Source organism: Cydia splendana, chromosome 21 (assembly GCF_910591565.1).
Source record: "Cydia splendana chromosome 21, ilCydSple1.2, whole genome shotgun sequence".
Classification (NCBI taxonomy): domain Eukaryota; kingdom Metazoa; phylum Arthropoda; class Insecta; order Lepidoptera; family Tortricidae; genus Cydia; species Cydia splendana.
The window spans coordinates 4015016-4087104 of NC_085980.1; the positions used below are offsets into that span (position 1 = coordinate 4015016).

General features: G+C 39.6%; 2 protein-coding genes across 2 annotated transcripts; one reads left to right on the forward strand and one right to left on the reverse strand.

Annotated features, from left to right (window-relative positions):
* Positions 1–9760: 9760 nt before the first annotated feature.
* LOC134801140 (vacuolar protein sorting-associated protein 16B) lies at positions 9761–27068 on the reverse strand. The gene is made up of 11 exons (XM_063773679.1): positions 26931–27068; positions 23171–23318; positions 18450–18634; positions 16914–17050; positions 16136–16163; positions 15231–15378; positions 14176–14312; positions 13687–13776; positions 12721–12876; positions 11296–11421; positions 9761–10245 (listed from the first exon to the last, which is right to left on the reverse strand). The coding sequence occupies exons 1-11, from the start codon at positions 27000–27002 to the stop codon at positions 10225–10227; spliced, it is 1248 nt and encodes a 415-aa protein (XP_063629749.1). The 5' UTR covers positions 27003–27068; the 3' UTR covers positions 9761–10224.
* Positions 27069–43897: 16829 nt separating this feature from the next.
* On the forward strand, positions 43898–44973 carry LOC134801326 (uncharacterized). Its single transcript, XM_063773867.1, has one exon. It carries the CDS (start codon positions 43913–43915, stop codon positions 44765–44767), a length of 855 nt encoding a protein of 284 aa, XP_063629937.1. The 5' UTR covers positions 43898–43912; the 3' UTR covers positions 44768–44973.
* Positions 44974–72089: the final 27116 nt, after the last annotated feature.

Genomic DNA, 72089 nt, shown 5'->3' on the forward strand with positions numbered 1-72089 from the left:
AGCGGTATCGACTCGGCGATTGACAAAATTTGAAGAGCCGCCGTAATATATAGCGTCGTTGCGCTTACCAAATCTTATTATATGAGCGATATCTTAATCAAATGAATTAATACCTTATGTATTTTGTTGCTTAGGTAACTAATTTGTCAATCAAAAATCGAACACATATCAGCTTTGAAAAGCGCAACGACGAATTAGGTGCCTTCGTGAAATTCCTGTGAAATCGACCGTTGTAAGTTTGAATAGTTGATTTCTACAGTCAATATAACATGTACTTATATCCTTTTTAGGGTTCCGTACCCAAAGGGTAAAAACGGGACCCTATTACTAAGACTCCGCTGTCCGTCTGTCGGTCACCAGGCTGTATCTCATGAACCGTGATAGCTAGGCAGTTGAAATTTCCACAGATGATGTAAGTTTGTTCAGCGGCGTAGCTAGAGGATATGGCGCCCGGGGCAGACACCAAATTTGCCCCCCCACCCCCCACTCCGCGCCAAACGAAATGAACTAACGAAACAAAAGGGTCCCACCCGACCCACCTGATGGTAAGCGGTCACCGCATCCTATGGACGTCTACACTCCAGGGGTGTTATTAAAAATATATTAAACTTCTTTTTTGGAGATCTCCTTAGATTTAAAGGTTCAATATCGCTTGTGAGTTTGGGATCATAGACTATTCATATTAGGTACAGCTAGGGTTTGCACGACGGATCCGAAATGTATGGGAAGATCCGCGGATCCGGATCCAGATCCGGATAATTTCATACATTTCGGATCCGGATTGCAAACCCTAGGTACAGCGTGCCTTTGGAATCATTTGAAGGGTCCAAGTTGGCATCCAGGTGCTCCTGTCCAAAGGTGACAGCAGTACTCAATATATGGGATCAGTCTACCCCAGAGTAAAGTATCGCCTCCCTTTATTGAGCACACCGAGTTTTTTTGGATACGAGCGCAGCCTACCCAGCAAGGTGGCTACGAAATTATTGGACGTCACTGATGGAGATGTCAACACCGATCGAGGTTCCCAATACTCCCTGACATGGGAAGGGTTGTGCCTTGAAAAATGGGGTTTTCTTATCGGTAAACGCGCAAAATTGAGTCTTGGTGGGATTGAATTGGACTAAATTGTCCCGATCCCACACCGAAACTCTGGATAGAATGCTCTCGATACCTGACACAGATTTTTCACGACATTCTAGTATCACAGACCGAGTGATGTTGGCACGTTACGGCATGTGTTATACAGTGTGGCCCAAACCTTGACGTTCAAAAATTTTTTTTACATTGCTCACGCTGTGGGCTATTAGAATAGGTATGTATGTTAGCCGACTTTTCGTAGTTTTAGAGTTATGATTTTTATTACTTTTAACTTTTGTTAAGAAATTCCGGGGTGAAGCAATTAATTTATTAAAAAAAAACTATTGAACTTTTTTAAATGTTTCTTTTTGTAACATAATCCTTGACAAACGGCGCAGTTGCTAAAAAAAATCAGCATCCTGAGTTGGGAAAAAAAGACAAAGTTTTACGTTCAAGCATGTCAAGCTTAGATGTTGCCCTTACCTAAATAAATAAAAAATACAAGCGATTTCAAGGACTTGTCGTTATTTTAGAAACTGCTAGACCCTAAATTTTTTAAAAGGTCAAAATAGTGATACTTAATATACAGGGTGATCAATCCAAATGGGTCAGTATGGAGAAGTCAGAAACTATAAGAGATAGCGAAATTTGTTCTTAGGAATCATGGCGTCGATTTTAGATTTAATAATAATGGCATTCAATTTTTTTTTAATCTATCATAGGTATATAATAGGTAAGAAAATTGACCAGGTTCGAATCCCGGTTATTCGAACCTGGTCAATTTTCTTTATGTAATCGCGTGTAGTATTTGTTTGCATGGCAACTTTTAAACGATGCGTGATAGGTGGGGGGTGCTCGACCAAATATCATAGTGGGCCCCGAGACAAAACAAACTACATTAAAAAAATACAAAATGGCCGACTTTCTTTTTAAATTTTTTTAAGTTTGTCCAAGCGCGCTGAGATTTGGCATGCGGCGAGCCTGGGGGCCCAAGATTACCATGTCAAAAAAAAATTTGGAAAAATCCAAAATGGCGGCGGACACGGGCAAAGTCAAATTTCCAAGTAGTTTAAGCGAGCCTGAAGGGCGAGCTTCAGGCCGGGAGGCCGAAGGCCGACCCCAGGTGAAGGGCCGAAGGCCCGGAGCCTCCACCCCGACTCCCAAAACGCGACTCCCAATAGGAAAAGTGTTGGGTCGTGTTTAAGCTCCAACTTCCCCCTCTCGTGTGACGCTTCGGGCCTTCGGCCCTACGCGGAGCTCCGCCTTCGGTCTTCGCAAGCCTCGACGCTTCGCCGTCGGGCATTCGGCCCGCCGGCTTCACTAATAAAGACAGTTGACTTGAAGAACGCTTGGAAGCACCGCCTTCGGCCATTCACGCAGCTCGGCCTTCGGCCTCGCGTTTTGGGAGTCGGGGTGGAGGCTCCGGGCCTTCGGCCTTCCGCCGGGGTCGGCCTTCGGCCTCCCGGCCTGAAGCTCGCCCTTCGGGCTCGCTTAACCTACTTGGAAATTTGACTTTGCCCGTGTCCGCCACCATTTTGAATTTTTCCAAAAATTTTTTTTGACATGGTAATCTTGGGCCTTCAGGCTCGCCGCATGCCAAATCTCAGCGCGCTCGGACCAACTTGAAAAAATTAAAAAAAAGTCGGCCATTTTGAATTTTTTTAATGTAGTTTGTTTTGTCTCGGGGCCCTCTATGATATTTGGTCGAGCACCCCCCACCTATCACGCATCGTTTAAAAGTTGCCATACAAATAAACAACAAGAATATTGACCAGATTCGAATCCCGGTTATGTATCATAGATTTAAAAAAAAATTAATGCCATTATTATTAAATCTAAAATCGAAGCCATGGTTCCGAAGAACAGATTTCGCTATCTGTCATAGTTTCTGACTTCTCCATACTGACCCATTTGGATTGATCATCCTGTATAGTCATAATTTGTCAGAGACGCCGGTCAAAGGAACTGAGGTGGAAAGCTTCCAAATTAGTAATTCATTAAAAAAATCCTCTTTTGTTATTTCTACTATTATTTTATGGGGTCATTTCCCCATCGCTATTTCATGTTATTAGTGCAAATACCACGAACAATTATTAGAAGGCATAAAAGCAAAGCAAAGGTTCACCCCGGAATTTCTTAACAAAAGTTAAAAGTCTCGAAAACTACGAAAAATCGGCTAACATACTCGCACATGGGGTATATTCTGATAACCTACGATGAGGATTCTAAAAAAAATTTTTGGGCTTCAAGGTTTGGACCAGACTGTATACAGGGTGGCTAAAAAATAACTGCATTTCCGTTGCCAGGGAGGTTTTGAGATTATACTGAGCAACTTTTACTATGATTCCAACCCCTAAGTCGCGTAAAAAAAATTTGGCTGTTTCCTACATTTTGGCTGGTCCATTTTCTATGGGACGGTAAACTTTTTTTTCGCGATTTCGGGGTTGGTCCCGTAGTAAAAGTTGCACAGTATAATCCCAAAACCTCCCTGGCAACGGGAATGTAGTTATTTTTTAGCCATCCCTGTATAATACTGTGTCGTCTGCATATCGATGAATGTCGTCGATAGACAACATGTCACAGATATGCAAGCCTAGCCAAGGTTACAATCGCTATCGCTTCGACAACGAAAAGCATTATGTCTCTCTATCACTCTTCCTTATTAGTGTGACAGTGACAGTTGCGTTTCGATCGCTACAGAGCGTAAGCGATTGGCATCTTGGCTACGCGGCCAGGTTCCGTCTACTACGGCTCATATGCGCCTGCCGGACAAAGGGCTAGCGATCCATTTGCATACGTAGTCTCTTGGACAGTCCATAAGATGGTAACTTCGACAGGAGACCCCTAACGGAAAAGACGCGCTAACACGGGACACAACTCTGAAGCACTCGGCCCGCTCGCCTTATAAAACCAAAGCATAGCAACTCCCGCCGAATATCCCTCTGCTTGATAGAAGTTTCTGCCATAGAGTATTCGCACTGCGGGATGGTGGGCAGTAGGGCGCTACCGTCGTCTTTCAAGGTCGAATTCGAGGCAAAAAGAGTACCTAAAAGATCGGCTTTCTCTTTTGCGCTGTGGGCCAGATTACCATCCGCATTTCACACTTCACAGTGGTGGTAAATACGACTGACAAAAGTTTCCCTGCTGCCTTTTGGCAAGGCGGAGAGGTAGTCTTTTGCCCATTTTGGCGCCCCCCCTTGGACGGCGCCCGAGGCACGTGCCCCCTCCAACCCCCCCTAGTTACGCCACTGAGTTTGTTGCCGCTATATCAACAAATACTAAAAACAGAATAATGAATATTTAAGTGGAGCTCCCGTACAACAAACGTGATTTTTGACCGAAGTTAAGCAACGTAGGGCGGGGTCAGTACTTGGATGGGTGACTGTTTTTATAGATAATGGTACGGAACCCTTCGTGTGCGAGTCTGACTCGAACTTGGCCGGTATTTGCGTAATGGTAGCACCCTTAGTGCGCGAGTCCGACTCGCACTTGGTCGGTTTTATTGAATAGGTATAGGTAAACGAATTCAACCAATTTTGTTAATGACACGCTAAAAATAATAATTGGTTATTCAATACAGCATTTTGTTTGACTAATTATAAAAAAAACAAGTAGGTACCTATTACACGTACAAACAGCAACGCTCATAACTGTACATCGGTGGACCTTATTACAAAGGCGTAAGGTCCACGTGTGGGCGATGGTTCGAGCGTCTAAAATAAGCTTTAGTCACTTTATTATAGAGTTTATTTTAGTTTAAAAATTCCGGAATCGTCTTGGGTCGTCCCATTAGTTTTTCGTCAAGTTCTTAAATTAGTCCTATTCTGCTTTCGTCACTCATTCTACATTCGTCACAATCGTCGGTGGCTTTCAATGTAGAATGAGTGACGAAAGCAGAATAGGACTAATTTAAGAACTTGACGAAAAACGAATGGGACGACCCAAGACGATACTAAAATTCCCAAGTCTATCTCACCTGATTTTAATCCTAAACGATAAGGACATTTGTCATTCTAAAATAAGCTCTATTCGTATATCTATTAGGTTCAAATTCGTTGGTTTCTAAGGTTGTATTGACTTTAAGTATACTCATGCAAATAGTAGGTAAATAATGTCTTGGAAAGTAGGTAGTCGGTACGTAAATATTTGATGAAACAATACTTTTTAAAGCATATTAAAAACGGTATTTCGTCGCAGCAGAAGTTGCTAAGCGGGTGAGGTGTTCAAAATTACCTTCACACGCTCTTATTCTCTTAACAACAAAGTCGCGTAAAGATCATTTTGATCACCTGGCCCGCTTAGAAACTTCTGCTGCTGAATACGTACTCACTCAACATTCATTGTGACGGACCGGGGTTCGAATCACGACTTGGAAACAGTAGGTACAGCCATCAGATATATCGGAGCGACCAAGGTGCTCACAACTATCTGAACAAGTTCGCCTCTATTGTCAAGGCGTTAGAGCGCGTGTTCAGATATTATTGAGCACCTTGGCCGCTGCGATATATCTGTTTGCGACTGTACGTTAGAAGCCTGGGGTACCATACTCAAATTTTTCTACATGGGTAAATTCTATATCAAATTAGCGCCGATTGGAGACAAGGAGACAGATTCTGATTTGAGTTTTTTTTTCATCTCATGCGCGCCTAGAAGTGCGAGCAAGATGCCCAATGACATGACACAAGGTCGTATCAAAACAAGACGAAAATTTTAATAAATTATTAAATCACCATAAGTCTCTAGTTGTTCAAGGCATAAGTGCAAATTATATTTCTTTCATTTAAATCTGTACCTAGTGAAAAATCTGGTCTGGATCTATACCAATGTAAGTCAAATCCGGATTGAAATGTTGTAAACTTAGTTTAGGGGAACTTTATTTATTTAAATAATACATACAATATAATTATTTTACTTAATTAATCGTCCCCACAGCAGCAGTCGTCACCCACATCAACACCACACATTTTCAACAAATACACAAAACAAGTAATACACAACAGGCAACGCAGGATCTTCCCACACGAGCCGCAGTCGCACGTACAGCACACGCACATCTTCAACTCTAACTCCAACAATTAAGGTTGAAAATAGGCGAAACTCGTTTTTCCAACGGCAAAGTTAAGTTTGTAGCTCTTTTCTCGATTTTTGCGATAATTTGATCGAATTTCAAAATGGCCGTGTCTTGATTTGGTCGATATTTTTCCGATTAGGTAATTATTTGTAACTTTCAATGCATTTAGCTGTTTTATCAAGGTTTATAGCTATAAAGACATTTGCTGATTTTTCACTGTGTATTTTCCTGTTTACTTCGCTTCGCACGAGCGACAGAACAGATTGAATTAATGTCCTCAACTGACTCATACTACAGGTGCTAACTATTATCATTGAACTGTATTATCGTCTAGTATTAATTGACTGACACGTTGTAAACCTTATTGTGAAGGTATAAGATCCACTTTAGGTCAGCTAAGTTTTATTGTTAGTCACTACTGCTTATCTGTGATAAATATGATAATTCCTTATCTTTTACTATCGTTATGTAAACACAAATTGTAGATAAAAAACTGAGGTTTTGTCGTACCCTAATTTGTAATTGGGTTTATTCTTTATATAACGGTGATAAAAAATGAGAATAGTTAGAAGATAATAATAATAATAACGACAACCACTGGGTAGAAAGCGGCGCACACCTCTCGACACCCCTGAGCCGCTCACACCGGTGTTGCCCTTGAGCCATCCTAGATGTCGCTTTTTGTGGGGGCCCATCTTGCTGGCGGTACCCTAGGTTAGGTTTTTTATAATGTGTTTATATGTTTTTTTTTATCGTTTTGTAAGTGTTTTTATATTTTACTTTTATATTCATATTATAAAAACCCTAACTTAAGACGAAAAATAAATAAAGAGAATAATAATAATAACGACAACCACTGGGTAGAAAGCGGCGCACACCTCTCGACACCCCTGAGCCGCTCACACCGGTGTTGCCCTTGAGCCATCCTAGATGTCACTTTTTGTGGGGGCCCATCTTGTGAGGGCGAGTCACCGTCTGCCGGAAATAAAATTGCATACCGTTTTATTAGGCAGGCGTCCGGTTTTTTACCCCATAGCCCATAGCTCAGTACTTAGTCCATCGCTTTCACCCAATAACCTAGTTCATTTTCGATACCATCAACTCTCAATAGCCCTTACACCCTGGCGGGTGCTGCCTCTGCGTGCGTCCCATGACACGGGTAAGGGCAGCATCCGCTCGGTGTACCCCTTACATTTCATTAAAGTGTCAAAAGGGCCTCTACGTGTTGGCTTCGGCTCCGCGCACGCCTCCCAAAGGTCCGGAACACCATTGTTCCGTGATGGGAAAGACATACAATAATAATAATAAGTAGGCGTAGGGATGTGACGACCCCATCGCCCGCTGGTTTTACCAGTGCAATCAGTCAACGCAGGGCAGCTTGTGGCGAGCTGTTGGGGATTAGCGACCTCACGTACCCGAGTGCTCCTGGGGAGTTCTGTTACCCGCAAGGAGGGTGGGTGGGACAGGATTTTCTGCCTCTGGCTTGCCTTAGCCGGCCGGCCAGAGTGGAGTCGTTAGAGCTATAAGCTCCAGGGGTGGAAGTGAAATATGCATAAGACGCGAGTTGGCACAGTGGCTGTTAACAGCCACTGGGTAGAAAGCGGCGCACACCTCTCGACACCCTTGAGCCGCTCACACCGGTGTTGCCCTTGAGCCATCTTAGATGTCGCTTTTTTGGGGGCCCATCTTGTGAGGGCGAGTCACCGTCTGCCGGAAATAAAATTGCATACCGTTTTATTAGGCAGGCGTCCGGTTTTTTACCCCATAGCTCAGTACTTAGTCCATCGCTTTCACCCAATAACCTAGTTCATTTTAGATTCCATCAACTCTCAATAGCCCTTACACCCTGGCGGGTGCTGCCTCTGCGTGCGTCCCATGACACGGGCAAGGGCAGCATCCGCTCGGTGTACCCCTTACATTTCATTAAAGTGTCAAAAGGGCCTCTACGTGTTGGCTTCGGCTCCACGCACGCCTCTCAAAGGTCCGGAACACCATTGTTCCGTGATGGGAAAGACATACAAATAATAATAATAAACTTACCTGCGCCTGTTCTCGAGAATGGTCGTGCCACGCTCTATTGGGATCGATCTATCATCACTGACAGGACTATTGTAGCCAATAAGCCTGACATCGTGATAATAGATCGATCGCAACGCGTCGGGCCGTGCTCGTTGACATCACCATCCCCCATGATGAGAATCTCGTGAAAGCCGAGAAGGACAAGTCCAGTAAGTACCTATAGACTTGGCTCACGAGATAACCGCCATGTGGGATGTTGATTCGACGATCATTGTCCCGATAGTCGTTTCAGTAAACAGTCTAATAGCGAAGAGTCTCGACCAACACCTTGAGAGACTCTCGCTAGGTGGTTGGATCAAGGGTCAGATGCAGAAGGCGGTGATCTTGGACACGGCGCGGATAGTCCGCCGGTTCCTCTCTCTGCAGCCCTGACCACCGATAATAGCTTGGGCCTTGCCCCGCTGCTGGCGGCACCCTAGGTTAGGTTTTTTACAATGTGTTTATATTATTTTTTTACTGTTTTGTAAGTGTTTTTATATTTTACTTTTATATTCATATTATAAATAACCTAACTTAAGATGAGAAATAAATAAAGAGATAATAATAGAAGCCTACGAGAACCAATACCAAAGCGTAGGCAGGTAGAATCAGGGGGAGCGCTGCCCCCCCTGGAGCTCAAAGTTTACATACAATGTATGTCCCTTTTGCGGCCTCTGCCCTCCCACCCCCTAGTTCACTGGCTGGCTACGCCCTTGCAAGAATCAGAAGTCAAACTCAACTCGAGAAGACAAACTGCGGTCTAACAATAAAATTATGCATAGGTATGACACAGTGTTGAAGTACAATGTCTGTACATCCCCTTTACTCTATATAGTCTGTGGCACTTGAGATTGCATCATCATAACAAGCTGTGAAGATTGATTAGGCTTCTGTAAAATGTAAAAGATACTGTGTGTGTAAGAAGATTAAATAAAACTAAAAGAAGACAAGATGCTGTTTATATTTAAAACCAGATAATTAATACACAGTTCTAGAGATCCTCGTCTCACAAATATAAAAGGTCAAACAAGTTTGTCAGTAGCAAAAGGCGCGATCTTCAAGTTTTCTATGAGGCAATTTCCCATCGTGCCTATTTTTTTTTTATTTGCCGGTTTTTTCTACTGACGGCAGTGGCTTGTCACACTATATCTAAGGGTGGTACCTATTCCGTCTGTCCGATATCTTGGTCGAATGTCATTGCGTCTCACTCTCTCATTAAGCAAAATGTGAGACAAAATAGTTTGTTCAAAATTACGGAAGGGTTTCTTCATGCAAATATCGATGCCAAAATAAAACAAGTACTTAATAGAAATAAAATAGCCATTTATTTAAAAGTCAGTAGCGTAATTCGCCAGTAACGGCCGCCCTAAACTAAAAATTAATTCTATTCACCTATAAACAGAATTCATTTTAGTATAAGGCGGCTGGTTATTGAAGGCTGGCCAGTTATTGAAACCTTATACTAAAATGAATTCTGGTTATAGGTGAATTCATTTGGAGTTACTAAAACCGGCCAGTTACTGGCGAATGGGGTTGGCAACTGTCAAAGGTTTGCATAGATGGCGCCATCATAGCTTGCCCCTTTTTCTATGAGATTTGGCTTAAAGGGCTGGCATCCAGGGTATTAAAAAAACAAAAATTTGACACAATTCTAGGGATTGACAGGGCAAGCTATGATGGCGCCATCTGCTAAAAACTTCCACCGGCCAACCCCATTACCCTACTTAGGTATATAAATATTTTGAGTACACTTAAAATATTAAAATACAATTCAATAGCTTTTCAAAGTATAACATCTATAATATTGACTTAGGGTGTATTCGGGTACTTACGTATATCGCATTATTCCGAAACCCTGATGAAAATTATCCAAAATTTCGTCATAATAAGAAACCTTTAGAATTATCCAACGGTTTTCGACATTCGGAATTACCCGAACACACCTTACATAAGAGAGCCGTAGTGTTTGTTGAGATTTACCGTATCCTGTATCTTGTTCCGTGAGTTTTCTGCCGAGTTCAGTTTTTCCATTTGATGGACTGAAAAAGAGAAGATATCGAATTATTTTTGAAATCATACCTACTGATATTACTGTTGTAACCTTATTCATATTCATATTCATATTCAATTCTTTATTCAGATAACAGATGATCCATATTAAATTAAAATAATTAAAATTACGTACACATCAATAAATATTAATAGTATTAATCATTGACCTATTATTACTAAAGTATAGAACCGGCACACATAACCAGTATTTTGCGCCGTGTGTTGTTGTTGTTTTGACAACAAAAATAGAAGCGGAGCGTGAGTCTCGCGCCATGAATTTTACGGCGCTTACGTTTTGTTCGCTTATGACTTTATTTTATAATATTTATGAGAGTTGCCCCGAAAAGTGGTTTAGGCCGAATACCGAATATTCGGCCCTTCTCTCGGCCGAAGCGCCGAATATTCGGCATGTCATGCGAACACTTTGAGTCACAATTATTATGAAAACGGTTCCCCAACAAAGCACAACGTTTGCTAAGATATATTTTTTGTTGAACATAATTAATTAACCTTTTGAACGCCAAACGGCGCATCCATTTGCCGTGCCACTGACGCCAACCCAACCTAAAAGTGGGGTGTTTTTCAGTAACTTTTCATCAAAAAACGAAAGACGTCAAATGCCATCTTTGGCGTCGTTGTCACGATTTTGCGTCGACGTCAGTTGCCGTCTGTGGCGTTCAAAAGGTTAATGAAGTTAGATATAGAGACCAGACCCATGATAAAAATAAAATAATCATAGGAATCAGACCCATGATAAAAATAAAATATGTTCTAGTCAACAAATGCTCAAAAAAGCTCATTTTAAATATTGAATATACCTAGATTTTGGTTATTTTTATTTTGTAATTTTTCTTTTTAGGTAGGTTCAACAGATATTCGGTATTCGGCCGAATAGTAGGTACATTCGGCCGAATACCAAGTATTCGGCAAAGTGGTCGAATAGGCCGAATACCGAATAGTTGCCGAATATTCGTCGCATCTCTATTATATCTACTATTATATTTATGAATGGAGTCTGTAAAGTCATAGGTACTCACGTTGTCTCTAAGCGTATTCTCGACTAGTATAAATTCTTCTGATTGAGGATTTAATGTCATCTTATAGTTCTGGAGCGCCAGTCTGTCTTTCTGCTTCGCATACGTCTCTATTACCACGGAATGTATCTAAAAAAAAAAAACAATAATTCAGTCACACGGGTCATTCGATTGCATAATAAATAACAAAAAAAGCAAAGAGAATTATGTACTAGAAATATACCAAGATAAGTCTGCAACGTTATTGACAGCACACGCAGTGCAAGTGTTATTTTAAACGTCAAACTTCTATGAAATTATGACGTATAAATAACACTTACACTGCGTATTATCAACTCCTCCTGAGTCTATCCTTAGACTACTTACCTTAAATGCCAGTGCCAGTTGCAACCTGTCCTGTGACGCGGCAACCTTATTGACGCATGTGGCAAGAAACTGTTTACTTGCTTGCATCTCGCTAAGTCTTGATAGAAGGGTTTCTATTGGTGTCTTTGTCTTGCGTATACCCTTACCTTAAACGCCTGTGCTAATCGTAGTCTGTCTTGTGACGCGGCAACCTTATTGACGCAAGTGGCAAGTAACTGTTTACTGGCTTGCATCTCGCTCAGTCTTGATAGAAGGGTTTCTATTGGTGTCTTTGTCTTCTGTATATCCTTACCTTAAACGCCTGTGCCAGTCGCAACCTGTCCTGTGACGCGGCAACCTTATTGACGCAAGAGGCAAGCAACTGTTTACTCGCTTGCATCTCGCTTAGTCTTGATAGAAGGGTCTCTATTGGTGTCTTTGTCTTGCGTATATCCTTACCTTAAACGCCTGTGCTAATCGTAGTCTCTCTTGCGACGCGGCAACCTTATTGACGCAAGTGGCAAGCAACTGTTTACTCGCTTGCATCTCGCTCAGTCTTGATAGGAGGGTTTCTATTTGTGTCTCTGTCTTGCATAGTTTACCTTGCATATACCTATCCTTACCTTAAACGCCTGTGCTAATCTTAGCCTGTCTTGTGACGTGGGAACCTTATTGACGGAAGACGCAAGCAACTGTTTACTCGCTTGCATCTCGCTCAGTCTTGATAGAAGGGTTTCTATTGGTGTCTTTGTCGTGCGTATATCCTTACCTTAAACGCCTGTGCCAATTGTAGTATGTCTTGTGACGCGGCAACCTTATTGACGCAAGTGGCAAGCAACTGTTTACTCGCTTGCATCTCGCTCAGTCTTGATAGAAGGGTTTCTATTGGTGTCTTTGTCTTCTGTATATCCTTACCTTAAACGCCTGTGCCAGTCGCAACCTGTCCTGTGACGCGGCAACCTTATTGACGCATGTGGCAATTAAGCAACTGTTTACTCGCTTGCATCTCGCTCAGTCTTGATAGAAGGGTTTCTATTGGTGTCTCTATCTTGCGTAGTTTACCTTGTATATACCTATCCTTACCTTAAATGCCTGTGCCAGTCGCAACCTGTCCTGTGACGCGGCAACCTTATTGACGCAAGTGGCAAGCAACTGTTTACTCGCTTGCATCTCGCTCAGTCTCGATAGAAGGGTTTCTATTGGTATGTGGGAGGAAACAGTAGTTCGGCCGAGCCAGTCCTGAAAACCACAGACAGAAAATATATTATTAAATTAACCCTTTATAAGGATTCAGGTTGTCGGAAATTATGCGAAATTGAATCCTAACAGTTTGAAATAAAGTTCAAAATCGAGTGAAAACAACAATTTAAACACGGTACCCGCTTTTTCGCGGCACATCTTGTTAAAAAAATAGCGGTGGGCCAGCGCATCGCTTGTTACTGCCAATGGGGTTGGCGACTGTCAAAGGTTTGCATAGATGGCGCCATCATAGCTTGCCCCTTTTTCTAGAGATTTGGCTTAAAGGGCTGGCATCCAGGGCATAAAATTCAAAAAAAAATTGTACACAATTCTAGGAATTGACTGGGCAAGCTATGCTGGCGCCATCTGCTAAATACTTCGACCGGCCAACCCCCATTTCGTATACCGTCTAAGAAGTTTGATAATTCTTGCAATAGATATCGCTGTGAGTGTGGGTGCCTAAAAAGGAAGGCACAGTATAAAAGCCTGTGCACACTAGACGCATGTGCGTAGACGTGCACTTACACGGTGTTCGTTGTAATATTCGGATCCTTATAAGAGACGACACACCGCTTGAAGGACGTGCGCGTGCACAGCAATCGTACGTTCACAATTGAACTTACTGTTTAGTCGTTAAGGTTCATTTTGGAGTGAAGGTGTTAGAAGATATTAAAACAGGTCCATACACTTATGACTGTTTATTGCAACTAAACAGCGGCAGGTCAACTCATCATAGGTACATATAGGTATGCAGTATGCAAATGCATGTATAGGTGCGTATAGGTAGTCAAATTTCGACTTAATACTTACCTTTTTCGTAAACAAGGACTCGACGATATCCCACTTTCCGGACTTAGCGTGCACATTCAATACAACCCAGTCGTACTGGAGTGGACTTATCTGAAAATAAAAATAAAAAATACGCTCACGCCAGTCGTGCCAGTGGCTGGCATAATATGATAAAAAACTTAAAATAACAAATAACTCACAGTAATACCACAGTGTCAAAAGTAACAGTGGACCGACGCCTTTGATGTTTGCCCACACAGCACAAGAACACGGTAGGGTTGTCAAGGACTTTTATACAACTGCCCAAGACTTACACTTGACTTACTATAAGACACGCTAGCCCTGTAAGTAGTACCGAGCTACTAACAATGGCAATGTATGCAGCTCGGGTGCGCGCGACCCACCCCTCGCCCCTCGCACCCCTCACTATTGCCCTGTCTAGTCAGCTTCGTTGCATGATTGTATTGTTTTATAGACTGTGGTAATAACGAATGGTACAAAGTTACAAACCTGCTGTCTCTGGCACAGAGTGAGAGGTGACATCATATTGCCGGCTCCTTCGTGCCAGTGATTGGCACAACAGTATGCCAGACAGGATAATGCTGACTTGTTATCGAGAACTGGTCTCTGCGCGAATTTCTGCCATTCTGTAAAAAATGCACGAAACCGCCTTTTCATAAAAATATTTTGACACAGTTTGTTGTATATCAACCACAGCCATGCCCCTAAGTTAGATTTTTTTCTAGTTTTTAATTATTATAAGAGTTAGGAGCATTTAAAAGTTTGTATGAAATCTGTTTTTCGCTCCTAATTTTTACAAAAGGTAATCAAAAAATCGAAAAAAGTCAAACGTAGAGGCATAGCTATGGTTAAAATACATCAAATTATGTAAAAATATTTTCCGTAACGTCAAAATCCAGAGAGGAAAATAGGGACGACTACGTTTGTATGGACAGACGGCCGTCCCCTTTCCTCTTAAAGTCGCAAATTGTTTTGTTCTACAAAGACAAACCAATCAGAGAAGAGGTAAACTTGTATGTCAATCAAATTGGCTACCATTTTTATACCACGCCGGTGGCAAACAAGCATACGGCCCGCCTGATAGTAAGCAGTCACCGTAGTCTATGCACGCCTGCAACTCCAGGGGTATTACATGTGCGTTGCCCGACCCTTCCGCATCAAGCCATCCACTAAGCTTTTGATTTTTTTACGGAACTTGTTTTTATTAGGGTTCCGTACCCAAAGGGTTAAAACGGGACCCTATTACTAAGACTCCTCTGTCCGTCTGTCTGTTTGTCTGTCGGTCCGTCCGTCTGTCTGTACGTCTGTCTGTCACCAGGCTGTATCTCACGAACCGTGATAGCTAAGCAGTTGAAATTTCCACAGATGATTTATTTCTGTTGCCGCTATAACAACAAATACTAAAAACAGAATAAAATAAATATTGAAGAGGAATTCACCATACATGGTGATTTTTTTTCCGTTTTTTGCGTAATGGTACGGAACCCTTCGTGCGCGAGTCCAACTCGCACTTGGCCGGTTTTTATTTTTACAGTTTAATTTACCTAGTAGTTTGACGAAGTCTGCTAACATCTTCGCTTGGTGCGCGTCTGTCCCTGGTTGGTTGAAGTGGTTGGCAACCAGGTTGGTTACCCTCCGGAGTAAACCATCCACGGACCCGCCCGTTCGCATATGTTGTTGAAATTGGTGCATCTGAAAACAAAATATACTCTGTCAAGCCATTCCCGTCAGTAGAAAAGAGCTGCAAATATTTAAAAAACCGGCCAAGTGCGAGTCAAACTCGCACACAAGGGGTTGGGTTCCGTCCATTATCTATAAAAACGGTCACCCATCCAAGTACTGACCCCGCCCGATGTTGCTAACTTCGGTCAAAAATCACGTTTGTTGTATGGGAGCCCCACTTAAATCTTTATTTTATTCTGTTTTTAGTATTTGTTGTTATAGCGGCAACAGAAATACATCATCTGTGAAAATTTCAGCTAGCTATCACAGATCACGAGGTACAGCCTGGGGACAGACGGACGGGCAGACGGACAGCGGAGTCGTAGTAATAGGGTCCTGTTTTACCCTTTGGATACGGAACCCTAAAAATGTAGGCGCGAAGGATTAACCTTTTGGACGCCAATGACCGATATATCCGCACCGCAGGTCCAACGCCAAAGACGGATTAATCGGTCACAGGCCACAAAACAACATAAACCTGCGTGCATATGCATAAAGTTCAATTTCAGTTTTGACACTTCGGTGACGTGGCATCCGAGTGACAGCTTTTGTGTTTGACACGGCGTCGAAATGGTTAACAAGTATGTCAGTAGTAAAAGGCGCGAAATTCAAATTTTCTATGAGACGATTATTATTCGCGCCTACATTTTTTTAAATTAGCCGCTTTTTTTTACTGACGGAAATCGCTTGACAACTATAAAAGTAAAATAGAAAATGTATTACTTACGGCTGCATCTGGAGATCTGCCCAGCATTCTAAAAGACAAATAAAACATGATTAAAAAATGAAAGGACAATGGAGGTTTGTTAAATATATTAAGAACGGGTCACTCACGTATTTTAAGTCGAAAAACGCTCGACATGTTTCACTCCGTACCGAGTAGTCTCATCAGGAGCTTGCGTTTACGGTGACGGACCGGCGCAGACTGCGATATATTTAATATGTCTGTGTCTCACAGAAGTTTTGTTATTAAAATGGAGGTTTGAACTGCAGCTAATAGTACCAAATTATTTAGGAAGGAAATTTGGCATTCACCAGTCACTTTTCGAAGGAAAACATTCGAAAAAAAACGGGCAAGAGCGAGTCGGACTCACCCGCCGAGGGTTCCGTACCATTATAACTTTTTTACAAATGTATAGTTTTTTGATTTTTCCCTAAAATAATACCTAATAACAGTAATAACAAGGGGTCCGTTTTTTTACTTTTGAGGTACGGAACCCTAAAAAACAGTTCTCCGTCTGGATTGAGTGAGTGACAGTTGCTAGTCAACTTTTTTAAAACTGTCAAAACGATTTGCTAATATGGAATTGATATGAAACATTACATCGTGACGTCACGGTCAACTCACCTACTTTTTACATTTCTTTCCGATTTATTAAACAGAACTTTGTGTTTAAAAATAACTCCTATCTGTGTTTTTCTAATAATTATCTGGTGCTTTATTTCATGCATGGCGTAAAATAATTTATTTTAAATACAGTATAATACCCAATTATTGTACTTACGTAAGCAGGTCCGTCAGTTCCGATATTTTGCCCTCGTTCTGAAGGAAGCTGATATAGTGGTTAAGGGCGAGAGGCCGTGAGGACAGCAGCTCATATACTAGTTTCTTGTTCAAGGTTTGAATCAGGAATAATACTATCTGTAACAAACAATAGGGGGTATTACTGCATTGATCTGCCATCAGAGTGCAGCCCTAGCGCCTATAGTAAACCATAAAGTAACTTATACATACTGTGCCCTAAACTGTTTTTTTGCGAAGTTTTCACAGACAATAAAATATGACATTGATGCATCAAGGCGGTTTGTTAACAAGGGCCTACCGAGAAACGCGAAAACCGAAATTTAGTTATCTGCCTCTTCATCGCTCGAATATGCAAGAGTGATAGAGAGGTTAGATAACGAAATTTCGTATTTCTTGTTTCGCGTTTGACCCCCAGATTGTGATGGAATGTGGTAGTGATGCCCACTTCGCAGAGTTTCGCGTAATATTCCTTATTTTGAAAATTAAAAGGAAGTGATGTCGGAAGACCGTCTATCAGGTTCTTACCTGTCTAGAAGTTCTTCCATCGTTTTTAGCGTACCCAAAAGGTAAAAACAGGACGCTATTACTAAGACTCTGTCCGTCTGTATGTCACCAGGCTGTATCCCATGAACCGTGATAGCTAGACAGTTGACATTTTCACAGATGATGTATTTCTGTTGCCACTATAACAACAAATACTAAAAAGTACGGAACCCTCGGTGGGCTATCACGTTTCATGAGATACAGCCTGATGACAAACAGACAGACGGACGGACAGTGGAGTCCTAATAATAGGATCCCGTTTTTACCCTATGGGTACGGAAACCTAGAAAAGTCCAGATTGCGATGAATTGAGGAATTTGAGGACCTTATTTTTCAAGTCTATTAAAAAATGAAGTAGGTAGGTACAGTCAAGTGTAATAATATGGGTGCACACATCATACTCAAAAATATGTCCCATTTAGCTGTGATGTCAGCAAAATAAGAACTATGGGACATATTTTTGAGTAAGTTATATGCACCCAAGAGCGGTGGTGGCCGAGTGGATATGACGTCCGACTTTCAATCCGGAGGTCACGGGTTCAAATCCTGGCTCGTACCAATGAATTTTTCGGAACTTATGTACGAAATATCATTTGATATTTACCACTAGCTTTTCGGTGAAGGAAAACATCGTGAGGAAACCTGCGTAAAAAATTCAAATGTATATGTGAACCTCTCGCACATAAGAGGAGGCCTGTGCCCAGCAGTGGGACGACTGGGACGTATATAGGCCGAAATTATTATATGCACCCATATTTTAACACGACTTTACTTGTCAGGCGGTCTTTACATATGGTAGGTCTTACAGTTAAAATGGCATTGCCGTCTCCCACGGCCCCGGCAGCGTCCAGCAGCTCCGTCTTGCTCCGCAGACTCCTGTGGCTGTGCAGCGAGCAGGGCCGCCCTAGAACCAGCCTCCTGATGGTTGTCGACACGGTTTGCTCCTGAGGCCTTTACTTAAGGCAGGTCTTACAGTTAAAATGGCATTGCCGTCTCCCACGGCCCCGGCAGCGTCTAGCAGCTCCGTCTTGCTCCGCAGACTCCTGTGGCTGTGCAGCGAGCAGGGCCGACCTAGAACCAGCCTCCTGATGGTTGTCGACACGGTTTGCTCCTGCGGCTGGGCCGCTTTGGGATCCTTTCCGGATTGGGCAAGGAGGACTGGAAAAATGATATTGTTTCGTTGTATATTTTTATTTTCATATAAAAAATTCTCCTTTTTCTTATGATGCCTATGTCACCGTATTACTGAGACTTCTTTCATCAAAATGGGCTTAGAAAGTATCGACACTATCGCTATACCTTGTAAAACATAGTACTCCGCCGCGTCTGTCCGTTTGTGTGCTTGTTTGTTTGTTCGCCGTAAGCTCAAAAACTACTGAACATATTTTCATGCGGTTTTCACCTATCAATAGAGTAATTCTTGAGGAAGGTTTAGGTGTATAATTTGTTAATCCGTGCGAAGCCTGGGCGGGTCGCTAGTTAAAAAATAAATATTTTTTTTTCATCTACCCTCCAACAAGTGAACAGTGCCGGAATTTGCGTCGTATCTTATTTAATGTTTAAATATAGTCAAAGTGATTAAATCTCAATAATCAGTGATTAAAACCCTTCCAAAAGCCGTCTTTTGATGTATAAACACTGGGTTTGGTGTAGTGTCGCGAGTTTTTCGTCAAAAAAGTGACTTTAAATAATCGCCTTGGGACAGCTATTTCTTTGTGATATTCGTAACTTTCAATTTAAAATGAAGTGTTTTCAATGCAGTGGGGACTGTAGTAATGATGATAGTGCGATACAATGCGATGGGTGCAAACGGAACGTTTGCTTAACATGCAGTAATTTGACGAGCAGTGAGGCTAGAGTGATGGGTCTAAAGGCTAAGCGAACCCTGCTTTTTCTGTGTGTTCCATGTCGGGAGGCTTTGTTCCTAAAGTCCTCAGCTCATAAAGTCGTATGACGCGGTGCGTGAGGAGTTGTGTGATATCAGGAAGCAGTTATCTTCAGCTCCGAGTGCAGCTCCTGTTATTTAAGGTCAGAACCAAGGAACAAACGACATATTGCTGAAATGATGGACCGGGAACGCAGATCGTGCAATGTTATTATAGTAGGCGTCACTGAGTCGGATTCAGACGATGTCAACGTAGCTGCATCAAGCGACAACTCTATTGTGCGAGAGATTTTGAGCGAGGCAACGAGCGAGGGTGGTTTTGTTAAGGCAGTCCGCCTAGGACGTCGTGAAAGTAATAAGAATCAGCCGATCAAAGTCATCCTCAAGTCTCGTCAGGACGCGGTCAAGGTACTCAAGAACAAATCGAAGGTCAAGCCGCAGGTGAGAATATACGATGACAAAACACCCCTGCAGCGGGCAGAGCTTGCGGACCTGCGGCAGAAGCTTAAGGAACGGACAGAGAGAGGTGAGGCTAATCTTACTATAAAATATGTTAGCGGAGTGCCAAAAATCACTAACATAAAAAACTAGCCAACCGCAACCCATACAACGACCTGACCTTTATGTACCTATAGCAATTTATGCTCTCTTCCTTCGAAATTTGATTTATTCCTACTGCAAGTGAACAGGACCAATCCAACTATTGTAATCGTATCAGAGACTTGGCTGCACGGTGGTGATAGAAATTGCACTTTTGCCATTCCTAATAATTAAAGTCTGTATAGGCGGGATAGGCTAAGGCGCCCTAGGTTGCAGGGCGGCAAGACGCGAGGTGGTGGGGTCGCTATTTACGTCAGAGACTCTTTGAATGGCATTCCAATTATAGCTCGGAAAAACCTGAACTACATGTGTGATGAAGCTGAAGCTCTCTACTTGGATATTAGGTTTGACTCATACCACATCCTTTTAGTTGGTGTGTATCGCTCGGACAACGAACCCGACTGGCGGACGCGGGACTCCAAGTTACTTGAAAATTTGCGTTTGGCGTCTGAAAACAACACTATCATTATTGCTGGCGATTTTAACTACCCTGATATTGTTTGGCCTCTGTGCGCTGTGCAGAAATTGTCAGGAGCTGCTGAGATTTTCCAACAAATGTTTCTGGACAGTAACCTCCACCAGCTTGTATCTGAACCGACTCGCTTCCGCGTTAATAATGCACCTTCCCTGCTTGACCTTGTTATGACCAATGATAGCTCTCTTTGTTCTACTATAACTCATCAGCCTCCTATTGGAAAAAGTGACCACTGTGTACTGACATTTAAAATGCAATTGTTGGCTCAAAGAAATGCCCCTAGGATTAAGCAGAAGTTGCTTTATCATCATATCGACTATGAAAAATTCAGCCATGATCTTTGCAAGGATTTGGATGCCTTGCCTATTACATCTCAGCCTGTTTTAGATCAATTATGGACAGAATTTAAAGTTACTCTTGCACAAAATATTCAAAAGCATGCTCCTCTGGTTACAATAAAACAGAATAAATACAACAAACCTTGGATTAATAAAGACATAGTGGCTCTTACTAAAGAAAAACGATTAAGATGGGACTCCTATAAAGTAAGCAAGACAGATGAGGATTATGAACGGTTCAGGGCCATTAATAACCGATGTGTCGCTGAAACTAGAAAAAGTAGGAGTCGGTATGAAAATAACATATTATCAAATGGTGACAAGAAATTCTATGCCCACATTCGAAGGCTCAGTGCATCCAGAGTGGAAATTCCGCCTGCAATTAAAAGTCGCAGGGGAGATCTACTTACCAACCCTATAGACATTGCCAACGCTTTTGCTGCTGAATTTCAGAAGGCATTCTCTCAGGAACCGGATTTTACTGTACATCCTGTAGTCGATAAGGTAGGCTCGTGTTCAGACCGCACTATGTGACGTACTCTTCACACCAAAGCAAGTTTTTGATGTCCTGAATACCTTGGATGTTAACTCGGCTGCTGGACCTGATAGCTTTCCAAGCATTGTATTGAAGCAAGCTGCTGCTGTGATATCCCCGAAACTGGCAGAAATTATGAATTGTTCATTTACCTCTGGTTGTATACCCCGGGATTGGAAACATGCTCTAGTAACCCCAATTTTTAAAAATGGTGACAAGTCCGATCCTTCCAAATTTAGACCAATAAGTCTCACAAGCATCATCTGCAAGTGTATGGAAAAAATTATATGTAAGGAGTTGACAGGTTTCCTCAATAGGGAAAATTTAATATCGGTGAAGCAGCATGGTTTTGTACAAAAAAGATCGACAGTTACTAATCTCTTAACCTGTGTACATGCGTGGACCAAAAGTATGGACCTTAACCTCCCGGTAGATATTATATATTTAGATTTTGAACGTGCATTCGACAAAGTTCCTCATCAGAGACTACTTTTGAAACTAGACCATTTTGGGTACCTGTCAGACAGAACCTTCAGTGTGCGAGTCGGTGACTGCCTGTCTCAACCACTAAACGTGCTGAGTGGAGTACCTCAAGGATCTGTCCTCTCTCCAACTCTGTTTGGAATATTTGTGACTGACTTAATAGCAGTAATAGAGTCAGGGTCGTGCTTTTTTGCAGATGATGGCAAGTTCTTTGCTGACCCTCATGTTTCTTCGGGCCAGCTGCAAGCTGACTTGGATCGGTTAACGGAGTGGACCTCGCAGTGGATATTGAAATTGAATGTTGTTAACAAATGCGCAGTTCTGCACCTCGGTAAAAAAATCCTATGGTCCAATACACGATAGGAAACTCTCCAATTGCAGCGGTGACGTCTCAAAAGGATCTCGGTGTGACAGTTACAAATAACCTTAAGTGGGGTGAGCACATAAATAACATAGTAAAAAAGGCAAATTCATTCCTGTATGTTATAAAACGCTCATTTCAATGCATATATGTTGAAGTTTTTATCAAAATTTACAAAACATATGTCCGCCCCTTGCTTGAATATGCTTTCCAAGTATGGAATCCTTATTTTGTCAAAGACATTGACCTTCTAGAGAGTGCGCAGCGAAGAGCCACCAAGATTCCTTTTAAGCTGAAACGCCTTCCTTATGAAGAAAGGCTAAAGGTACTAAAACTGCCCACACTCAAAGCCAGGAGAGCGAGAGGAGACCTCATCGAGTGTTTTAAGATTGTTACCCACTGTTACAACCTCTATGAGAACCATCAGCCGCGAGACCCGAGGTCACAGCCTAAGAATTGTTCGCACTCCCACTACTACTAAAGCTGCATATCATTCCTTGTCCAACCGTGTCGTGGCGGCTTGGAACCGTTTACCGGATAGTGTTGTGACTGCTCCTTCGGTCAATGTGTTTAAAAACAGATTGGACAAGTGGCTTTTAAACAATAAGTTAGACTGATGTTACTAGTGATGTGATATGACTTTACAAACTTTGAACTATATAATACTGGACACTGTGTGACATAGGCTCATCAGCTAAATAGCTGCTCGCCTATAATTATATAATAATAATAAATACGCCTTTAATTCCTAGATTAGAAGTTTGATAATATAACGGGATCATAGACAAACTTAAAATTCATATTTTTGTCTTTTAATAGTATAATTAAATCGTTTATTAAATTAGTGTAAATAAAGTAAATTATAAGTAACAATTTTCACACCAGAACCCTCTCATGATTGCCATGTGTTTAGTCTTAAGCCCTGCTATTGTATAATTTCGTTTGTCCAGTGTGCCAATGATTGGCTACTTCCAAACAACTTTCACAAAATTGCTACTATATTTAAAACTAACTTACTCAACTCCAGTACTTTATTAGACACCAAGTTGGACAGCGGGAGGGTAGCCGTCTTCACATTACTGATGCTTGCGCCCGAGAACAGGCTGTCTTCCGCTTGCCCCGGTGACTTGTTCTGGCCAATAGCCAAGATTTCTTGAGGTGAGAGCTGCAAATAACAAAATAAACAAGTGAATCCTGCCTGCTTGGGATTAGTACAGTGTAAACAAAAAATTAGGGAGGCTGTATCAGGTCCAGGATGTTAGTGCTTAAACTCATAACAATAGTATGTGTCTAAATGCGAATGCCGAAGGCCAAGCTCCGCGTAGGGCCGAAGGCCCGAAGCGTCCAGGACGTCAGTGCTTTAGCACAGAACAATAGTACAAGTGTCTAAATGCGAAGGCCGAAGGCCGAGCTCCGCGTAGGGCCGAAAACCCGAAGCGTCCAGGATGTCAGTGCGTTAGCACAGAACAATAGTACAAGTGTCTAAATGCGAAGGCCGAAGGCCGAGCTCCGCGTAGGGCCGAAGACCCGAAGCGTCCAGGATGTTAGTGCTTTAGCACAGAACAATATATAGTACAAGTGTCTAAATTCAAAGGCCGAGCTCCGCGTAGGGCCGAAGGCCCGAAGCGTCCAAGACGTCAGTGCTTTAGCACAGAACAATAGTACAAGTGTCTAAATGCGAAGGCCGAAGGCCGAGCTCCGCGTAGGGCCGAAGGCCCGAAGCGTCCAAGAGGTCAGTGCTTTAGCACAGAACAATAGTACAAGTGTCTAAATGCGAAGGGCGAAGGCCAAGCTCCGCGTAGGGCCGAAAGCCCGAAGCGTTCAGGCTGTTCTGCGTTTAACCACTGACATCCTAGACGCTTCGGGCCTTCGGCCCTACGCGGAGCTCGGCCTTCGGCCTTCGAATTTATACACTTGTACTATTGACCTGTGTTTAGCAGTTAGAACTGACCTCCTGGATGCTTCGGGTCTTCGGCCCTACGCGACTTCAGCCTTTGGCTCTTGCGATTTAGTCACACAAATACTTGGAAAAGTTACGGGAGGCGCGCGTCTGTCAGACGCTTCGGACCTTCGAATCGGTCCTACGCAGAGCTCAGCCTTCGGCCTTCGCATTTAGTTAGACTCTTGTACTATTGATTTGAATACCAAAGTCGCGCATCTCGCGAATGCTTGATGTATTTTTAATAACAAAACTTCCGTGAGACACAGACATATTAAATATATTAAAAACGAGTCACTCACGTATTTTAAGAAACATGTCGAGCGTTTTTCGAATTAAAATACGTGAGTGACCCGTTCCTAATATATTTAATATCCTTAATGTATTATAATAATTTTGAGTAATATCTTAAATTTTATCTGTAAAGATTATTTGGGGTCATAATGATTCCCTGTATCTAAACGAACTTGAACACAGCATTTGATGGGTAATTTTAAAATTATTATTACAGCGTCACACCTATTTAATTATATGATCAATTCATTTTGGAGTAATGAATGTAACAATTAGGTACTACTTGTTGTAAATAACACAGCAAAATTACGTGAATACATATTTTATACGGGTAATACACGTTTTATAGTAAACTCGTTCGTGTCTTTCCTGTAGCTATCGCAAATTTAAGGGAATCTAACACCAATTTTTTACGCAGCACCTTTACAGGCGGAATAATTTTTTTCAGACTCAAATGAGACTCAAATGAGAAAAATGGGATATATATGTACCAGAGTCGTTACCTTTTCTAGTATTGTCCACAGAAGTGACCTTTTCTAAAATATGTTTTACCCATAGGTACATCAGAAAGTACCCAACTAAGATAGTAATTAGCAATAGGAACTCGAGATTGTCAAGCAGCCGTCATACGTTCTATGTGTTTAACTCGCGCCGCCGCGCCACCATAGATTCTAATGCATTATTTGAGGAGATTAGCATGTTTTACTACCTAGGGTAAAAGTGGTATGTAAAGAACCAGTTTTGCTTTATCTAACTATTTCAGGTATTTCGCTTCAGTTTTGTGCCCTTTTTTTCGCACACAGTGGCCTCAAACAAGAGCAGTGATAAAAATTCTGTAAAATCTGTCACATTATTATTTTTTAGCAGTTTATTATAAAACCGCGTGCTTTATTTTACTCATATTTCATTAAAATAAAATAAGATCTATCAAATTATACCAATTTCATTAAAATCGGTTAACGGACTGAGGAGTAATTACTAAATTAATACTGCAAATAGGGGTAATTTTAGCTCCTATTGCGTCGTTTCTAGCGTAGAATCGGCGCCATCTATATCAGCGGCACATGTAATTCCGAGTGATGGCTACTTTCCTCTATACACTGATGTCAAAACTATACATATAGGTATTATAGTTATGGAGATATAAGCCTCCTCGCCATAACACTTTTCGTTACACTTGGTTTTTGGTCCGGCACCTCTACTACGGGTTTTTAAAGACGTTCACCTAACGTTTCACGTCAAAAGTAACAGTGGACCATCGCCTTTGATGTTTGCATAAATGCTGACACCGCACAAGAACACAGTAGGGTTGTCAACTTGTCACAGACTTTTACACAACTGCCCAAGACTTATCATCATTGTCTTTATTTATTTCTCATCTTAAGAAAAATATTATATAGCCTTTTCTTCCATATCCATTTTAGTTTAGCTATGTATTTTTGAACTAGTTGTTTTATTTATTTATATGGATCCCTCTCTGGGTGAAGGCCTCCTCCAGTTTTTTCCATCTTTCTCTGTCTTCTCCTGTCTCCATCCAATGTTTTCCGGCTATTTGGGTAATGTCTTCGGACCAGCGTTTCTTCGGCTTGCCGGGGGGGCGTATTCCGTGTGGTCCCTGCCATTTTATGGTTTGTATGGTCCATCTTTTGTCTGTCATGCGGGCTACATGGCCAGCCCAGTTCCACTTAAGCTTGAGAGCATGGGTAAGAGCATCGGTTACCTTGGTTTTTTCTCTGATTCTTGTGTGTCTTATTTTGTATATTTTCCGCAGCCCCGTCATACTTCTCTCCATAGCTCTCTGCGTAGTTCTTATTTTCTCCTTCACTTTGTTGGTGTATACCCATGTTTGTGAGCCATAGACTAGACATGGCAGGAGACAGGTGTCACTCACCACTTTTTTTTTTATGTCATGCTGTAGTCTCCCTTCATAACTTCTTTCAGAGACCAGTACTTCTTCCAGGTTATAGTTGATCTTCTGTTAACCTCTTCTTCGTTGCTGGTTTTCGAAAATGATACCTGTTTGCCTAAATATATATAGTTATTAACATACTCTATTGTCTTGTTACCAATGATTATAGGCTTTTCATAACTGTTGGTTATCACTTTTGTTTTATTAGTGTTCATTTCCAGTCCTACTTTGCTGCTTTGTTCAGTTAGTGTTCTCATCATGGTTTATAGGCTTGTGGCACTTTATGCCCAAGACTTACACTTGACTTACTTTAAGACACACTAGCTCTGTAAGTAGTACCTAGCTACTAAGAATGGTGATGTCGGCCTCCAAACTAGGACAAATCCTGGGAAACCCGGACGGATGGTAGCCCTATACTTACCTAGTGATAAAAAGCTTCTCGCTTACAATTTCCCCATACAAAGATAGTTGTTTAAGAAGAAACAGCTACTTATATTAACGTAAATTCTCTATGTATAAAGGCTTATAGTTTAATATGAAGTAAATATGTATATTTAATAAATAGAAGTTATTGTTTATGTATTGCTAAGAAGACATATACTTAACATGCAAAATAGGTAAAAAAATCCACTCACGACATCATCGTCAAAGCTAAAAGCTTTAGCCTTAGTTTCACTGGTATTCCAATAATCATCCTCGTCTTCCATATCATGTAGAAATAAAATAATAAATCAGATTATTATTCAGAAAATACACGTAAACAATGTGTATTGACATGACTTTTCAACATTACTTGCACCAAGTTAACTTCTTTTTCATGCTAATTGTAACTTTCACCAAGAAAATCTTAACATTACGATGTAAGAAATAAAGTCTATTTTGTTTTGCTATTTTTACCAAAAGGAATGGGAAATTAGCTCCTACTAAACGGACGATTTGACATTGACATCACAGGCGTGTATTTTTGGGAGTAAAACTGCTGATTCACAAATGAAACGGTACCACAGAATAAATAATAGTACTGCCGTACAGAAAGGAAACTTCCTACAAAACCGAAGTTTGACAGCGGTTCAGGGTCGAATCATGCTATCTCTTTCTAATATATGGCACTATCCCTTTCAGCTATTTAGGGTTGTCAATATTCAAGTGATTATCTTATCTGTGGTCGTACACGCAAAAGGAAGTCAAATGGTGCCAACCCTAATAATCGCTCGGAGCAATGCTGAGCCGAGCGGAGCCGAGTTTGGCCGAAGTCAGGAGTTTCGCACCCCTGACGGTACACTTAAGGCCTCATTCTAACGAGCGCTTTTTAAACGCGCAGTAAGCGCTTGAATCTGTCCGCACGCCAAATTCGATTTAACGAGCAAGGTTTAAAGTCGAAATTCCAACGACACTTGATAAAAAGCGCGACCGCCATCGTGTGAAATACACATATCCATTTCATTCAAACGCTTTTTTAACGCGCATTGAAAAAGCGCTCGTGCTAATGAGGCCTTAAGCGCCCTCCAGACTATGCACGTGAATCGCGGGCGAAGCCGCGAACGCGAGTGCCTTCGCGCCTTGTTCTCCGTTTTTTGTCGGTATTTCGGCCCGCGTCAAAGGAGACGCAAAGCGCGAACTTGCAAGACTCCACATTACACACTATTTTGGCTCTTCTGTGGCAAGGTAAATATTAATTATATTATGATTATATTATATTAAGCAGCTATATTTTACGGTTTCACAAGAAAACAAAATGAAAAAAACAGCTAAATCACGTATGATGCCATAGATAACTAACAGTTTAACGCCATCTTGCCGCAAACCAAACTGCGAAATCGCCGTGAAGTGTGCGAGTGTGGAGTCATACGTCAACTTCGCGATATGTTCGCTTCGCGACGTCGCGCCGCGATTCACGCAAATAGTCTGGAGGGGGCTTTACACTTTATGACACTTAGGCCCCGTTCGCACGGCAGCTTTTTCAACGCGCGTTAAAAAAGCGTTTGAATGACGCAAATGGATAACCATGTATGTATTCACACGAAGGCGGTTTTTAAGCGCGGCGCTTTTTTATCGAGCACTGTTCGATTTTCGGCGTTGAGCGTTGGCGTCAAATTGAATAGAGCATACGGAACTCCGTGTATCTGTTCTCACAAGCGTTAAAAAAGCGCCGGCGCTGCTGTCAGTTGGCTGTCAAGTGTCAATTTTTGGTGTCAATCGTCAAGATTATTATTAGTTTCACCTTAAAAATGTCAACTTTTGCTTACAAATTCCTGAAATATTCAAGCTATATTCAAATAATACGTCGTAATAGCAAATAAAGTATGGCTTTGCTGAGATGCGTACGTGGCAGTACGTCTCGCAAGTGATTTTTAAGCGTTCATATGAACACAAATATTGGAAACGGCCCCATAGGCCTTAGGCCCCATTCGCACGACAGCTTAAAAAGCGTTGCGTTAAAACCCGACGTTGGCGCTTTTTTACCGTTTCCAATATTTGTGTTCATATGAACGCTTAAAAATCACTTGTGAGTCGTACTGCCACGTACGCATCTCAGCAAAGCCATACTTTATTTGCTATTACGACGTATTATTTGAATATAGCTTGAATATTTCAGGAATTTGTAAGCATAAGTTGACATTTTTAAGGTGAAACTAATAATAATCTTGACGATTGACACCAAAAATTGACACTTGACAGCCAACTGACAGCAGCGCCGGCGCTTTTTTAACGCTTGTGAGAACAGATACACGGAGTTCCGTATGCTCTATTCAATTTGACGCCAACGCTCAACGCCGAAAATCGAACAGTGCTCGATAAAAAAACGCCGCGCTTAAAAACCGCCTTCGTGTGAATACATACATGGTTATCCATTTGTGTCTTAGAGGATATAACCAACGGAGACGCCATGTCTAAAATTTTCGGTACAAAATAGTCTGCCGTTTTTTGCGGGGGAGGGGCACATCAAATGTATAGGTAAGTACGTCATGTCAGATAAACGTCAGTCCATACATATGGTTGACATGTGGTTGACCATTGGCCGCCTATTTTCGACAGAGGGGAACGCCTGTTAATGGCGGCTCCATTGTTAATTACTCCGAGATTCGTGTCATTCAAACGCTTTTTTAACGCGCGTTGAAAAAGCTGCCGTGCGAACGGGGCCTTAAGGACGATCTTGGCAAAACATAGTGTGACATAAAATTTCATTTCATTTATTTATTTAACCAACTTACATTTACAGCAAATTGCCAAACATGAAAGTTATAGGTCACGGTACAAAAATATAAAATGATTAATTACATAAATAGCATTTTGTTAAATTATAAGATAAACACGTATACATTTCAGTTTATAGGTAGGTCAATTTAAATTTTAATATACTTACATTAATTTTGATACACATATTGAGCCACTGAGCACATATTACACCTAACATGACATGCACAAGTAAAAAGTAATCTAATACTGTATTGTGGTAGGAGTGTTAATTGACTCCAAATAGCGAGCGGCTGTGGCCAGAAATCTCGACTCTGACTGCGAGAACAAGTCCAGTGTTGGGTCTGTGACGTCCAGGCTCCGTTGTGTACTGGGTGATCAAATGAAACAACTGTTATCACTTGTGCACTCCGCCAGCCACCCACTCGCCATGACACTTCTCCACGGAGTGAAGCTAGTGGGTAGTTGCGTCGTACTGTTTATTGTGTAATCGTCACATCTCTCCCTTTTTATAACGATTTATTTATTTTACTTTATATATTTATCATGCAACAATAGTTCAGTTTATCGTATTATCTTATACTCGCTAGGTTAATTTATTTTTCCAATCTAGGTATACTACCACCGGTTCGGAAAGGTTAACCTCAGACCCGAGAAGAACCGGCGTAAGAAACTCGGCGAGGTGTGGATGTATTCATTTTACAACAGTGAAATAATAAATATTTTCCAACACTAGCAAGCCTTTCAATCTATTATTTTAACTGATTGACTCAGTTTTACTTGTCTTGTATGATGTTAATATATATAATGCAATTTAAAATACTTGTAGATAATCCAAGGTCAAATAAAGTAGGAATGTTGTAGAGGTACCACGTCAAGTATGATTTTACTTGTGAATAGGTTAAGCGAACAATAATCTATATAAATAGATTTATATATTATTAATTTGTTAGGTACCTACTAAGATTTACCTGCCTATTTGACCATTATTATTATTAATTGCATTGCATACATATCTAATTATCGTTCTTTAATTATAATACTTGAATAATATAATCTTGACATCAATTAATCCAAATATTTAGGTATTTCAAACATTTTATTGCTCAAAAAGTAACACAGCAAATATAATATCGAATGTAATATTATTCTAGCAACTTACTTATGCGAAGAATCATAATTACAATTTATGTTATGAAAATAACGTAACACCTTACTAATTGAAAGCTGATTTTTCAATTGAATTGTGACCAGTAAGTATTGTATTATTATTTCCACAATAATTACTGTCAGACTATCACATAAATATTATTATTTGTACTTATACACTTTTTCTTCGGTTTATTTCAATTACTTGCAACATATTTTATAAACCTGAAACATAGGTATACACCTTGTATGTCTGCTTCCTATCCTGCCATTGGTAAGTATGTCATTTGACTTCAATAAACATCTTCCAACGAACCAATGGAATTACATTATTCTAACCATGATCCCATGAAATACTGAGTACACCAGAGTACAGTTCGAATGTTTAGGTACTTTACCATTTTATCGTTACGTTTAACGTTTCTAAATGATAAGACCTAGGCTTTTGGTCTTTTGAGTCTTAGTGCTCAATTAGTACAATAAATGTGTACTCTTGGGTAGATCAATAAAGTGGTTCAAGCTACAACTTTAATCTACTAATTTTACTTAATTAGTTAGCCTCAACAAATTAAACATCAGGCAAACTGTCATCAGTGTTGCCAGATGGTCACAAAAGTCACATTTTTCGTGACTTTTCGCCTTCTCGTGTGACATGTGCGTGACTTACGATCTTGAGGCAATTTTTGTGACTTTTTTAGCTAGTCGAATTTTGGACAAGTTTAGTTCTGCAATTTGTATTATTTAGGAACGCGGTGAACGCACCCAAGTTGACACTTGCACTGACACCTTGACGTTACATCCACCATCATGTTTATTATAATAGTCGTGGCAAGATGAGACTTGTTACCTTGACATGACGGTGTCATTTAGTTTGATAGTAGTAGTTATTTTTTTTAGTGTATGATTCATTTCATTTAGCCTCATATCTCGAATATCTGTACGAATAGCATTATAATTACTTCGGACAAAAGTTTTATCAGAAAATTTTTGACAAATTTGGTTATGTTCATTTTTACTCTGCGATCAATACTTTAGGAGCTACAGGCTGTTAAAGTTAAATAAGAGATAAAAAATAGACGGATTAAGAAAACGTCGTTTTTTCGTAATTGTTCATCATAAAAAAAAAGTTTAGGATTAGCAAGCTAAGCGACCTGCTGATATAATATTAAAAAAAACCGGCCAAGAGCATGTCGGGTAATGCTCAGTGTAGGGTTCCGTAGTTACCCGTCCGTCAAAATAGACTATTTGCAAAAACTCAAAAACTGCTAAACCGATTAGGTTCGCTATATTTTTCCTTGAAAGTCTTTACTAAGTTTTACTTTCACGATTTTTTAAATATTTTTTGGACCCATGGTTAAAATGCTAGGGGAACTAAAGTGGAAAACCCAACTTTTTTTCTTTCAGATCGATTATTTCCGAAAATATTAAGTTGATCAAAAATGGTCCTTAAAGACCCTTATTCATTTTAAAAGACCTATCCAAGACACCCCACACTATAGGGTTAAAGCGAAAAAAATTCATCCCCACTTAATGTAGGGGAGTCACCTTAAAAAATTTTTTTTTCTAGTTTATATTTTACGACTTTGTCAGTGTAACAAATTTATATATTCATGCCAAATTTAATAATAGAAACTTAAAAAAAATATTTTTTTATGGTGACTGCCCTACATTAACCCATTCATGGCCACGAACCGCTGAGCGTACACAATACGCCGGGCCACCATACAAACCGTTTTTAGCTAAAACGTATGACTCAGCTTATGGGTCTCGAGCCTGGCGCGCACGGTAAATAAATCGCCGCTTATGAAGCCGGCCAGTTGAACAGCATTATGCAACATTTTTACTAACCACCGTTTTTCTGTGCCTATAAAAAAACTAATTATTGCAGTTTGGTTAGGCGGGTTCAAATTCCGGTAATCCATAGTCATGGTCACAAAATACGAAATCACTAAACAGCACAGGACTATAAAGTCGCCCACGAATAAATCGTGACCAAATAATATTTCCCATGTTACTCCAAAATACATCTCTAATAGGGGGGATGGGATGAATCATTTCTTGAACTCTTGTGACAAATACCACATGAAAGATAATACCGCCGCGCCGCCGCCGCTCGGATGCATTCCTTGTTTATTGTCCAAGTGTGTCCGATAAGCTTACACCTGGTCGGTCATTTATCTTTGTTTTGGTAAATGCCATTATATTGGTAACAATAGAGAACTTAAAATGTATTATAGTGCTTACTTTCTAATCTGCCGTAGAAACCACGATATTTTAAAGAACTTGTAAATATTTGTCACAAACTATTTGTAATACAATACATATTAGTTAGTGATGACTGTTTCAACCGCCTTGTTTTACTCGTATATTAAAACGAAAAAAAAATGAACCTTAACATCATTGTTAGTTGGTAATTGCCTAAGATACAATACAACGATCACCAAATATTATGACATAAAAGTACAGTGGGAGAAAATCCTAGTTGCCTTACCCCCCATACAAAACAAAATATTATTATACTACGGTTTGGTTCCTACAAAATGTGGCTTACCATCATCCAAACAGTAATCGGTTGTAAAATGGTACAATATCAAACAGCTTCAACATGAAATAAGCTTTAAAACCAGCCAATAAAGTTTATTTTAGCCTGCTACGGAAACATTAGTAGTTTTTACAAGTAGCGCCAGGCCACGGTGACCCATACCTTGAGCCATGTCAATAACTTCTGAAATATATATATTTTAAGTATTTTTTCAATATGGATTTTTCTGTTTGCTTGCATCGCATATGAATCTAGAATTTCAGTATATTTACTATATTGCACAGATAGTAAACCAAACTTGAATATTCTAGACCCTGTTTTCATTAAAAAATACGTGTTTATAATTTTTTTACCTAATATACCTTATAGAAATGGTTGTTAGCTTATATGATACTTACGTTATTACATCAAATTACGTTTCGTTTAAGTTTAAATCACAATTTATTCAAGACTCACATGTGAGTCACTGGCCCTGCGGAACTGTTTGAGCATGACCCATACGCTGAGTGGCTGGCCCTGAATGGGTTAAAGTGGGGATGAATTTTTTTCGCTTCCACCCTATAGTGTGGGAGTCGTTAGATAGGTCTTTTAAAACGAATACTGGGTGTACGAATACGAGTGATCCTATAAGGGTTCCGTTTTTTCCTTTTGAGGAAAAATCATACAAGGTTAGTAGATTTTTTGTGAAATGTATTATTTTCTGAATTTCTTCTAACAAAATCGATTTACCTACTCATACAATACAATAATATAAAAATGTGACTTGAGCAGCAAAAACGTGACTTTTAGGGAAACGAAACGTAACTTATGACTCCAGAGCCCTGGCAACACTGACTGTCATTGAGAGCGATCAAAATCACGGTTAATTCGAATACTTATTGTTTTTATTTTATAATGTGTATCTACCTACACACAGTATTTAGTTATTTGTTTCTGTTTTGATTTAATGTATCGGTTCTGAGACAATGTATAATTTCTAATGTATGTATTGTCTCAACCGCATACCTAAGAGTTTTGGCATCCTTAATTATTGTAAGTTTATGCATGTGACTGAAATAAGGAAATATATTTTCCGGTAAAGTGCCTTTTTAATTACACTTAATTATAATTAGTCATCACATCACACACATCACTCATCTTCATCTGAGTAGGTGTATCTACTACCTAGGTAGTTAAAAAGGGACTTCGTCATCTACAGTATCTACACTGTTAACCGACAAAAGTCGTATGTCTATTTACAAGACATTAGGTTAACTGCTGGTCACTAGAGTTTTTTCTGTTAGTACCTTAGTCATGGTTGCCTTGGGTATAGTTTCGTAGTTTAGTTAAGTAAGCAGTGCTTCCTCACCGTGTAAGGCTCCCCGCATCGCCACTTCAGTTTTTACAGCATTGACTTTAGGTACTACATGACATGATGTAGGCCCAGCGTCTATTTACGTACCTGTTGTATACTTGGGTTTGTAATTGAGCTTTGCCCTGATTATTATTCTATAGAATCATGTATTCCGGCTCTAAAATAGATTGGAATTGGGATTTATTATATGAAATCTGGGTCATATACGATTTTGAAGAATTGTATATCCTCATCTATTTATAGGTTTTATTTGGGCAGTTTAGGCATGCCTCTGTGTTCCACAATTTACACGGCTACTTACGCAGAATGCATTATTACTCTTATCCTGGTCACCTGCTTGTTTCTCTTAAACTATAATTTAACCTGTCTTCTAACTGTTCCAACAGGATTGCTACAACAATCTTTAACCGGAATACCGTCTAAGTCGTCGTATAATATATTTTTATATATACTTTGTCCGTTTTTATTTAAGCTGATACATTCGGTTCTTACCCATACGAACATCTGCAAAATGCAGTTAATTTATGATACGGGTATAGGTTAGAAGAAGGTTAAATTGTAATACTTTACAGAAAATGTTTCCAACTGGCGTATTTTTTTTTTTATTATTGAAATCTACTCTGAATCTACATTAGTAGATATGCCTATTCCCGAGGCCATCCATCTATACCTACGCCTTAAGTTAACTGGAACAGTAGGCAGAGGCACTAAACTGCTTATTATATAATTTCGAATTCAGTAAATACATTACATAATAGGAGGTCACTCTATACTAACATAATGTCAGTTTATGACTATTTTGCCTCCCTATTAAGTTTTGGTGGGCTAAAGAATCCGTCTAATGGTGGTATCTAGGACATTTTGAATGACCTAAAACAAGATACTATCGTTAGTACCAACCAACACTATATCGCGTCAGTTTACTTTTAAGTACTATGTTGTACTAATTTGGACGACCTATAACAAAAGGTCCTATCGTTAGTACCAACCACCACTATCGCGTCTATTAGACTAGTTACTAGGTACATTTGACTCTTTTGGTTTGTTAGTACCAGTTGAACATTCAACTAACTAATTATTTATTTTGCTAGTACCAGTTGAAAGTTCCAACCTACTAATTATTTGTTTTGCTAGTACCAGTTGAAAGTTCCAACCCACTAATTATTTGTTTTGCTAGTACCAGTTGAAAGTTCCAACCTACTAATTATTTGTTTTTCTAGCAACAGTTGAACAATCAACCTACTAATTATTTGTTTTGCTAGTACCAGTTGAACAATCAACCTACTAATTATTTGTTTTGCTAGTACCGGTTGAACATTTCAACCTACTAATTATTTGTTTTGCTAGTACCGGTTGAAAGTTTCAACCTACTAATTATTAGTTTTGCTAGTACCGGTTGAAAGTTTCAACCCACTAACTATTTGTTTTGCTAGTACCAGTTGAAAGTTTCAACCTACTAATTATTTGTTTTGCTAGTACCAGTTGAACATTTCAACCTACTAATTATTTGTTTTGCTAGTACCGGTTGAAAGTTTCAACCTACTAATTATTAGTTTTGCTAGTACCGGTTGAAAGTTTCAACCTACTAATTATTTGTTTTGCTAGTACCTGTTGAAAGTTTCAACCTACTAATTATTTGTTTTGCTAGTACCGGTTGAACATTTCAACCTACTAATTATTTGTTTTGCTAGTACCGGTTGAAAGTTTCAACCTACTAATTATTAGTTTTGCTAGTACCGGTTGAAAGTTTCAACCTACCAACTATTTGTTTTGCTAGTACCAGTTGAAAGTTTCAACCTACTAATTATTTGTTTTGCTAGTACCAGTTGAACATTTCAACCTACTAATTATTTGTTTTGCTAGTACCGGTTGAAAGTTTCAACCTACTAATTATTTGTTTTGCTAGTACCGGTTGAAAGTTTCAACCTACTAATTATTTTTTTTGCTAGTACCTGTTGAAAGTTTCAACCTACTAATTATTTGTTTTGCTAGTACCGGTTGAAGGTTTCAACCTACTAATTATTTGTTTTGCTAGTACCGGTTGAAAGTTTCAACCTACTAATTATTTGTTTTGCTAGTACCAGTTGAACGTTTCAACCTACTAATTATTATTTATACCAACTGCAGCATAGATGTGATGTACAGTTTACTTCTTGCAATTTATTTTTCTTGTTAGTCCGACTCCGACTTACTATTCAATTCATTTGATGCTGAGTTTACGTGTTTACTCCTACAGTAAAACAATAACAAAGCCCTTGGCATTCATCAGTCTAAGTACGCTATCTATAGTTCTTGACTCACTTGACATCGTAAAGGTCCTTGATAATTTAACTGGTCCGTTACCTGCTAGCATTGTTTATTATCATAAACTGCACATACCTATGTATATATAAATACATGTTAAGTCGACACCAAGTTAACATCTATTCATACCCATATCGTGCTATAAATAGCATTTCAATTGATTATACCTGGTTATTTTAGCCGAACAATATTTCTTTTAGGACATAAGATCCATAAAATGTATACAACTATACCGACTTGATATGCAGGTTTCTCTATACGTTCCCTCATGTAAAAATATCTTAGTATTTTATTACACGACTAAGTAGGTCGGTATATTTTAAGTATGAACGGTAAATACACAACTCATAATAATCATGATTTCCGCGAAGGTAGTTTGATTATTTACCCTTTATATCATATGAATTCTAATATACGATTTTGAGTCAGAAAATAAACCATGTACCATCTGTATTTGTAACACGCAAACCATCGGCATATTCGTTTCTGTCATTTCATGGAAAAATTCATGGCTAATACGTCGGTGCCACATCATAGGAATAATGTAACATGAGTACATTATTTTTTGTAGTGACCCCAATTATTGATCTATCTTGCATTGATTACACTTTTGGATTTACATTTGGTAACCAGGCTCACGCACAGTAGCCATTGTCAAAGAGTTAGTGTAATAAGCACGCGTATATTTCTTCTTTGCTTAGTAAACATTCCTCCCGAGCTACGTACCATCAATTATTTACTCAATAATAGTTGTAAAGTTAACCACTGTTCTTATGTAAACAGTCGACAAAATCAACTGTGCATATACATAATTGTTTTTATTAACATTGATTGTAAACAAAACTATAAAATTAGGTATAGGTACTAGATCTACGTTTTGACATTGGAAATGTCTTTTCGTTCGCTCCAGTATACGGTCCGATTTCACGAAAAAGTGCGATCCCCTTATATCTCGGAAAGTTGTGAAGATATGATATTAAAAAATAGGCTCAAAAGACGCATAATCACGAGAGTTGTAAGGTGCAAGAATAATTATTCGAGAACGTCAAAAACTAAAAAAGTTATGGTCGAAATAGTGAAAATAAAATTCAATTTTTTCCGAATTTTTGATTTTGGTGCTCGATAATTTGGAAACGAAGAATGATATCAAAAATTTGAGAAAAACGGCTCTGGACAATTTAGTCAGCTACAATTTGACCCTAAAACAAAGACGATCGGGTTAAGGGTTTGCCCTGTAGCCTAACCTTAAAATAGTCAAAAAGTCAGAACGACATTTTTCACATGACATTTATGACTTCATGTTTCGCAGAGTTCGTTATCGGTGTTTGTTGTGAATTATCGGGATTATGACGGCAGAATAACACTTGCACTGCGTGGGCTATCAAAATCGCTGCAGATTTTTCTTGGTCTAACTCTATCTATCCTGTTTGAGACGGGCGTAGATAACGCACTATTCGACAATCTATGCATTCTTGTGGTGGTGGAAATAGAAATAGAGATAGAGGTAGAGGTAGTAGAGGTAGAGGTAGTAGAGGTAGAGGTAGAGGTAGAGGTAGAGGTAGAGGTAGAGGTAGAGGTAGAGGTAGAGGTAGAGGTAGAGGTAGAAATAGAAATAATTTTATTCGTGAGCACAAACACAAAATAAAAACTTATACAGAGAAACATACAAAAGAAAAAGTGCCACGAAATGGTCTCACCTCAGCATGTTGCTGGCGGCTGCTAGCAGATAGCTGATGCTAGCATAGGCACACGCTGTTTTGGACATCCGACTCGTCTTGATGAGCACTTAGGAGAGTAGTACCCAAGATAGAGCTGATGCTGAACCCTGGTTGTACCTAGCGGAACTCAGGTTTGGTGCAACAACTTTCAGAGGCAGAGGCAGAGGGAGAGCGAGAGGGAGAGCGAGAGGGAGAGGGAGAGGGAGAGGGAGTGGGAGAGGGAGAGGGAGAGGGAGAGGGAGAGGGAGAGGGAGAGGGAGAGGGAGAGGGAGAGGGAGAGGGAGAGGGAGAGGGAGAGGGAGAGGGAGAGGGAGAGGGAGAGGGAGAGGGAGAGGGAGAGGGAGAGGGAGAGGGAGAGGGAGAGGGAGAGGGAGAGGGAGAGGGAGAGGGAGAGGGAGAGGGAGAGGGAGAGGGAGAGGGAGAGGGAGAGGGAGAGGGAGAGGGAGAGGGAGAGGGAGAGGGAGAGGGAGAGGGAGAGGGAGAGGGAGAGGGAGAGGGAGAGGGAGAGGGAGAGGGAGAGGGAGAGGGAGAGGGAGAGGGAGAGGGAGAGGGAGAGGGAGAGGGAGAGGGAGAGGGAGAGGGAGAGGGAGAGGGAGAGGGAGAGGGAGAGGGAGAGGGAGAGGGAGAGGGAGAGGGAGAGGGAGAGGGAGAGGGAGAGGGAGAGGGAGAGGGAGAGGGAGAGGGAGAGGGAGAGGGAGAGGGAGAGGGAGAGGGAGAGGGAGAGGGAGAGGGAGAGGGAGAGGGAGAGGGAGAGGGAGAGGGAGAGGGAGAGGGAGAGGGAGAGGGAGAGGGAGAGGGAGAGGGAGAGGGAGAGGGAGAGGGAGAGGGAGAGGGAGAGGGAGAGGGAGAGGGAGAGGGAGAGGGAGAGGGAGAGGGAGAGGGAGAGGGAGAGGGAGAGGGAGAGGGAGAGGGAGAGGGAGAGGGAGAGGGAGAGGGAGAGGGAGAGGGAGAGGGAGAGGGAGAGGGAGAGGGAGAGGGAGAGGGAGAGGGAGAGGGAGAGGGAGAGGGAGAGGGAGAGGGAGAGGGAGAGGGAGAGGGAGAGGGAGAGGGAGAGGGAGAGGGAGAGGGAGAGGGAGAGGGAGAGGGAGAGGGAGAGGGAGAGGGAGAGGGAGAGGGAGAGGGAGAGGGAGAGGGAGAGGGAGAGGGAGAGGGAGAGGGAGAGGGAGAGGGAGAGGGAGAGGGAGAGGGAGAGGGAGAGGGAGAGGGAGAGGGAGAGGGAGAGGGAGAGGGAGAGGGAGAGGGAGAGGGAGAGGGAGAGGGAGAGGGAGAGGGAGAGGGAGAGGGAGAGGGAGAGGGAGAGGGAGAGGGAGAGGGAGAGGGAGAGGGAGAACCACAAAATAAAACAAAATCGTTGCAGTTTTAATATTTTCGTATTATGTACAACCGTACGGCACTCGTTACACAGAATATCACCTCGCCCAAAATTTTGTATTACCTGAATACAATCGGCAGCTCGGGAGGAAATGGACAAATACGGTAGCTATTAGGTTAGGATTTCCATACCTTAGATTTGTTTTTTTTTTCCGCCACCGTTACCTTTCCTTTCCGTAATTTTTTGTAATATTTTACCCTCGTCGCCATCTGTGACGTCCAGGCTCCGTTGTGTACTGGGTGATCAAATGAAACAACTGTTATCACTTGTGCACTCCGCCAGCCACCCACTCGCCATGACACTTCTCCACGGAGTGAAGCTAGTGGGTAGTTGCGTCGTACTGTTTATTGTGTAATCGTCACAGGGTCAAAGAGCAGAATATTGTTGATGTGGTTCAAGGCCACATACAGAGGAGAGTTGCTCAGATTTATCTTGGCGTGCGGGACCAGGAATAGCGGCCGTTGGCGTGGACGGAGGGAACCTCTAATGTGTAGTGGTACTTTAAACGATACAAATTGTAATAAGGAAGGATTAGACAATGTGCCTCGTATCAGTTTAAAGAAATATTTTACCATAGCAAGTCGTCTACGCATTTCAAGGCTTTGGTAAGATACCATTCCTAGTACAAACAGTGTTGGGTACATGTAAGGGTAGAAGCCATGAAATTTATAATAGAGGTACCGGACAAATGATTTTTGAACTCTTTCAATTAAGGTAACATGTTTTTGATAATGCGGATTCCATATGATGCAGTTACTCATACACACACACACACTACGCATCACTCATATGCACACTACGGACATAGGCGTTGTAAAGTAACGAAATGACATGGTGCCTATTAAAAAGTTTGGACTGCCTTAAGACGAACCCAAGAGACTTACGCGCTTTGTTACAGATTTGCACTATGTTTTGATCGAATTTTAGTTGGGTATCGAAGCACGTGCCGAGGTCTCGCATAGTTTGTACATTTTGGAGGACCTCGCCATTCAGCGTATATAACCGTGAGGCCGGCATGGTTGTCTTCGAATATGACATGCTTGCACATTTAGCGGTATTTAGGTGTAGACTATTATTTAAACCCCACCGATGAACGGCATCTATGTCCGACTGGAGTTTACTAGCATCGGTCGTATCCTGGATTGATTTAGCCAGTTTGACATCATCCGCAAACATCAGTACGGTAGAATGCTTAACAATTTCGGGCAGGTCATTAATTATGATTAAAAATAAGAGGGGACCAAGGCTGCTACCCTGACCTATACCTGACGTTACTGGATACGCCGTAGAATGGGCTTTATTGTAAATTACATATTGCGTACGGCCAGAAAAATAGTCAGCAAAAAATTCTAACAACATTCTCGAGAAACCTGCTTCCGCCATTTTTCGCAATAGATTATCACAGTTTATCCCGTCAAATGCCTTTTGAAAGTCCAAATAAACCACATCAGTTTGCTTTCTTTCCTCTATATTGTGAGCTATCAATGTTACGAGATTCAGCAGATTAGATGTTGTGGATCTGTTGGGTAAGAATCCATGTTGAGCATCAGTGAACCAATCACGCATTTGCTGATATATTTTTTTGTACAAAACAGATTCAAAAACTTTAGGAAAAATAGACAGAACAGCTATTGGCCTATAGTTTTTGATATCATCCTTGGGGCCACTTTTATGAATTGGCAGAACTTTTGATTTTTTCGAAAGTGCAGGGTAGGTATTGGTTTTAATAGATAAATTAAAAATGTGTGACAGTGGTCCAATAAAAACTTCACAACAGTCGCGTACTAATAATTGATGAATGTAGCCGGGACCCTGAGTGGTCTTGAAAGATAATCGTTTAATAGCGCTACGTATATCATTATCAGATATGTGTTCAATGGTTATGTGTTGTGGTGATGTTGTCCAGTGTCGCTGGGCATCCAATACGTCTAGTCGAGGCCCGGTCGGTAAGAACACGTCACTAAAGTAATTTGCAAATTCTTCTGCTACTTCAGAGGAAGACAAATTGCCAAATGTCGATTGTTCATTATTTGCTCTATTATTTTTTATATAGGTCCAAAAAGTGGAAACGTCACGTTTAATATTTAATTGAATGCGTTCATTATGTTTCTCAAAATCCCGGTCTGAATTTTTTTTTACCTGACGTCTATAATAGGTGAAAAAAACGTAGTGCAGTTGGTCATTGCTTTCTTTATACCATTTGTGATACTGATTTTTTAGCCTATTTAACTTAATGGTTTCCGTTGACATCCACGATGGGTATTGCGTTATTGGAGCTCTTGGCATTTTATAGCAGTTTTGGCAGTTTGAGCAATTATGTTATTTATTGGACTATAGAAAGCATCAACTGCATCATTAACATTGTTGTGTGTATAGATCTCATTCCAGCATGTAGCGGTTAAATCATTGTATAATTGAGGGAAATCCGCCTTCGTAAAATTTCTCTCTAGTTGATTAGTATTTTTGGTACTTTGAAAAACTGTGTTAGAAGTTGTTTGATTTGTATCGACTTTTATACTAATATCTAAGGGGAAATGATGGACTTCATTCGGTACAATTCCCTGACAGGTAGAAACCGAGACTTCGTCCACATCACTGCTAACCAAAATCAAGTCTAACATCCTATTCAGCCCATTCAATACAGTATTTTTTTGACGTAAATTACATTCAGCAAGGAATGTTTCAAACTCGTTATTAAACGTAATACTCGCGGAATATAGATTAAAGTCACCAGTATAATTAATGGCACTTTTAAATTATTATTAATTAGTCTTCTAATACAGTCAGAAATGGAAAAGTATCCATTATCAGGAACCTTAGGGGCTAGGTAAACTACACAACATATAAAGCGTGAGCGACCTTTAGTGACGACAGCACAAACGATCTCGTCTTTGCTACTTGGCTTGCAGTCGAGACGCAGGAGCGAGTAGGGCGCGCGCGCGGCTATAAAATAGTAGACTCTAAAATAAAATGGAACTAGAATAAAAATGGCTTTACTTCTCCGGCGGTTCTTCGAGCATCACCGGCTTCCGAAGCGTCGGAGCGTAGTTTGGATGATATAACCAAACGGAGACGCCATGTCTGTAATTTTCAGTACAAAACAATTTTTGCGGGGGAGGGGCACGTCAAATGTATGCGTAACGTAAAAACCGGACAAGTGCGAGTCGGACTCGCCCACCCAGGGTTCCGTACTTTTTAGTATGTGTTGTTATAGCGGCAACAGAAATACATCATCTGCGAAAATTTCAACTGCCTAGCTATCACGGTTCATGAGATACAGCCTGGTGACAGACGGACGGACGGACGGACAGCGGAGTCTTAGTAATAGGATCCCGTTTTTACCCTTTGGGTACGGAACCCTAAAAATAGCCATGTCAGATAAACGTCAGTCCATACAATGTGTATGACCATTGGCCGCCTATTTTCGACAGAGGGGAACGCCTGTTAATGGCTTAGAGGATATAACCAAACGGAGACGCCATGTCTATAATTTTCGGTACAAAATAGTCTGCCGTTTTTTGCGGGGGAGGGGCAGATCAAATGTATACGTAATGTCAAAATAGCCATGCCAGATAAACGTCAGTCCATACATGTGGGTGACCATTGGCCGCCTATTTTCGACAGAGGGGAATGCCTGTTAATGACCACTCCGTTTGGTTAATGGCTATCTACTCCGTTTGGTTATATCCTCCAAGGAGCGTCGGTTACTTATAGTGTTATATACCTACTGCTTTAAGTGCGAGAGGGACATCATGTTTTATGTCAGCCAAGCAGAGACAATAGACGTTACATTAGAAGTTTAAAACTCAAAATAATAAGTAAAAACTTCAATTGAGACAGTAAACTGTCATCCATGTCATAAAAAAATGTACAAATCAAGCAAAAAATGTGTTTATAAAACCAAACAATAAACCATGTAGGAAACTGCCACAAACCAAAACACCTTTATTAATTTATATGTACACCAAAATACCGCTTTCATAATGAATGAAGGTTGCACTAAAAGGGTTAAAAACCCATGCATGGTTTGCAAGCGCCAAGTTACGGCCAAAACGGGCCTGCAGTGCCAAGGGTCTTGCAAATCTTGGATCCATTTCACTTGCTGCAGCTACACCCCTGGAAAAATTAAAGATATCAAGGCCAAAGTTATTAAAGTTCGATGTCCATGCCCAGAATGTTCTACACCAGGAGCGAAAGAAGTTGTCATGAAGAACAACAGCTTCACATGCGTTAACAAAACCTGTCCCATAAACATGCCGCCCTCATCTAAGGATGGCAAACAGAATAAAATTAACCAGCAACCCTCGCCATGTACATTCTCATGTAAGGAGTGGCCGGGTGTTGCGTGTAGCGGCAAAACCTGCAGTGAAAATACGCAAGAAGAATGCTGCCCTCCTCTGGTCGCGCATCCTATTCCGTGCCCACCGCCGACACTGTCTCCGCCGCAGGTGCCGGCGCCGTGTATTCCAGCGCCGAAGTACTCTCCGCCACCCGCATTTTCGCCGGCGGCGAAGACATGTCCACCGCCGAAGCCATGTCCAACCATGCAGCAGAATAAGACACCTCCGATCCGATCCGAGCCAGTAACGCCGCCCCGTTCGAACCCTCCGTCTCCGTCACCAGGTCGACGTATATCACCTGCATCTACCCCGGTGATGCCTTCTATAAGTCTCGTGGAAAACATGTGCGAGACCGTCGGGCTGTTAAGTGACCAGCTTAATCAGTTGATGAGTAAGATGACAGATGTACTAAACCCGAGTACCAACTCGCAACAGGATCCGACCCCGTGTCGTTGCCCAAAAAATCCTGCAGGAGACAATAAGAGAGGATGTAGATGATAGATTTCTTTGAGGCAGTCAGTATTTAGTTCGAATTTTTTTACGGGTGGTATGCCACTTGTCCAAGTTCTTTGTCCAATGTCAGTACGTCTCACTTTCTCATTAAGCAAAATATGAGACGCAATAGATATTGGACAGATGGAATACCACCCTACGGCATGTATGGCATTTGGCACACTTGGCCAAATGAAGAACCCTTATTTTTGTTTTGGCTTGATCACTTGACACTCCCAATATATGCAGTAAATTAAAGTGTCAGCAAAAAAAAAAATCGACGCCTTAACAGTAACCCCCTGTTTGTATAATAAAATAAAAATATTCTTGTATACTAATGATTGTTTATTTGAGAGAAAAATCATATACTACAACTGAATACCTAAATAGGTAATCCCTTATTTCAGAAAATCTCTTGAATATACGGAGTTCGAAGTTCTTAGTATTGATTGACCATGCCTGGTTCTATTAGATCTATCTATCGCAAAAATCGAAACATCGTTATTTGCCTTTCATCACACTAGGTATTACTCTTTGGCTAGACCTATGTTCCTTTTTAGGGTTCCGCTGTCCGTCCGTCCGTCCGTCTGTCACCAGGCTGTCTAGACAGCTGAAATTTTCACAGATGATGTATTTCTGTTGCCGCTATAACAACAAATACTAAAAACAGAATACAATATAAAGATTTAAGTGGGGCTCCCATACAACAAACCTGATTTTTGACCGAAGTTAAGCAACGTCGGGCGGGGTCAGTACTTGGATGGGTGACCGTTTTTATAGATAATGGTACGGAACCCTTCGTGTGTGTGCTAGGGAATGCAAAATAACCGAAAACCGAGTATCGGTTTTCATTCGGTTAAACTCGAACTCGAAACCGAATTTCGGTTAAAAACCGAGTATTCTCGACTATGAGTAACACTTATCGATTAAAACAGATAAATGTTATTTTTAGGGTCTTGTACTATCAGTGAAACTCCACAGCAAAGTTTGTTTGTACCTAAGGGAAAACATACAGCAAAACTTTATTGTGGAAATCCGTTTTTGTTACTTTCTATAAAAAAATTCTGACGAAGAATCACATTGGAATTAAAACTACAAAATAGTTTGGATAGTTATATAATTGTGAAAATTGTGAATCAACAGTAACACATTTAAAACAGAATTTTTATCATAATCATTAAACACAATCGAGATTAAATTACAATCAACATCAATATAAACTTAAAAAAACACAACTAACGCTTTCTCTATTAATAATCAAAATCAACAACATAAATTAAAGATGGTATAGTAGCACTAGTACCTGAAGGCCAATTTTGATGTCAAAGTTTAAGTTTGTATTATCCTTTGGCCTCCTGTGCCTACGCTGCCTGTATACATTAACCTGGGTTAATTTGAGCTACTTTTAATGGAAGTATAATAATATTTTAATAGAATTAATGCGTCTAAGGTAGAATCGCTTAATCTTGATCTGAGCTTATTGCAAAAATACCCAGCTGTTGAAAAAGCTCGCTCCGACTCCACGCTTGTAGGTTTAACTGTCATCAGTAGATCCCGTGTTTTTGTCAAATGATTGCCGCGGCCAGCTCCATTTTCATGTAATGCCATCTCAATATGTACAATATTTGGCAAGCACGAATCGCCTTGAGATGGTTCAGATGCAGGAATCGACGACTTTAAAGCGAATTTTAGTTCTTCTTTAAAGTTTTTAAATGAGGGCGTTTCCGTTTGCGACGATGAAGGGCTTGGCGATGTATTCACATTATTATTGTTAGGCACTTCAGTTCGTTCGTCGTTCGAAACTAATGAAACGATAAAAGACTTTTTCACCTCAGCAGCTCGAACAAGGGTACTTTGCTTCTTAAAAACAGTGAGCAAAATGCGATTTTGCTCACTGAGTCATTTTGTCTCACTCAGTGAGCAAAATAGCATTTTGCTCACTGAGTGTGTCTCAGTCAGTGAGCAAAATGCGATTTTGCTCACTGAGTGAGACAATATGACATTCAAGTGACCTTTATAGTCAAATGTCATTTCAACATGCGGGGTCCAATACAAGTTCGATATACTTGGGTTCTATTATCTCTGTCCCTCTAGGTATGTTCTCACTGCTTAGGGTGAAAAATTTTGTGCACTACACGAGATCAAAGTTATTTACATCTCGTGCGCTTTTGAATCCCTTACTACGCTCAAGATTCTAGATTAGATTCACTCGCTACGCTCGTGAATCTATTATAGAATCTTTCGCTTGCACGGGACTCAAAATAAGCACTCGAAGAAATATCAAACTTTGATCTCTTGTTGTACAAATAACTATATATTTTCTGTTGACACTCTAGGTAACTCGTACTGCGAATGCTCTTCCTGCAGGTCGTTGAAAAACGTGTTTGGGATTTCTATATATTTTAGAACTCCTTGTATCAAAAGATATCGCTCAGATATTCTCTTCAGCAGTGCGTTGTACATTTTTCCACCGAAATTTCCGTTAACTGCATGGAGTTTTTTAAACATGTACTTGAAAACGGTGTCTGCTGTTGACAGTGTTGCATCTTGTTGGCATAAAACTTCGACAGAGCTTTTGAATATCTCCAACACACCATGAACATGTTTTATCAATTCTATTTCATTGTCTGTGAATTGTATACTCGATTTGATATCAATGAGTGATTTCTGAATGCATTCGTACAACATGATAAATCTCTCCATCATCAAGCACAACGAACTCCAACGTGTTTTACAGTCAAGAACCAAAGACAAGATTTTTCCAAAAGTATCTACCACGTGCTTCTGTAGAACTTCATCGTTTTTTGTAGGTGATTTGCGAAATATTTTCACCACTTTTCTTATTTTTTCAATGACGGGCATATAGTTTTCATTAATGGGTCTGATGTCCATTTCTGACAAACTTATTTCCATGCCGTCGTCTTCATCGTCGCTGTCATTATCTGATTCATTTTTTTCCGGCTCAGTTTCATCCACAACAGTTTTTTCTTGTTTTTTGTACAACACGTCTATTACGGCCAATTGAATTGCATGCGCAAAACATAGCTGATGGTAAGCTGGTATAGACTTTCCGAGCTTAATCATCACGCTTGCTCCATCAGTAGTGAGAGCAACTATATCCTGAAACGACAGTCCAAACATTTCCAGCCGATCCTTTAAGTGTGTTGCCAGTTTTGTTGCAGTTGCAGATCCATTAATGCGAATTAAACCCAAATTTAAAAATTTGGTAGAGTTTTTAATACAGGGTGAATGTATGTTTACATTCATCCTCAGTCTAAGGCTTTCGATTATGTTTGCCATGATCGACTCTTAGACAAACTTAGTATGTATGGTGTAAGGGGCAACGCATCGAATCTTATATCGTCTTATTTAAAAGATAGGACACAATATACCGAGATATCCAGAATATGTAATGCAACCAAGAAACAATGTAGTTATACCTCTGGAGAACACATTACACAACATGGGGTTCCTCAGGGAAGTGTACTTGGACCATTATTGTTTCTAGTCTATATTAATGATTTGCCGAAGAATGTCAATTATCCAATTGTTTTATTTGCGGACGATAGTACATCAATTATACGCTGTAATGATTTAAGAAACTATGAACATGACATAAATACAGAATTGAATAATATAATAACATGGCTTAACAATAATAATTTAATAATTAACTTGGATAAGACAAATGTAATGCATTTTCATCAGCGGACATCAGCACAATCAAGTAATAGTAATATCAATGTTAACTACGAAGGTACAACAATAGAGAATGTAGCTGTTACAAAATTTCTAGGCTTATTAATAGATTATCAGTTAACTTGGAAAAATCACATAGATGACTTATGTAAGTACTTGAGCAAATCGGCCTACGCTATTAACAGACTGTCTAAAATAGCCAATCGTGATACAGTTCTAGTAGCATATCACGGACTAGTAGTATCAAAAATTAGATACGGCATCATCTTTTGGGGAAACTCTGTAAATCGCGAGGCCGCTTTTATAGCCCAAAAGAGATGCATAAGAGCTATCTGCGGTGTAGATGTAAGAGATAGTTGTATTCCCTTATTCAAATCCCTAAAACTTCTAACACTGCCTTCATTATATATACTCGAAGTAGCTCTATTCGTAAAACGAAATCCACATTTGTTTACAAGTGTATCAGAGAGACGTAATCAGCCAATACGCCCTCAATATGAGGGACAGTTATACATTCAGCCTATGAAAACGGCATTAATGCGAAATAGTTTCTTTGGAATGGCACCAAGAATATTTAATAAAATACCGATACATATGAGAAATCTCCCGGTTCATCGATTTAAGAAGCTGTTCACTACCTATTTGATCGATAAATGTTTTTACTCAATAAAAGAGTTCCTAGAAGCTCCTTAACAAGTTTACCTATTTGATCGATAAATGTTTTTACTCAATAAAAGAGTTCCTAGAAGCTCCTTAACAAGTTAAACTAGGCTTGACTATTATTATATTATTATTTGACGTAGAACCAATTATTTGACTACCTGAATTATTAATTATTTGTATACTTTTATTGAATGAAATTAATGTTTACTTGTGACTTCTATGATTTATATTTTTGATATTACTTATAATGAATGAAATTAATGTTTACTTGTGACTTCTATGATTTATATTTTTGATATTACTTATAATTTAATGTTAAATTTTAATGTACATAATCATTACTTGCATGCAGTTTAGGTAAGACTCACTATTTCTATGCCTATTCAGGCAGGATGTGCTGAACAAAATTCTGTTATTACATCTTTAATGTACCACATTCAAAGAAATAAATAAATGATTGATTGATTGATTGATTCATGTAACGTCGATTTCTTGTCGAAGTCCATTCATCTGCAGTGACCGAAAATTTGTAGCCTTGTTTAGTTAACGTCTTCAACTCGTCGATTATAATTTGAGTAACTGCCAAATATTCTTTCATTACAATCTTTTTTATAGTATGTGGCGACTTTGGAAGCTGGTGGCCACTTTCAATAAACAATTCTCTCAAGTCAGGTGAGGTAGTAAATGTTCTAAATGGAATACCGTCCATAGCCACCATGCGTGAAATTCTTATTTCCAATGAAACCATGATTTTACTTTTTTTTGCAGTAGGTTTATCTTTGTTCCCTGTGTCAGATGTGGCAGAAGCCGTAGCTGCACTAGCTACATTTTTTTCTTGTCCGGTTGATTTAATGCTATGTAGCGCTGACAAATGGTTTCGAAGACTTGATGTACTTCCTCCAGAAGTCTTCAGAATTTTGAAACACAATGTGCATTTTGCTGAAGTCCCGCTTTTAGACTTGAGAAAATGATTCCAGACGTCACTTGTTGATGGTTTCATAACCGAATACTCAATGTACTCCTCCATTTTTTTGAACCTATGAAAATGATGATAAATAATATAAGAAAAAATATATAATAAACGTATACATACATATTGAAAATATTTTGAGAATATGAAGTAGTAGGAAACATACCGACTACATGCAAGATTTGCATGTAAATGTCGTCAAAATTCAAATACATAGCATATTACATATATTTATATCTTGAATCTAGTTTTCTATTAATTTATTATAAATTAATGTTAGAGTAAGACCAAGTTAAGTTGGCAGCGATTTTGATAGCACAGACTGTGAATGTGTTATTTTAACCGTCATAATTTCATGGAATTTTGACGTTTAAAACAACACTTGCACAGTCTACGTCTACGCTATCAAAATAGCTTGGTCTAACTCTATATAATCCATCAAATAAGAACAGCAATGAAAGATGTCATAATACAGTCAATACAGATAGAATGAACATCAAAAAATGGTAACATAAATAAGTTAGAATAGACTGACACCTACTTCGCAAAAATATATTTAGTAGGTATACTAAAGCCTGACAACAGTTTATTTGACCCTCGCCATTTTGCGGATTTTCAGTGGTACTAATTTCTTTTACTGGCAACAAGTACTCTTTGACAACGAACGTTGGATGTCATCGAATGTCACCGATGTAAACAAACGGAAAATATCTACGAATATATTCAAATATTAGGTCATTACCTATGAAATTGGCGTTTTGTTCGGAGAATTTCAACGAAACACGAATTTCCATACAATTAATTTTGCGGATATTTTTTTGATGGCTAATTCAAACCAAACAAAATTTTTCCAGTAATTTTTGACACCTTTAAGGTATGTTTTCAATATCTCCATTTCTTGAAAATTGGTACCATTAGAAAAATATAAGTAATTTTAATACTCGAACCGACAGCACATGAAAAGACCTATTTTCAAGGCTTAATTCTGAACACTTAACAATAAAAAATAACAATTAATTGCTGTCAAGCAGTTTGGCGAAATCATATTGTAGTTTTATTGTAATTGTGTATGTACTTTTGTAAAAAAAAAAAACTAGAATCAGACTTATATCTATGAACAAAAACGCCAATTTCATAGGTAAGGACCCAATATTAACGGTTTTATTACAAAAATGCCAAAAAAAATTACCAAAGATGCGAAAAAAATTGTAGTGAATGCAATCAAATACTTACAGCTTAAAAAAGACGAAGGATTACATAGGATTCCAATAAACAATGTTTTAAAGTTGGTTGTTGACATGACCGGTATTGACATTATATAGTGCGGTTTAATTGAACTGGTTAGTTGTTTGGTTTAAACTTTAATATTTCATTTAAGGTTTATGTAGATCGACGATAAAAATCCTATAATCGACTTGGAGACTGAACGTTTTATAATCGAGGTTGGTGGTCCTGAAAGCGACACAACATCTGATGAAAATCAGACTTCGTCAGAGTCAGAAAACGAAGAATATATAAATATTGAATATTTAGAATCAGATTTTGACGAATAGGTAAATTGAGAGAACCGAATTCTCTGTAAGCAATGTTTTGACATTATACGAGTATCAACATGAAGCCAATGCCCACTACCCCGACTATACATGACGTACGCACATTATTGCCATACGTAAGCTGTTTGCAGCGACACTATCTCAGGGTTAAATAAACTGTTGTCAGGCTTTACATGAAGTATACATATTATAAATACAAAAAAATTAAGCTTACCGTTATCAATAAACACCATTTGCGAAATACTTCACTTCACCAAACCATGTAGTTTTTACAATTATTTAAATTATGGTTGATTCACTAAACTTGAACACTACTACTGTCTACTACACCACCGTCGTCGCGTGAACAATAGGTACTACTTATCAGCCGAAGTTCAAATCCCAACTAATTTAAAAAGCACCATGCCCATAACTCCATTATTGTTTTGCGAACTGGTATTATTAAGGGATGAGCCATAGAGAGATAAGAATTATCGCTGTTATCGGACCACCCTTTTTTGTCTATTGTTGTCTTTTTCTAAATTCAAATGACCGCGTGGACCTTAAATAAGATCTTAAATTATTAATTTGGTACATAGATTAAAAGAAAACACAATATGTTTTAAAAATATAAAACTCGAAACCGCGGTTTTTAACCGAACTCGACCCCGGTTTTGCATCGGTTGAAAACCGTCGGTTAAACTCGATACTCGGTTTTTTCATTACTCGGTTGCATTCCCTAGTGTGTGCGAGTCCGACTCGCACTTGGCCGATTTTTTTCTATAATCGAGCGAAAGCCAAACAATCTGGATTAGAACCGACGAAGTCACTGGAAAAAATCCTCAAGATTGCTAATTTAATTTCTTGGCAACCGTACTACCTACCTATGTGATCAAAAAAGAATAAAGTGGTACGATTTTTCAAAAACTCCGCTCTCTATTAAACCTACGGCACCTTAATAATCTTGGTAATAACCATGGAGCTTCCATAGACGTAGACGGTCAAACAAGTTTGTCAGTAGAAAAAGGCGCAAAATTCAAATTTTCTATGGGACGATAACTCTTCACGCTACATTTTTAGGGTTCCGTACCCAAAGGGTAAAACGGGACCCTATTACTATCAAATCAAATCAAATCAAAAATATACTTTATTCATGTAGGCCTAGCAACAAGCTCTTATGAATCGTAATTAATCTTAATCTAATTATCAGAGCAATTTATTGATGTTAATATTATTCCATAATAAAATTGGATTATTATACATATCAAATTTAACACTAAGAATTTCACAAAAGGATCGTCAAACATTAAAAAGATTGTATAAAAAAATACTAGTCTAGAATTTCTAGAATAAAATCTAAATGTCAAAAAAAAAAGCATAAGTAACAAAAGAAGTAGATAGTATTACATCGGAATATCCATTTCCTCATCAATAATCAAATGTACCTAATAAATAAATAATCATTTCGAATAACAATTAATCCCACGTTGTAATATCATTCATGTAGTCTTGTGTGGTATAATAAGCTTTAGAAATAAGTTTACGCTTTACATAATTCTTAAATTTATTAATAGATAATTCAGTAATATGGTTTGGAAGTTTATTATAAAATCTTACACAATTACCCATGAATGATTTTTTAATTTTATGGAGCCGAGTGAAGGGCACTGCGAGCTTATGTTTATTTCTAGTATTAATATTATGAATTTCACAATTTTTCCTAAAATTTACAATATTTTTATGTACATACAGAATATTCTCATAAATGTATTGACAGTGCACTGTCATTATGTCAATTTCCTTAAATTTATCTCTAAGTGAGTCTCTATGGTTCATTTTGTATATTGCTCGAATAGCCCTCTTCTGCAGAACAAAAATGGTATTTATCTCTGAAGCACCGCCCCACAGTAAAATACCATATGCCATAATGCTATGGAAGTAACTAAAATATACTAATCGAGCTGTTTTCACGTCAGTTAACTGACGGATTTTGCTCACTGCAAAAGCTGCAGAGCTCAGTCTATTCGAAAGAGTAGCAATATGGGGACCCCACTGGAGTTTAGAATCTAAAGTTATACCAAGAAAAACTGTACTATCAACTAATTCCAATTCCTCATCCTTCACAATGACACTTGTTTGCACATGCCTTACGTTACTACTAGTGACAAACTTAATACATTTAGTCTTTTTCTCATTTAACAATAAATTATTAACATTGAACCAATTTACTACTTTTGAAATGGCATTGTTTACATCATTGTAAGCTTGTTGCTGTCGTTTGACTTTGAAAATAAGTGAGGTGTCGTCTGCAAACAATACTATATCATGGTGGGTCTTAACAAGGAATGGCAAGTCATTTATGTAGATAAGGAACAGGAAAGGCCCCAATATTGACCCCTGTGGTACACCCATAGAGACCAATGACCCAGGTGATCGCTGTCCATTCACATCGACCCTTTGTATTCTACCATTTAAGTAGGACTTAAGTAAATTCAGTGCCGATCCTCTAACTCCGTAATAATGAAGACTTCGCTGTCCGTCCGTCCGTCCGTCCGTCCGTCCGTCTGTCACCAGGCTGTATCTCACGAACCGTGATAGCTAGACAGTTGAAATTTTCACAGATGATGTATTCCTGTTGCCGCTATAACAACAAATACTAAAAACAGAATAAAATAAAGATTTAAATGGGGCTCCCATACAACAAACGTGATTTTTGACCAAAGTTAAGCAATGTCGGGAGTGGTCAGTACTTGGATGGGTGACCGTTTTTTTTTTTTGCTTTTTTTTTTGTTTTTTTTTTTATATGGTACGGAACCCTTCGTGCGCGAGTCCGACTCGCACTTGCCCGATTTTTTTTAAATTTGCCGCTCTTTTCTACTGACGGAAATGGCTTGACAGAGTATATATGTCGCAGTCGGATCGTATAATCCGCCGTATTACATTACGGCTAGCCGTTTTCAAAAACAGGGGCGTTTTGAAATGCGGCGGTTTAACGATTAGCCGGATTGAATGCGGCTGAATGAGAATCCGCCGGAATGTATTCGGCGCCATACGTTCTTCAACACGGCTAGCCGTAATGTATGTAATACAGCGAGTCATTAGCCGCCGCTTTGACAGTTTTTAGTTCCCATTTTTAACACCCGTGGCGGTGCCTGACAAACGCTGGGGTGTCCATCAAATCTGGAGTTCGTCGGACTGTTTCTTTTCAAAAAACATTTCTTTCGCAACTTAACTAGACGGAGCCCCGCTTCGCGGGGCTCCTATTTCTGAGCGGTTTGCCCTTCGGGCATCTGAAGCTACCTAACGAACCTAACCTACCTACCTATTGATTTAGTGAGACGTCCGTGAAAACATTTACTTTGGGGAAAAAAGCGTAGGTAGGTAAGTAAGTAGGTTAGGTTCGTTAGGTAGCTTCAGATGCCCGAAGGGCAAACCGCCCAGAAATAGGAGCCCCGCTTGCGGGGCTCCGTCTATTTAAGTTGTGAAGGAAATGTTTTGGAAAAGAAACACATGTAGTGCGGTGGGACCATGGTAAAAATAAATTAAATTGCAAACATTGTCAAACTCCGGTTACGTAGGCGACCGAAAGAACTGGTCACTCTACAATCTAAAATAGTAGTACGATGCGGCTAAACGTTGGCCGCCTTATTGAAGAACGTATCGCAATGACAATCCGGCTAATCGTCGAACCGCCGCATTTCAAAACGCCCCTGTTTTTGATAACGGCTAGCCGTAATGTAATACGGCGGATTATACGATCTGACTACGACATATATATTATAGATTAGGATTACATCTATGGTTGCCTCATCACTGTCATAGTGAGGTCATAGTATTATATCTATGGAGTTGAGTCAAAACTAGTGTCCGACCGCAGATTCGGCTTCGGTTTCGGTTTCGGCCAATAGGGGATATTACTGCAATGTTCTGCCGCCAGAGTGCAGCACTACCGACTCAGTAAATTTATAGACTAACTTATACATACTGTGCCTTAATTTGTTTTTTGACAAGTTTTCACAGACAGTAAAATATGACATTGATGCATCAAGGCGGTTTGTTAACAAGGGCCTACCGGTAAACGCGAAAATCGAAATTTAGTTATCTGCCTCTTTATCGCTCGAATATGCAAGAGTGATAGAGAGATCAGATAACGAAATTTCGATTTTCTTGTTTCGCGGTAGGCCATGTGATTGACGTGACGTGTGATGTGTCAATGTGGTTTGTTTACTGTATGTGCCACAATGGTGCCACCTACGCAGAGCTTTGCCTAATATTCCCTATTTCGTACAAAAAATCATGTTTCGGCCAAAATATGGCCGAACCTTACGGCCGGGCCGAAGCTTACGAAATGGTACTTCGTACTATGAAACTAAACTATGTGACAACAACCAAAATGTGTAAACAAGTAGGACAACAATATAAATATACTGATTTGTATACAGTAATTAATTGGTTTATTACTAAACACAATTCCCCTAATAAGGGCGCTACTTAAGGTTGCCAGATGGTCGGGATTTGGCGGGATTCTCCCGATTTTTAGCATGTGTTCCCGATTTTCGACAAAGTGAAAATTGTCCCGAAAAACAGCTTCACGTTATAAAACAATAATTTTAAGTTCCGAAACAGTCGTCGAGCGAGCGAGTGACCCGTTGATAATATGTGACGTCCCACGGTCAAAGGTACCTTATGGCGGGTATGGAGTTATGCATACCCTAGTAATCTACAATAAATAACCTATCCATAACACAAAAGATCAACCTTCTAGGTTGCGTAGTTACAGAGATATGATTTTTTGAAAATAATGTTGTGAAATGAGCAACTTTACGATAGAGAAGTTTTAAGTTTAGCCGCCTAAAAAACTATGTTCCTGAAGTAAGTTACATAGTTGACTACAAATAATAATGCCTTATATATCTGAGATTAAAAAAATATTGCGACTTGTTCTGTAATGCAAATAGAAACTTTTGATATCGACTGATTTATGTGTATACTAACCAATCTCTTGAAAATAAAGTTTTATTTCATTTTCACGATTGATTGCAATGAGCTCTCAAGATTTAAATTTTATCTATTAGAAAACGACACTGACAGACAGTTTAAGCAAAAAACAATACCGATTTAGAGGTGAAAATGTATTTTCTGACTTTTTCATATAAAATCACAAAATTGAATATTTTTACTTTTAATGTGACACACAATCAATTTTTCTGAGCACATATGAAAGAAATTCTGTCATTCAAATGAAATAAATCCTAAAACCCCAAATAAATACTATATTTAACCCCTTATGCCACTTTAAACTTACATAACAATAACAGTATTTGCTCCATACATTTACGAAAAGGTACCTTATGGCAATAAATCTAATAATACATCACTACAAAATATCAATCATATTATGGTTTATCTTTTATGAATAGAAAATATTAATTTACATTAAACTGCCCCCAATTTAATTAGTTCTTCGTCATAATAATCTTAAAAAAGACCAATAATTTGTATGTAATGAAAAGGTACCTTGTGGTCAAGTTACATGATGAGGCATGATGATGATGGAACAGTTAGGATAAACTAATAATATTTTGGGGTTAAGATGGTATAAACCGTCTATTTCTTATCAATAATATATTTCGGTTGCTATTGAAGATAAGCGGCATTGAGGTTCAATGACCTCAGATATTCCATAAGGTAATGCGTCGGGTATTGGCATTTTTCAGCAAACCAATGGCTGATTTACTGCATGCGACCAAACCAAATGAAGATTATTCTAGTTAAGAAAGACTTGACGAGAGTAACTTTGGTATAATAGCAGTCTACTTGGATTTGTGATGTCGGTCTATGTACGGTTATAATATTTGCGAGGCGCCCCAACCAGAACTGAAATTATCAAATTAGTTTTGCAGAATGCTAATACAGTTCTCTACCAAACTTCTTTTCCCGTATTGACTAGTTTTTTTGGGAATTTTCAATCTTTTTTCCATAAGGTACCTTTTCTACTAAACTCTGAGACGACATTACTAGGCTTATAACTAACTTATAACAAAAATAAAAACAGGTAAACAAACGTTACGCATTAAGGTTTCAGATCACACAATAAAAAAAAATTGAGCCTTTTTTCACCTCTTTACAAAACATTTAATATCTCCGAAACTAGAAACCCTCATCAGGTACCTTTTCCCGTGGAACGTCACATATAGGTAGATAATGAGAAGGCATTTTTTTTTGTTTGTTCAAGATTTCAAAGAATTTATACTACTTTACAAGTTTTAATTTAGTTTCACCTGACCGTTGTCTGTCTGTCTGTCTGTGTGTAATCAAATCTTGCAAGTTAAATTTGATCCACTTCCCGGTTTCCGATTGAGCTGAAATTTTGCATACATACGTAAGTCGGGTGACAATGCAATATTATGGTGTCATCTAGCTGATCTGATGATGGAGACGGGAGGTGGCCATAGGAACTCTGTGATAAAACAAAGAAACCTAATTGTGTTTGGGGTTTTTAGAATTGTCTCGATGAGTATTAGTTGCCTGTGGAAAAAAAGTACAGTCGGCGATAAAAGCTTGTACCAAAAATGAATTTTTTGCCAAAAACTTATTTATATAAAAATGTCTATGGGCCGAGCAGCTGACGTAGTTCCAATAATGTAAAATATCGTTGTTTTTAATACAATTACTTTATTTTGGATTTTCTTTTTTCCCGACTTAAGTCCCAGAATCCCGAAAAATTGATATTTTTTCCCGATAATAGAGCCTTTCTATCTGGCAACCCTAGCGCTACTGGACGGTCGACGCACTCTTAACATTTATATAAAAGCAGTTTTATGACATTTTTTCCACGATTTTAACAGGTTACATAAATTTCCGTTTCGGCCGAAACTAGAGCCAAAGTCGAACTCGAACCTTCGGTTTCGGTTTCTACAAAAAAACATGTTTCGGTCGGACACTAGTCAAAACCATCACACGAGTGTCAAAAGCTTAAGATAAATTATATTCTAGTCTAGTTCATCAAAACTACAATGATTATTAGGCATAGGGCACCTGATCTGCTTTTTATCAAATTAATTAAGTAAAAACTTAACAGTGGACAATGAAAGAGATGACAGGTACATGGTAGTTACTTATTGGTACTAACTTATTTCGTTAGCTCAGCGACCCAAAATGAAATTTGGCCTCCGACATGCCTCCGACAAAAGACAGCGCCAGTTTTCTCGGTCCTGTGCGCCCTCTCGCCAATTTGTTGACTCGAAGTTTGCGCAGATCCGCCTCCACCATGTCGCACCAGCGCTCTGGGGCGTCCGATAGGATGTCCTGCTGGGCGGCCCAGGTACGCTCTTTTCACGTTCCGATCTTCATCCATTCTCTCAAGACGGCCCAACCAACGGAGTCTGTTATTAATGGCGATGTAATTAATACAATCTCATTTTAAAACATGTATGATACTTGGCATGAACATTTACTAATATAGGTATCTATGTCTGGCGGTCTAGCATAAGTTGTGTTCTCGCGCGCGAGTCCATCCATACTTGAAGTCACACTTGATGTATGGATAGGGTTGCCATACGTGCTTTTGTCGGTCCCGTTTTTGTCCCGTATCACAGAATAACTAATAGTACTACCGTACAGAAAATTCACTCCTTCACAAAAGTCAGATTTACGTATAAAATTATACCTATACTCGCCGCCTGCAAGCAAAATTGAAACTTATAACCGCGCACGAACGGTGAATCTTCTTTGCGCGCCGCAGCTTTATGACCGAGCTGTGAGACGCACGGGGTTGGCACTTGACAAGTTTTAGTTTAGTTTTTTTTTTTTTTTTTTTTTAATACAATTACTTTAATTTATACAAACTATTATTAAAATTATGTATAAACTAAATAAATTAAAACTATATAAAACTAATAAAATAAATAAATAAAACTTACCCACCTACCTTAGGTCCCCCAGATCTGTCCCCTGCGGAAGGGTGCCCATAAGGCTGGCTACATTCCCACGCTGAATAGCTATGCCTATTCTTTGGCCTAGGAATGAGCCAGCCCTAGGGTCACCCGTGGTTTCCAATAGTCTTTTTTTTAGGCCCTTAAAAAGATTGTGAGCGTCACGACACCACGGCCCCAGGGTCTCTACCGCGAACGCCGCAAATATGTGGTTGTTTGTAAGACCAGCATATTTGCGGCGTTTTAGGGTTTCAGCCGCTGCCGCCGCGTCGCCAGCTCTCTGAGACGTGGCGACTAGATGGGACGGCGCTAGGGTGTCTACACATGTGGCATCCCAGATGAGCGGCCGTCCCATCTGCCAGGGGATGAGGGTTATTCCATCGGGCCTCTTGCCATCGTCGCGCGCCAGACCGGCTGGTTCCAACGCGGCCGGCACGCCCACGCTGACAAAGGCCCGACGGATGACATCGTTGAGGCTGGCGTGGCGGGACAGGCGGCCGGCACTCCTTCGGCAGGAGAGGCCGTGGGAGCCCAGACTGTCAACTTCTGTTCCGCAGGGACAGCTGTGGGGGACAACTATTTCGGCGCCTAGGCGGAGGCCGACAGCCAGTCTGAAAGAATTGTTGTCCAGTAAAGTTGCGCAATTAATGGAGGGGAAGGCGTGTAGCCAAAAGCCGGATTCATGTTGGGATGAGGCAAGAAGGCGGGCTTTTTCTGTGTTGGATTGTGCTGAATTTAGCAGCCAGTTTTGTACTTGATGGCAGAGCGGTTCGTCCCAAAATCGTTGGGTTGATTTTTCGGCCGGCATGTCTTTGTTCGGGCAAGCTAGACGCCACGCATTTTCTGCTTCCGACAGGTACACTACCTCGAAGTCACGCAGTGACGGTGTGAGTATTTTACCTACGAGGGATAGTGTACCATGCACGGAAGACAGAAAAGCGGGCAGTGCGACACTAGATATCTGCCTTATACCTAGGCCACCAAACCGTATAGGCAATGTGGCGTGGATAAATTGCCTATTGTCAATATTAATATTGATGATTTTTTGTATTTCGATGTGTATAATTTCATCGACCTTTTGACATAATTGTGGATATTTGAAAAGAGGGCTGCATCGCATTACGTACGTAAATTTAGGAACGAAAAGACAAAACCGAATTATAAAAAAAGCCATGTGTGAATTAATTTGTAGAAGGCGGTCCGAAATTTCAGAAAAACGATGAATTTGGGTATCAATGTATTCTGGAATTGATTCTTCAAACACTGGGGCTCCAAGGAGATGAAGCGAGCTTTTGGTGAGTAATTTTATGCCAGGGCAGTTATTTCTAAAGTCGTTTATAATTTGTGTATCATTTTGGACATCTGGGCTTACAAAAAGTTCACATTTGCTCATATTGAGCTCCAGGCCGATTTCGCTGAATTTGGTAACTAAAAAGCGAAGATCAGCGAGGACAGAGTTCGCATCACCGCCTATGGTACCGTCATCGAGATACCAGATGTTGAATTTAGAATTTAGAGCCGAAATAATTGGGTGTATTGCTAAGCTAAAGATGGCTGGCCCGAGTGGATCACCTTGTTGACAGCCGACCGAGGAGGGGATTTGGTGGTGTGTGTACATGAGGTTGGAAGGATGTCTGTAGCATTGCCAAAGATAAGGGTAGAGCCCAGGGATATTCTTCTGTATTTCAGTCAGTAAGGCGTTGCGGTTTACTGAATTAAATGCATTCTTTATATCCACTTTGACAAGCACCTGTTCTTTACAACTTTCTAAATAAGTTCGGCAGGCGTGAACAGCGGCTTCGCAGCCTCCTTTTGAGCCGAAGCCCAGCTGGGTTGGCTGAAATAAGGGCTCTAAATCCTTGGTGATGTACTTGCAGCCGACTTTAGATGTTAGTCTTCTGAACGTAGAGCCTATGGCAATTGGGCGAACGCCTCCGTCCTTTTTCCCCAGTGCACACAGGTTGGCTCCATAGAGCGTGGGAACAACTTCGTCATTAACTTTCCCTGAAAGCATAAGGTTTACCAGACAAGTAATGCTCTTGAGCAGGTCATCATTTCTGCCACCAGGACTACCTAATATAAGGTCTTTCAAGTGTTGAGGCGTAATTCCGTCTAGCCCGCCAGCTGAACCATTCCTAAAGGACATGATTGCAGCCATGATTGCATCTTCGGTAGCTTGCATATATGGCAAAGACGGGTTGGGTGGATCAGGATAATTTGGGGTCGAAGGGGCCGCCGGGTGCTTACTTTGTAGGATTGTGAGAGTCTCAGGAGTTTCGGGCGCTGAAGTGTCAGAAGAGAAAAGGATTTGCGCTGCACCTTTAAGATCCCCATCATTAATCTTAGCCTCAACAACCTTAGTTATATCACGTTCACGAGGCTTGGATATATGAAGGGATGTATTTTGAGTAACGTCAAAGCAATTTGAGTTTGGTTGGGAACAGTTTAGTTTTATTTTCGAGGTAAGTGAACGGCGGGAATCTTTTTTGGATACGTGCAGGGTTTTGTAAGCAAATAAAAAGAGGTTTTCCCAGCTAGAAGGCGAATTTTCACTGACACAGTCATTGATCGTCTTCGAGAGGCTAGAGGCGACGGTAAATCTAGCACCTCTGGGAATTCGCTTAATAACAGGGAAAGATCTCTTGAGATCACTTAGGGTGGAAGAAAGTGAGGCCGAAATATGACGCGAAGTAGAAGGAGATGATGACTGATGTACGAGTATGGGGACAGATGGTTGACTATTTATGGATTTGTGTGACTTGCCTATATGGATTTGCAGACCTCTTATCCCTTTAAAGAATTTTGGATGAATGCAGTGAGGACATTTTGTAAACTCTTGCTGTGATTGACTGTATCCGTGGCTGTCGGCTTGTGAGCATGATGTTGACATTACACGTGTATAAAATGTATAAAACACAAAAAAAAACTTAAAGAAACAACACTAAAATTAATGTTTTTAGAAATATTTTGACAGCGCTGTCTTCTATGACTGACGTGGAGGCGGTTGCCGGGGCGGCGCGCCGGCGCGGCAGCTGTGGTGTCCTAGGGTTCCTTCGGTAGCTTTATTACTCATATCATAGTAGAACGTTTATCATCGAAGTGGACGTTTATCAAAGAACATGTATTGCGGCGAACGTCGTTTGAACTGCATGGACTCTTATTATCCGGGAGAGCCAGATTCCGGACTATTTTGATAGCTTGTGGTCTTTTTAGATCATTTATTTGGAAATCTTATGTATAAATTTAGATTTCAGACCTTCTAAATAAATTAAGATTAAAATATTTATAAGAAACAGTTTTTTCGGTTTGACGTTGACGTTCTTCTCGTTTAGTTTAAATATATAGGAATTACGTTGCTTCTGTAAACATAATTTTTTTATCCGGGGATAGTATGACTGATTTTCACGGAAGTAGGTATGCCACAGCCGTATTCCTTTGAAAATATGTCGGTCAGTTCCTAATATTGTTTCTGGGCAACCAATATTCAATAAATTAAGGATGTTTATTTTAACTATGACTAAGAAAGGACTTAGATTTAGGTTTCGAAGCCATTGTGTATTTTCAAGATTACGCGAGCGCCACGTGACACGACTATCGTGCGAGCCGAGCGGCAGCCCACTAGAGATGGGTAACTCAGGAGTGATAGATAAAAAAGATATATATCTTTCTCGTTTCATGAATCACTCTTCTTGTCTTTACGAATCCGAATGTATCAGTATATCCGTACCGCTCACTCCCTCGGCAACGATTTACTAAAGCGAAAGCGATGTCTCGGTCGCGCGTCGACCGAAGTAACACGAACGAGCGACAGCGGTCGTTCAGGCGGATTCGGACGCGTCATTCGCTATTCCGCGGGACAGAGAAGTAGATAGTATAGTATTTTTCATCACACTTGCTCGGAAAAGATGTATTTACACGTAGGGCTTGCGGGCGGGAAATTGAATTTTTCGCCCTAGGGCGGAAAAAATCTTTTCCGAGCAAGTGTGATGAAAAACACTTATTTACACGTAGGGCTTGCGGGCGGGAAATTGAAATTTTCGCCCTAGGGCGGAAAAGTGTTTTATACAGAAGTTTGTTTTTATTAATTCTCCTTTTTTTCCTTACAAGTGTGATGAAAAACATTGTGTGTGCCACGGGCGGTAAAGAAATTCCGAACTCGTGAACATTTTAAGCCCTCGCTTCGCGTCGGGCTTAAAATTGACACTCGTTCGTAATTTCTTATTTCCCGCCCTTAATACACAATGTACTATTTCGCTCGCGCAGGATGCAATGCAAATTGCAATGTAAAGTATGATGGGAAATCGAAAGGTTGTATACGCAAGACACAGACAACAAACATTATCGTAATATTGGTTATTGGTGTGATTTGTATACCTATTAATAAGTAAAATTAATTCAATAGTGTTAATCTATTCATTTTTAAATTCAAGGTCACGGTTATAGATAGTGCAATTCACGAGAACGCGCAGATTTGTCAAACCTAATCTAATAGCATGAGCAACTGCACATGACAATACGAACCAAATCAAGCTTCTTTGTGAATGTACCAATCTATATCTATCATGATACAAAATTAAAATGAAAATGTCGCCACGTTATAATAACAATTCTGTCTCTCTCTCATTCATAAGATGGCGCAAAGTCGGTAAGTGTCGATACAGTTACGAGCGGGACAACTGATACACACGGATATAAAGATATAAAAGAGTGATACATATCCCAGTGGTAAAAAGATATATATCAATCTTTTCCCTCTACTGACACATTTCGCCCATCTCTACAGCCCACTGCCATAACGCCTGCCCGGGAGGCGCGCCGGCCAAATGTACCTAAACTGCGTAGTGACACCTCCCCCCCCCCGTATGTTAATAGCGCTCTAGAATACCACTTTCCCTTATCAGTTCCGACTAATTATGGCAGCCCTATGTATGGAGTCGCGCGCGAGAACGCAACTCATGCTAGACCGCCTGGTACCTACTAATACTTATCGTTGCTAAAAATGTTATACAAAGAAAAAGAAAATAGAGCGAGTAGAAGTTTTGCATATAAACCTTGCTTTGAATTGTATAACGTCCGTTTGACTAAATATACATAATAATAATATATTCTATTAACGGGCCTCTATTGTTTCCCAAATAGTTTTAAGTCATAAATGTATTGTTTGTCCGAATTTTCGTTAGTCATAATTGGTTTTTCTCTGAAACGCGTAACTTTTCAGGATTGCCATAAAACAAACCTTTTTTGGGATGGTTATGTGGGACTCCCTGTTGTGGGCTAATGAGACCCCAGGTTTACCCACTAAAACCCCTCTGTTGCCGCCTCGCTGCTATACGGCGAGGTCCCAGGAACGCCGAAGTACTCTTCCGCAACCTCGCCAGCGGCCGTCCGGACTCGGACCTGACTAGGGCTTCCAAATACCGGACTTCTCACAATACCGGTATTAATACCGAAACTGTCTTCATCAATACCGGGATCCCGGGATCCCGGTATTGAATATGAAGCGCTTAAAAAATTATAGATTTATTAAAAAGGGGAATTAAAAAGGGTTACTGTAACACCAGATATGTCCTAAAAGCTTTTAGAACAATAAACAATCAATGTCGCCATATGCATTAATTATATTTCACACTCCAGGTTGGCAATAATTTTATCCAACTTGTTGACTTCACCAGACACATTTTTAGTCCAACAACCAAACAACAACCCACCAGCCAACTTTTTTTCTAATTTCCGCCTAAATTAGTTTGCCATACTACAGTTCCTTGTTCCTTGCTCTTTTCTTTAAAATTTTTGATAAAATTTTAAGAACTAACTATATTAATCTCACTGTCAGGATTCATCTACCACCAACCACCAAATATTTATCTGACGTTCAGGCAACGATCTTATTTCAATAATAAAATATGGGCTAGATGCAAGTTAGATGCGTCTGACGTGTAGTAAGCTTCTTGATACAGCCGAATATGACCATTCTAATAGATATAAATGGTTTATACTGCAAATTTTCCTTGTTTTTGAAAATACCGGGATCCCGGTATTGCATTTAAAAATACCGGTATTGAAAAATACGTTTAAAATGACGGGATCCCGGTATTTCGGGATCCCGGGATCCCGGTATTGGAAGCCCTAGACCTGACTCTTAGGGAAATCACCCCTTCACCTCAGTGGGCGTCGATTACACCTCGCGCCCGGCGCCCGCCATAAAACAAACCTAACCTAACCTATCTTATAGAATAACCTTACGAAAATCCTGAAAAGTTAACAGTTTCAATTTTATGACTAACGATAATATGACAAACAATATATTATAGTTTACATTCATAGACGGGTCTATCGCGAATTTATTTTATTACCTTTATTTACCGACGTTTCGATACAGGTTTCACTGGTCGTGGTCGCGGCTAAGCTAACTGATATGTGTTCAAAACGCGAAAGTTTTAAATATTATAATAAGAGTATATCCTTTACATTTATTCCAGAAATATTTCAGCAAAAGGAACCTCGTCTATATCATTACCTATATATGTTTAAACAACTCAAAATTGCATTATGCCGTAAGTTGACTTTAATACCTAATTAGTTCATTATACTTAAGTATCTGCATTTCAAAGGCTCCATAGGTACCCAAAGGGTAAAACGGGACTCTATTACTAAGACTCCGCTGTCCGTCTGACCGTCTGTGTATTTCTGTTGCCGCTATAATAACAAATACTAAAAAGTATGGAACCCTCGGTAGGCGAGTCTGACTCGAACTTGTCTTCGCCGTGGCCCTAGGGCGGGGGGGGATACATTGTATGTAAAATTTGAGCTCCAGGAGAGGGCGCCTGCCCCCCCCCCCCCCATACCCCTGCCTGCCTACGCAAATGGTAGCCATCGGTAATCTAACTTGTAACCTTACAGTGGCCGTCGGCAACCTGACGGTAGGATATTCCATCGGTTGGGCGACGTCCATCATACACAAGCTGATAGATCCCTTGCAGACCCCATGGCCGTACCTAATCCTCGAAAACGAGGCGCTCTGTATAGTGAATACTATGATCATTGGGGCTGTTATTGGTGAGTCTCTTTTATGTTTCTTTTTTAGAGTTCCGTACCTGAAAAGGAAAAAAACGGAACCCTTATACCATCAGCGTCTGTCTGTCTGTCCGTCTGTCAAAGCCTAAGGTAAGTCTAAGGTAAGCCTATTAACGAGCCCATTAAAATCGGCAATGATTACCGCGGTATGTACAAAAAGGCGTTTTATAAGAAAGTCAATTAATTTTTTTTTTAATTTAAGTACACACAAATAAAGCCTTCTCTTTTGACTGCCGAATAAGTATAGTACTAGTAAAGAAACACAAAGTAAATAATTCGATACTATTCTATAATTCGTAAACTAACTCATCGGGGGCGCATGATTTGTATGCTCCATAGTAATGCGCAACACCTCAAGTACGCAAACGCGTATTTTATTTAGTGATTTTGATAGTAATGGTGAATATTATAGAAAGACTAAGACTTTATAACAATTCTTAATTATGATATTTATGGTCCCCAAATACTCAATTTGTAAATATTTGCTTGCCAATAGTAAAAAATAGGAATTTCAAAACCTCGGTGTTGGGTTCCATTTTTTGGTGTGGTTCCTAATTTCGAGGTATACCTCGGTAATAGCGGAAACGGTATTTTAAGTTCTAAGGGTTGTATATTCATATGTAAATACACATTTCCTTAACTCTTGATGTTATTGAAATATTTAACCATCTATAAAGCTAAAGAACGTGGTATGAAATCTATTCAAGAACTCTTAATTTTGGCTACAGTTTTAAGCACTGAACTGGAGGTTTTCTTAGAAACCATTATATGAGAATCTTGTATAAATATTGATATAAAAAAAACCGGCCAAGTGCGAGTCGGACTCGCGTTCCAAGGGTTCCGTATATTACACAATTTTTAACAATCAGTGCCGGATTAAGATATGTTGACGCCCTAAGGATTTCTAGGTGCCCCCTCTCCCTCGGGTCATCAAGATTACATTGATTTTTTGGTAAATTGAGAGAAGTTCATTGCCACGTTACAGCTGAGAATGGAAATCAGTCACATCATTTTATCACGGAAGTTGACAGTACTGCAGCAGTAACGTTGCAACAGAGTAATGTTGCTGCAGTCGCCACCCGAATGTCACCTTTATCATACCTCATAAAGTTATTGAAAACGCGAGCGAAGCGAGCGCGAAAATTTTTCGATATACAAACGCAATTTTACTTTTAGTCCCAACCAGGCGCGAATCCAGGATTTCATACAGAGAAGGGATGGGACAGTTTTCTATCAGCCTAGCTTCGCATAGGGCTCGATATTTCTTAGGCTTCGATATTCGACGTTGTTTTCATGCATAAAATATGCAAGAAAGCAGAGCTTGGAATTGAATTGGCGAAGTGTGAGAAAGGCAGTAGGCCTAGCTGCGAAAGAGGAAAGCTTGGATTTGGATCCACGCCCAAGTGTAATTAAGGCAGAAGGCCTCGCATAAAACCTAACGCCGAACCGCAAAAGAGTGGGTTGAAATCGAATCTATGCATGTAATCACGACTCTTCTACTGCTACCGATTGTTTCCCAAAGAATTACGCGCCATTATTTTTGCAAATTAGCTTTTGGACAGCTAAAAAAAATCGTGTGGTAAAAACGATGTGTCTGTCCCTAATTTTAAAATTTGTTCACCTTTTTCAACCTGTCATTTTGGGTGCCCCTCCTGAACGTGGTGCCCTAAGCACGTGCTTGTTTTGCTTATTGGTTACAAAGTCTTTATTAATTCAACCATTAAAGTCGACGAGTACAAAAAACTTTAAGCTAGCTCTCAATTTAACATTTTTTTTAAACATTATTTTTAATTTGACCTTACAATTACTCGTAAGTAGGTAAGACCGTTAAATATTTAAAATGATTATCTTATCAGAAAATTATCACCAATTACTCTAAGAAAACTAATACTCTGAGTAATCCGGCACTGTTAACAATGTATTTTTTATGTGAAACGTGAGTGAAATCTCTTTAAAAAATCCGTAGGGGTCGGATTAAAAACTGTAATTAAGTCCGACTCACGCTTGACTGTACATTTCTAATAGGTTTTTCTGTCATCCATAGGTATAGACCTATTTTATGTATTTTTTTCAAAATTTTAGACCTAGTAGTTTCGGAGATAAGGGGGGGGAATGGTCATTTTTTGCCTATTTTCTTGAATAACTTCTAAACTGTTGATTCAAAAATTATAAAAAAAAAATATTTGAAATCCTTACAATAAGCTCTTTCATTTGATATGTAACATGATATAGTTTGAAAAAAAAAATTTTTTAATTTTTTCATTTACCCCCCAAAAGTGGCCCCCATGTTTAAAATTCATTTGTTTACGTTACATGTCCGTATTTGGGTCACAAACTTACATATGTGTACCAAATTTCAACTTGATTGGTCCAGTAGTTCCGGAGAAAATCGGCTGTGACAGACGGACAGACAGACAGACAGACAGACAGACAGACGCACGAGTGATCCTATAAGGGTTCCGTTTTTTCCTTTTGAGGTACGGAACCCTAAAAAGCATGGCTGCCAAGTCTGTTCTATACTATGTTTTGTAATATTTAGAATCTTCCATTTTTATTGTGTTCAAAATATACACGATCTCTATTTATTTTTATTACTCGTAAATGAGTTTTACAATAATGTGAAATAAACCGATTAGCGATGGTTACAAAATACATCACTCGGTAATAAGATGTATGGGAACCTAATACCGATCCACCTACAACTTTGGTAGGAAATAAATAGGTTAATACTTAATATAATTATTATAAAACCTATTGTATTATTTTAATTATTAGAACACCAACATACAATATTAATTTATTTTAATATTTGAGTTCACATATCTTGTATGGCCATATTAACCATTTATTTGTGTGATGAACACAGATATTTGTTCCTAAGTCATGGGTGTTTTCTATGTAAGTATATTAGTACGTATTTATCTATATAAGTATGTATATCGTCACCTAGTATCCATACTATCTATAGTACAAGCTTTGCATAGTTTGGGGCTATATTGATCTGTGTTAGATGTCCTCTTATATAGACCGACTTTTTAATTTCTACGATTTCTTGTCGGTCTATATTTATTTATTTTATGTAGATACTCATATACAGCATGTATTTTTGATACGACCACATATCTATTATCTAACTGTAGTTAGTAGGTGTAGGCTCAAAGGAATTAATATTCATAATTATGTTTTACTAAAAATACTCTTATGTTTCGTTAAAGAAAGACAAAAAAATAAATAAATTGAATCTTTTGATTGGAAATCAGATTAAATATAATACCAATGCCTACTATTTATTTAACTACTATTGTCAAATAAATATAAGTACTTAGGTATATAAATAAGGAACTTAAAATGCGATGGGTTTATCTACCCTCGTAATAAGGAACCCTTATCCGCGGTATTTGGGTAACAATTATCAATTACCACGGTAATAGGCGATTTCGACGTTTTGGTTTTAATCATTATTTTTTTCTATATAATTGGCCAAAAGAAGTCCAAAAACGAATGAAATATAAATTTCGATATACAAACTATCATAAAAAAATATGTCTTTGTTCATACAGAGCCAGCTTATGCTTCATTTTTGGCTCTCTTTGTAAAAGTTGCTTAACCCCCTCGTTAATAGGGGTACTTACCTTATTTTCTCGAAAACTACTGGACCAATTAAGTTGAAATTTGGTACATACATATAAATTAGTGACCTAAAGACGGACATGTAACGTAAACAAATGAATTTTAAACATGGGGGCCACTTTTGGGGGGTAAATGAGAAAGTTAAAAAATTTACTTTATAAAACTATATCGTGTTATATTATCAAATGAAAGAGCTCATTTTGAGAATGTCAAATATATATATATTTTTAATTTTAAAATAAATAACTTAGAAGTGGGTTATTCCCACTAGTTACCACCAAGTTCTTATCAGTGGTAACTACTGGGATTTTTTTTCCCACCTTTTACCACTGGTAACTACTGGGAAAAAAAATCCCACTAGTTACCACCAACTCGGCTTGGTGATAATATTAAGAAAACTTAAAAACATCTATACCAAATTTAATTGCAAGATCACATTCACATTCCCAGCTCTACCAGGTTTTATAGACGTTCGCATTCGCACACCATCGCCATCAGAATCAGATAAAGTACCTACATAATTATGATTTTACTCTTTCTCTGATTTTTGCTCTTAGCCTGACGCCCTCTTGCCCCTTCGTCGTACTTAATTTAAGGTTGTTTTATGTGATTTTAATTACTCTTCTCCTTCCAATAAACATATTTATAAAATAATAAAAGTTAAATACAAAAAAATAAGTGTACGAATAGTACCTGATGCCCCTCTGGTAGAGTACTAGTTCGCCCCGAACTGAGAACTCGCGGTTTGCCAAAAAGATCAATTGTATGCAGTGCTACTTAGTCGTCAAAGTATCGAAAACCACGTGCGACTTATTGCAAGATCTGTGGAGCCCTTAATTGATAAATTTAAGTCACCATAGAGATTAAAATAAACTGTATCTGTGGTAATCCGTAATTTTTCTTGTCAAATGTCAAACACTAATATTATGTTTATTTTATGTCGTTTTTATCTTGCTAATTATTTTAAAATCTTAAATTAAAAAACAATATTATAAATGTGTAAACCGAGCACTTTCATTTGATACCAAACTCGACCATACTTTCTTGCAATTAAATACCAGAATAGCAAGACCCCTCACAAATTGCTTTTTAGCATTTTAAGCTCTTCTAGCTCAAAATCCTCTTGATCGAGCCTGCTCAAAATTTAATGACTAAAATATAATGCCCTCAACTATACGTTCACCCAATTTCATTTAAATTAGAACAAATTAACTTAACTTATTGTGTATCAAACTATCCTCTGATAGTTCAGCTTAAAAACATCGAAATGCCGGGACGTGCCCCTAGCCAGCCGTGTGTTCCAAGTTGAATGTAAGAACTTCACTTCGCTTCGCTCGCTCGTTCGATTATTACCATCCCGCTAGCGTGGGTGTTTAAGCAATCGAGACAACCAGCGTTATATGACCGAGCGATGTACTACCGAGCGTAATTGGAATGCGAGCCTATGCTGGTTAGTCCGAGCAGTCAGCCCATCCGAAGCGCGCCCTAAGCGGTTTTAATAACAACCATGCCCTTTAGGTATTTAGCCTGACTACAAATTATGAATACCTACATATTCCAGCTCTGCGTCGTGTTATATGGAACGAAATGAAGTAAGTAGCTGTAAATAATAAAACGAAATCGGTTCTGTCGGTTTTTGACTGATTTGTTTGTTCGTTTATATAAATATGTAACTCAATTTACAGTTAATAAGATAAATTTAATCCGGATAATAAGTTAAGGCTACAACTAGTGGCTGTGTGAGCTGTAGACCTCGCGAGCAGAGCTTTAAATAACATGGTGCTAAGAGCTTTAACTATAGTAAATAAATAAAAAACCAATACGAA

Coding starts and splice junctions, on each gene's coding strand:
- LOC134801140 (XM_063773679.1), bottom strand. CDS start 27,002: ATGGAAGACGAGGATGATTATTGGAATACCAGTGAAACTAAGGCTAAA. Junction 15,379..16,135: donor GCAGATCTCCAGATGCAGCC/GTAAGTAATACA, acceptor TTTTGTTTTCAG/ATGCACCAATTTCAACAACA. Junction 11,422..12,720: donor GACTGGCACAGGCATTTAAG/GTAAGGATAGGT, acceptor TTTTTTTTTTAG/ATACATTCCGTGGTAATAGA.
- LOC134801326 (XM_063773867.1), top strand. CDS start 43,913: ATGAATGAAGGTTGCACTAAAAGGGTTAAAAACCCATGCATGGTTTGC.